At 36.8% G+C, this 67269-nt stretch overlaps 2 long non-coding RNA genes across 3 annotated transcripts; both read left to right on the top strand.

Annotated features, from left to right (window-relative positions):
• The first annotated feature begins 9151 nt into the window (after positions 1 to 9151).
• Positions 9152 to 10611, top strand: LOC141626833 (uncharacterized). The gene is made up of 3 exons (XR_012536422.1): positions 9152 to 9254; positions 9900 to 9955; positions 10525 to 10611. It is a non-coding gene; the product is annotated as an uncharacterized LOC141626833 (long non-coding RNA).
• A 5726-nt stretch (positions 10612 to 16337) lies between these two features.
• On the top strand, positions 16338 to 54969 carry LOC141633817 (uncharacterized). 2 transcript variants are annotated; one of them, XR_012538569.1, is made up of 3 exons: positions 16338 to 16440; positions 17086 to 17141; positions 54847 to 54969. It is a non-coding gene; the product is annotated as an uncharacterized LOC141633817 (long non-coding RNA). The 2 variants fall into 2 exon arrangements; XR_012538570.1 differs by lacking the exon at positions 54847 to 54969 and adding an exon at positions 17718 to 17888.
• Positions 54970 to 67269: the final 12300 nt, after the last annotated feature.

Raw genomic sequence — 67269 nt, forward strand, 5'->3', positions numbered from 1 at the left:
AAGTTTACTTACACTCATAAACATCATCATGCCACTATCAAAACTCTCGAACTCCTAAACATCACACTACTACAAGCACGGCCATGGCCTTTTAACAACATCAACCACAAAACAAATCCCTCCTTTACGCTATGCTAACACTCTACTTCTAATTATTTTACAACATGCACAACCATGAAACTCACTTTTATCGCATCCTACTCCTCTTAAGACAAATGTTACGTCCTCGTAACTCACTAATACTAAATCCTTAGTTAAATCATCTCATCATCCTCATCACCACCACATGTCAAAGATAACCGCCTATAACCTCATTTCTATAACCGTTCCTATTTCCAAGGCTTTCTTACTTAAACAGTTCTCATACTTCAATTCACTCTACACTCCATCTAACTAATACCGCAAAACCCTTAGCATAACCAATACTCCAACTCTTCCACATTACCGCAACATGACATACCTCTCTATATAGGCTATATAAAACTTCTATCGCCAAAAGCATAACTCACGATCCACACGTGTTAAGTACACTCACACAAGATCCACAAGTTCTTTTCTTTCATCACTGCAAAACTCATACATGACTTAACAAGACACTAAATCCAAACACCCTTCCCTCACTGGCCCAAGGAAAGATTAAAACCACCAGCAGCTTTCAGATCATTACCACACATGTTCTACGAATCACTTGCCATGACTATGTGCACCGATGTCTCATCTACAACAAGGTCAAATGTTCTGTACAACCTCTTACAGCTGTGCCCTATCAACAGAAAATCACTATACCATCACAACAACAAAACATACACAACTTTCTCCCATATCATACTCTACCCTCACACCTAAGTTGAAACTGGTAAGAAACATCAACAAACAAAACAACAGTCTACATGTTCAACCAAAACTCACAAAGAACAACAGCAAACAAAACAACAATCTATGTATAACTGGCATGCACTTTCGAAAACTCGTATCATAATCATCCCGCCTACTCCACCACAACCGGTGACGGCATCACAATACCGTCACCAACAACCGCACCGTAGTGCGAAAATACCGGCATCACAACACGAAGTACCGTGCCCGGATCACCACCCGAGGCACCACAACCGCACCGATAGACATCACAACTTACTCAAACCCATAAACACTGACTCAGCATAACTTCTCAGACAAGAAAAACTTACTCAAATCCACTTTATTAAATCACAACGCAACATATTATATGGATAAACAGATAAGCACCTCATGAACATCATCTCTACCATTTCACGGAATACGCATGTGTTATCAATACACATAAAATTATAACTAGCCATGCCAAATCAATCAAATTATTACTTTTTTAGCCTCATTCCATCAGATTGTCGTACCCTACATATATCACAAACATTCATATAACATCTTTATAACTATCACACCATACCGCTTCTCGTGAGGTCAGAACCTCACACAAACATTTATACACATCATAGACTCATTATCACATCCAACTAGTCAATCCTGATCACGTAACTTACCACTCGATAAAGGTTACTTGTCGCCCGAGCTTAACTCATATGCCCTTCATAACATATTTTCCCATTCGCATAACCATCACCTCATGCCATACCATTAATATTCAACCACTAGCGCTCGCCTCATATAACCACATCTTATACTCCCTTACAACCATACATATCAATCCGGCCTTTGTAAAATCAATCTCTCTAGGACTGCTGTCTTTCTTATCTATCATCACCCTTAACCACTAGTGACAACACCACAATACCACCACTGCTCGTATATCAAACCTCTTACACTCATATCAAAACAACACGGTTTTTCTCCTATCTTTGGTTAGCATCCCCAAATAAAGAAAATCAAACCCATCAACAAAATAACCTCAACATTATTCCCAATGCTATCTTAATTGTATCGTCATCTAACTTTCCACCAAAAATCTCATATCGTGTAAATACTCCACCAACTCTTACTCCCTTAATTCCTCGAAACTCATTATTAATCATGTTGTCCTGAAGCTCCCATATAACCATTAACTAACATCCTCATGATAATATCACACATTTCGATGATTCCTTACCTTTATATCACATAACTCCGGTGAAAATTTTCCTTAGCTTACTTTTTACTCTTCTTTTCTCTTCACATTCAACAATACCATTTAATAGCTCAACTCCTTATTACTTCTATCTAATTCTTTAGTGCTCCGGTTACCTTCTCATTCCGCCAAAGCTCAAATCCCATGATTTCATGTCGATATTATCTCACTCTTTCTTACCATGGATCTTCTCTTATTATGCTATCGCTCACACTTGTCACTAACCTATCCATAAAATCAACGTTCACTGTTTAAACAACTTCATTTCATGCCGTTAAATGCCCAAAGAAATCAAACGTAGTTTCACCTCTTAATAAACCAAATCTCCCAAATTCACTCACTGTCTACAATTCCACCTCGCAACATGTCTCCATAAAGTTCACTATATACCACTCTTCTCAACCCCTTTAAAACGAACTTTCACAACATATATTCTTGACCCACACGACTCCTAACCATCTCACTCCATAATTCTTTACACATCTCAAGTTGCCACTATCCAAGCCTTCCTTTCAATCTTTTCATTCTCACGTTCCTTAGACCCACATCATCCCTTACCCACTTTCACTTACTTTTGCATCACTCAATTTCGCGAATAAATCACTCACCACGTCTCACCAAAACTTGCACCATGCCTCAATCAGCTCATCAATATTCTTTTTCTTTTTCCACTTCTCAGCACAACCACATATAGCTCATCTCCTCCCACCAAACTCATACTCACCATAAGGTACCACTCCCCACCCCATAAGATTGGGTAACTTACGTATCAAGACCACCTTACATGTAAAACAATGCATAAAGAAGTGAAATAACAACTTTGAATTAAACATAATATGCAACGAATGTCAAAAGATAAGCATATGACCCAAAACAGGGGTCACTGGATCGAGTACGGCCACTCAATCGAGTAAGGGACTTACTTGATCGAGTAGGTGAAGATCAAAAGCACGTAAAACAAATCACCAGGGCTACTCGATCGAGTAACTAACGTACTCGATCGAGTTCCCTCTTACTCGATCGATTACCAAGGCTACTCGATCGAGTACCCCAATTCTCAGCACTGTCCGGTTTTCGTAAAACGGTCATAACTCACTCATTTCTTGGTCGTTTTGGGCGTGTGACCTATCGTTAGAATCGTAAAAGGACAAGATATCACCTCCAATTGGAATCACATCAAAATCATTTATGAATCTCAAGTTATAACAGTTTAAAGACAACCTCTTTAGAATCGAAAAACACAACTACTTGATTTTACTTCCAAACAACTTAAACAACAACCAAGCAAACAAAACCAGTCCAAAACTCATAAAACCAGTATTCATAATCATATGTTACTATTTTCAAAAGCCAAGCAACAACATTAATCATGCACATAGATTATTTAACTTGTCAATCACGATTTACCACATGCTTTTATTTTATAACTTTACGCACACAATAACATAATATACAACATAAAATTCCCTATTCACATGTTACAAACATTGCCATATTATTAAAATCCATTACCCACATAAACATGTTCCACACATGAATTTCATATTTTTATGCAATTACTTACTTAATCTCTTCCAACCAATTCATTCATTACAGCTACACACTTCTTACCACATATACACATGAACAATAGTGGACAAGTACATAAACTTATCATGAAAACTTATGCAAACCAAATATACGTATACGACACAACATTCCTATGCACATGTTATTATTATGCCACATTATGAATTATCCATCTTGCAACATCATCATTCATCATATATTATCACATATGAACTACTTCCTTTTTCTACCACATTATTCATCATTCTCATATACTTTTCCAACAATTCAAAACAACATTGTAAACCAACTATCATGCTTTCAATCAATAGTTTGCGAAATCACATCATCACCATCTTTTCTACACATTCCCCATTCTCCACATACATACATCCACCGATTCATGCCACACATCACCATATAGGTACACAATTCACAAGATAAACACATAGCGATCCCGACTCATATCCCATGGTGACCGGTTCAAAATTGTAGGGCGAGTTCGCGACTTTAGGACGTCACCCAAGCCTTTGCATTAGCTCCTACAACCTTTACCCCGAGTTCATTTTAATTGACTCCCTATATTCATTAAATTCATTGGTTACAGGTTTCAGGATCGTCTCTCTGATACCATTTTGTAACACCCCCACATTCCAAATGCCTTACCAGGACCACTCATGTATAACGATGCCACCATCTCGGTTACCCGAGGCATGATATTCATAAGACAATAACGAAACAACTTTAAAAGTAAATAAAGTTTAAAGTGATTACATAGCAATTCCAAACTGATAAAAATAAATACAAGATTATCGTAAAAGGGGGGGGGGGAGCAAATTAAGAATGAAACAAAAATAATGAGAAAAAGAAGTAAAAGAGTTAACTCCCTTCGTGTATTAACCAATTTCACTCGATCGAGTGATTTGAAATCACTCGATCGAGAAGTCTGGCCTTCATTCTGCTCGATCGAATGAAATTCCTCTCGATCGAGTACTCTTCATTTTTGCCACTTCGATCAAGTAACTGAAACCTCTCGATCGAACTATTTTCTTGGGCTTTCCTCTCGATCGAGTACAAAAAGTACTCGATCGAGTTCTTTCTCATGTAACTCAACCCAATGCAATATAAATCCCCCAAACCTGCATAAAAACACGCAAAAATACATCCGACAATACCAAGTCACACAATACGCAGTCTATAGTCTTTTCTAGCTAAGCTAAATAGTCTAAAGTCTAGCAGTTCTAAAAATGCAATAAAGAAGTTCGACAGAAATTTAATGTTTTACAATTTGTTACAACGGGGCATTCCCCGCTTAATTCCCAAAACATTTCAGTAGCCCAAAGGAGGGCTTCTGACTGGAGGAGGTCCCTTCAGAATCTTTGACCGTCCTCTTCGATCTCCATAAGCTTGAGTTTGAACTGGTAGGGGGAGAGTAGTTGACGTCCACGTATGCACGAACTTTCTTCTTCCCTTTGTCTTTCCCATCATCTTTGACATTGGCATCTCCATTTTGATTGACTTTAATCGCACTTTGACCGTTGACAACTCCGGCATCCATTACATCTGTACCTGCAGTAAGGAAAACAGAAGATTGTTCCTCCTTTTCGCTCTTAGTCCGAGGCGGAGGGGTTACAATAGTGGCACAAAATTCAACTTTCTCAGCTGGAGTGTCCATATCTGAGTCAGTAGGGGATAGGGCATTGCAAGGTTGAGCTTGCATGGGAGTCCTACGAGATTTAGACTGATGAAAAATCAATTTTTCATCTCCTACCTGAAATATAAGTGTCTTACCCCCAACATCGAACACTGCGTGAGCAGTGAATAAAAATGGTCTCCTAAAATAATAGGGGTATTAGTGTCCTCGGGGATGTCAAGCACTACGAAGAATACGGAAATAAAGAATCTCCCGATCTTGACAGGTATGTCCTCTATAACTCCTAACGGCCATGATATACTACGGTCCGCCATCTGTACGGTCATGTTAGTGCAATTAAATTTGGTCAAACCAAGTCTCTTAGCGAGAGACAGAGGTAAGACGCTCACGCTAGCACCTAGATTGCATAGCGCATTGTCAATCAAATGGGTTCCTATATGACACGGAATCGAGATACTACCCGGGTCTGACTGTTTAGGTGGCAACTTATTTTGAACTAGGGCAGTCTCTATCTCAGTTAAAGCTGCTGTCTTATGATCGTTTATATGCCTCATACGCGACAAGATTTCTTTCATGAATTTTAAGTAAGAGGGTACCTGAGTCAGCAACTCGGCGAATGGAACAGTAACATGTAAGCTTTTCAGGAGCTCGACAAATTTCCCGAACTGTTGATTGGCTTTGTTGTTCTGTAATCGCCTTGGAAAGGGATCCATAATAAGAATCTCGACCCCTTTGTTCCTCTCTTCCAACGTCTCAGCAGGTTCAAGCTCTTTTTCACTCGATCGAGTCTTTTTACCTCTCGATCGAGTCCTTTCAGGTGATGCTTCACTCGATCGAGCATTTGCAGCTTCTCGATCGAGTTCCTCTATTTCCACTGTGTTCGATCGAGGTAAAGTTCTACTCGATCGAACAGTTTCTTCAGCAATTCCACTCGATCGAGTGGTTTCAAACTCTCGATCAATTCCTTGATTATCCAGATTACTCGATCGAGCATTAATTCCATTCGATCGAGTAATTTCAGCAGCTTTTCTACTCGATCGACCACCAGAAATCAGTCGATCGAGTATTTCCTTCGTGCTAGGCATACTTTTAGCAACAGGCGACTGTTCATCCTCCATAATAGCATCCCTCGGGTCTGAAATGTCCTTATCAGCTGACGACTTTTGTCCTTCGTAGGAACGACCACTTCGCAAATTAATTAAGTTAATCGTCTCATGTGGATTATTCTCGGATTGAGACGTTAAATGACCCGGTTTCCTTGTGGATTGGCTTGTGGCCAACTGAGCAACTTGAGTTTCAAGTGACTTGATTGAAGCTTCCTTCTGTTGGTTACTCATTTGTAATTGCTTGGTCAATGATTGAATGATTGTCTTTAACTCAGTCAGCTCACTTACCCCACTAGAGGATGAAGCTCCTTGATGCGGTGGAGGGAAATAAGGAGGCTTTTGAAAGCCTTATTGAGCTTTATGAGGAGGGACATAAGCTTGCTGCTGCTGCTGTGGAGGCGTTGGATTAAGAACATTCTAACTTGTCCACCTCAAAATGGGATGGACTGCCCCTTGATTATTTTAATAAGAACCCCCTCCTTGCCTATATTGCTGAAAGGCAAGGACTTGTTCTTTCTCTGTCAGACAGTCAATAGCAATGTGACCGTTATTGCTCCCACATCTCTCACAAGTGACAGTTTCCTGTCTAGTCAACAGATGAATCATCTGTTGATCGCCAGCTTGCTGCAATTCCAACCTATCAAAACGAGCATTCATGGCTTCCAGTTGAGCCACAATAGCATTGTCGACCGAATGCACCGTCCGAATACCGTCCCTTGTGTTCCCATATTCAGCATAATGGGTCGCCATCTCCTCAATAATACCCCATCCCTTATCATCATCAATGTTCTTTTGGAATCTCCCGTTGGATGAGGCGTCTAGTATAGCTCGGTGGTCATCATACAACCCATTATAGAACTGGTTGCACAAAAACCACTGATCAAATTCATGGTGAGGAAGAGACCTCACCAACTTCTTGAATCGACACCAAGCCTCATAAAAATTCTCATCAGGGGCCTGTTTAAAACTCGTAATCTTCCCCCTCAGCTGATTAGTGCGCTGTGGAGGAAAATATCTTTTGTAGAAGGCAAGTGCGAGAGTCTCCCAGTTGGTGATACCAGCAGCAGTCCGGTCAAGATCAGTCAGCCACTCACGGGCTGCGTTAGTCAGAGAAAAAGTAAATAGCACTTCCTTTATCTTGTCTTGAGTTACTCCCTTAGTAGCGGGAATAGTAGAGCAATGGTCAGTAAAGACTTCCAAATGCTTTCGCGGATCTTCACCCGCCACACGTCGATAAAGATTTCCTTTCACCAGATTTATATAAGACGAACGGATATTAAAAGTATTACCGTCCTCAGTCGCAAGCTGGAAACCCTTCGGAATCGAGGCAGCTGTGGGCTCTGAGTGACTCGCTATGTTAGGCATCTTTACTGGCTTGTTAGCAGAAACGAGATTGTCTTCTCCACAAGACGGTGTAGCTCAGGCTCGAAAGTACTCAAGTCTTCCTTTCGAATTTCTCTTTGTAGACGAAGTCTATGCCGAAATAGTCTTTCTGGCTCAGGATCAGCTGAAACTATTTCCGACCTGTTCGACTTGGGCATACACAACACTGAAAGAGATAAGTGAGAACTGTCTCAAAAAATGAAAATTCCCTGAGACGGATAAAAAAACGAAACAAAAAAAAAACAGAAAGGGCTATTGCATCCCCAGCAACGGTGCCAAAATTTGACAGGCTAATCATATACCTACCAAAAATAACCAACTGGTCTCTAACTAATATAGCTAGGGAAGTCGGGATCGTATCCACAGGGAGGCAAGATATCTGTTAAACGTCCGTCTATTATGTCACAAAATGGAGGTTTGATTTTTGATTTCTAAACTAATAAAATATTAAGGGAAAGAGAAATTAAACAAGAGTAATAAAAGTGAGAAAATGTAATGAAGATGATCAAATAGAGAAAGTATGCCAGGATTTCGGTTCACCATGGTAGTCTATCGACTCAGCTGCAAATAGCCTAGACAATCTACTGTGAGAAGGATACAGAAAAGGTCCTTCCGGTCCACTTTCTATCCTAGAACTCCACTAATTTAACTTCCGTCCTCATTAGGGTAGTCTACTGTTCATAGAAGGTCTATTTAATCCAATCTTCCGATCCAGGAGTAAAATTAACCAGATTAAAGGTAACTTAGAAGCGTGCACTCAACTAAGTTGATATTACAGTTAAATTGCTATGGGACAGATTCTCACAAATAAATCGTCTAGTCTATTCGCTACATCATCACAATCCTACCAAGGATTCCCTAATCCCGACATTAAAGGAATTAGCTACTCATAATATTAATGGTGTCAACAATAACAATAACGAGTGTACTAATCAAAGGCATGATGAAATAATGATAACTAAGCATAAACTAAATTAGGGCAGAAATAATAGAGAGAAAACAAAGATTAAAGTAAATAAAGTAAATAAGATTAAGATTAGGGAAGAAAGAATGATTACTGTAATACCCCGTATTTTATATAATCGATTAAACGGATATTATTATATATTAGTATTATACATTTTATATTGGTTGCATCGTAATATCGTGAATGTTATTAAGTCGTGTTTATATCGTATATGTTGAGTCGGGCTACATCACATTTTGTCTTTTGGGTCAAGAATTACCAATCTACATTTACCCAACGACCATACCCGTTTAACCCATTTGCCCTACCCGGAACATGTAACCACCATTTACCCTAAACCTAATCTAAGAGCCGCTCTCCCTCTCCCCTCTTTTCATTTTATCATTCATAAAACCATTTCTAAACCTAGAGAAAGGGAGAGGAAGAAGAATTGTCGAGCCTTTCAATTGATTGAAGATTTCTCATCGATTCCAACCTAATTCGATTTCCCTGTTTGTAAGTCGATTTCATTCCATTGTTTATACTGTTTTAAATTATTTGTCTTCAAAAAGTTTGAAAATAGAGTCCTGTTTATTTGATGTCTAGTTTATGCATATAAAATCTCGTAGTCAAATTCTTTATGGTTTGTCCTAGGTGATTTATTTATGAACATGTCGCTGAAAAGTCCGCGAATCTGATTTGGTTGTGGAAAATGAGTTGAAACCCTAATTTTTATGTCTATTCAGTTATGAGGCTTCTTCATACATAATCTTTGTATAGTCTAGATGATAATAGGATTTGGAATTACTGCAAAATAATGTTTTAAACTCGTTTTATGAATCAATACTTTTTATGCGACGGTTTCTGTCAGTTTGTGGAAATCAGTCTGAAAACTCTTGATAAGTTTGGAATTTGAGAAAAACACGCTAGATATAATTTGTAGCTAAGACTCATGGGGTCCCAATCCAATTGGCCTTGTATCAATTTGATTTTTCTGGAATTAGTTATGTATTTTATTCCGAGTCTGTCATGTGCTGGAAAATCAGGAAAAACCGTGTTTGTTCTTTAAGTTGATATTCCTATTAAGCTATGATGAGTCTAGGTTATGTGCATGATTATTTGATTGAGTAGGTGGTAATTATACATAATTATGTTATGTAGGTGATGGATATGTGAAGGATCATAATTGATTGCTTGTGTGCTTGGATTGCGAAAAGGTAGGGAAATACACTTGACTTATTATCGTTGTTGTTGAATTGTGTTGACTTGTTTGTGTTACATATGACCAAACTGTGAACGTTGACGTGATTCGTGGTTGTTGATTCATGTTATGATTCATATCCTGGAATGTGCTTGACTGAATTGATCATATTGAGTATATTATCGCAACATTCGGTAACCGGCATGATTCTATGATTTACTAGTTCAATGATATACATATTGTGTTGCATTAATTTCTTGAGCATTCATATGCATTGCAGATGGAGGATGTTGTGGTGACGTGGTGTGGTGATGATGATGTTGTGATAAGGCCCAGGCGGGTTCTGCAGGACTTGCCCTGGTGTCCTCAACAAGCGAGTGACGATCGATTCTGATCGATATATAGTCTACCGGGGATCGGTATGGCTGGGCATTCCAGGTTATGAGATATGAGTTGAGATGGAGGTGGAGGTGACGGAGGAGCATGCATATCATATTTTGTTGTTTCATTGTATTCCCTACTCAACCTCGTGGTTGACCCTGTGTATTCGTGAACACCTGTGACGATCCAAATATTGGGAAGCAGACTTGACAGGTTTATGAGATAGGATGGGAGCTTGATGGGCGTGAGACACTGGATCAGAAGACTTAGTAGCTAGATCATCATTTAGAATACTTTCACTTTTATTTATGTTAGTTCTTTGTAATTTGATGTAAATGAGGTTTTGTAAAAAGTTAAGTTAAAGAAATTATGTAATTTGCCTTGGAGTTTAATTTGTTATTCACTACCTCGGGAAACCGAGATGATAACAGTCCGGTTTATTAGGGAATGTCTTGCTAGAGGCTCCTTTATAAATCGGGGTGTTACAAAGTGGTATCAGAGCGAACGATCCTCAGGCCTAAACCAATGAACCCAATGAACGTAGGATGTGTCTAAATAAAATGAACCCCTGGGAATAAACTGTTAGGAGCTCACAGTGCGGTTAAGAAGGCGCCCTTAATGCGTGCTCTTTTGCCCTCTCAGTTTTGAACCAGGTAACCCGAGATAAATTGAGTGAATGGGGTAGTTAGAAGGAAAACCTTGGATATAATCGAGTTGATGTAAACCTTGAGACCCATATAATCTAACCATTCTGCATGACAACGTTACGGTAAGTATTTTGTATGAATGATGACGTGATCATATGATGTTGTGGAGATGAGAAATAAATTTTCGTGTTCAGGTTGATAATCAATGAAGTGTTGGATTGTGGTAATCGTGAGCGTGAAAATAATTGCGAATTGATGATATTTATCTGGATGGATGTTGAATGACGTGTTGATAGTGCTATTATGTCTAGCGATATGCAGTTATGTGATCCCGAAGCCATGCTAGTATAGTATTGTGATAGTAATCAGAAACACTATTGAATTGCATGTTTCTAGTCATAGCAATCGTGATTTAGATGTAAGGAGTAGATCGAGATGCGAAGGGATTCTATGGGATAGATGTTTACGTAAGTACAAAGTGTGAGATTTAAGTTGGGATGGGTTAGTATACATAGTATGCTCATAGGAGCTTGTAACATAGTAAAGAATGACCTAGTGCTGAAACTCGTTTTGTTTGATTTTACTCATTAATTGACCTTACTGCCATTTCTTTTCTGTTTATTGCCTATGGATGAAAATTTTATGGGAGATAGCCTCGGGAGTTAGGGGGCGTTTGGTACGGGAAAGGGTAAGGGAATGAAATCAAGAAAGGGTAAGAAGGGGAAAGGTATGGGATCACCCCTAATATCCTTCATTGTTTGGTTGGATATGAAAGAGAAAGGGAATCGTCACCATTAAAACTAACTCAACCACCTGCCACCGTCATCACGCACCACCTGTCATCACTACCCACATCGAGACCACCAATAGTAGTGTCGCCGACGGCCCACCATCGTTTTCTCACCGACAACCACCTCGTTGTTCCCATATCCCTTGTCGGACACCAAAACTCAAAGCCTCACAAACAATTAAAAATAAGCCACCACCCACGAAACTCCTCCCTCGTCCTAATAAACACATGATCTGGTGTTGGGGAAGAGAGGTTACCAGCGAGGGAGGGAGTTTCGGTGGGGTGGGAAAGTTATTGAAGGTGTTGGTGTGGTGTTTAGTGGTTGGGGATATGGGTCCTAATGGAAAGGAAGGGTGGCGTGGAGCGCCGGTGAGTGCGCCGGTGAGTGGGCCGGAATGAGGGACCGCCGGCGTCGCCGATGATGGTTGTGTTGGTGGAAGTGGTTGACGATGGGTGTTGGTGGAAGTGGTTGATGGTTTGTGTTGGTGGCAGTGGTGGAAGGGAGTAGAAGGGAAAGGGGGTTATGGGGTTACCGGAGGGGTGGAGGGGTATGGGTGAGTATGGTTTTGGGGGTAAGGGAGGGTATGGGTTACCCTTTGATTGTGTCAAACAAACAACAACAAATGGAATCATCCCATTTGATTCGCTTTCCCTTTCCTAAAGCCCCCGAACCAAACGCCCCCTTAGTGTTCATTTGGCGTTGGTTTCATGCTTATAGGATATACGGATTAGGAGTAATAAATATTTTAGTGGGCTGTGGTCAGGAAGTTCCTGTGCAGTGATGTTCTGACCAACGATTTTGTAAAAATCCTCATTTAAATTGTATTAATAATTTTTGCATAATTCTAACTCCATCGATCAGAAGATTCGCATATGTTTTCAAATTGATAAGCCACGAAAATTCTTGATGCCTCTATATTAAATGGTAAGTTTTGCAAACTGACCCAAGTTTCGGACCAATTGCTGTCACATACTTGTTTGGACCAACTGAGTTGTAAAATCCTTTAAAAATTGAATTCTTGAGCTTTGGACCTCATTCTTTTTCTCACGAATTATTAACTCTTTGTATGTTATAAAAAGTAATATAACTCAAGTTTTCGTTGAACGGTTATTTATTCGTGATTTTTGGAAGTTACAACGTGAATCATAACTTTTGAAATGTGAATTCTATGTTGAGTTTTCATACAGTTGTTCGATTATTTCATGAGCCTTATTAATGTGAAATTATAGTGTCCTTATATGATGATAGTAGCACACATATTCATTGGTTATGTATCTTAACAAGTGATAAAAAAATTAAAGTTTAGTTTATAACATTGTTGGCATGATAGTATGTGTGAAATTGAATAGCTTAATTTGATCCTTAATCGAGGGTGAAATATTTTATACGAGTCCAGTTGTTGCATATTTTATATATGTTTGGCATGTTGTAATATCTCTGGTGTGTTCATCATATTTGTATAGTGGTCGGATATATATAAATATAAAACTATATTGTCATATCTTGGTAAAGTTGGTGGCGTTAAATGTTAACTTGATTGTTCTAATATACTCGCGTGAATATTTATAATAATTATGTTTAAATGTTTACACATGGATGGTAGTAATGAGTATGTCTAAATGTTCACACAGGTAGGATGTCATCTGAGTTCTCATGTCTTTTATGTGAGTATGTGTGCCTATAGTTATACTTATTACTTTCATTGCATTAATTTATTTCAGTTGAACCTAAACTTATGATATGATAATAAAATAGTGTTGTTGTTCCTTATTGGATATGTTCATAGTTGTATTGTCATGAAATGCTAAGGTGATTGTTGCAATTGTCACGATATTTGAAATATAGTCGATATAGTTACGATATAGTTACGATATTTGAAATATATTCTCGAACCGTCGAATTATAATGAGATAACCCTTTGATGATTAACATGTCATGCGTATGTTTAAATGATAGTCGTTACAGTTACGTTTAATTGAGCCGCAAGTTGCCTATTTGTTCAAACCGTGCAAACCAGATAACTTGTTCACCTTACTAATCTTTTGTCGTAGATAATGTTTTACAAGTTATATGATGGTATATGTACATGTTTAAGTTGTTTATGCGATATCTTTTATTTTTGCTGAAAATGAATTATACTGAGTTGATGGATACAATTGAATGGTATGGTTGCTAAAGTGTTAAACATATGTGTGATATGGAAGTAATTTTGTTGTTATTGTGAATCATATAACTATTAATATTCAATTGTAATTTCAGTTGTTTGACTTCTACATTATTAAGTTAATTACTCATGACGCACAGTCGATGGTTCCGTAAGGAGTTTAACTGGGAATTTTATAGTGTGCCTCCGATCTAAACTAATAATCTTCTTATATTGACTATATGGTTAGACTCTTGTCTAGTTCTTATGACGTGATAAATCGTTTTAAAATTTAACATGTAATTGAGTTGGTACTTATACTTTGTGTGACCATGCAACCTGTGATAAATAGATCTATAATAAAGAGGTAAAAATTTGATTGAACACAGTTAATTTGTAGTTACTTGCTTTACTTTATGGTAGGAATCGTATGCTTTGATGAGACGTCACCAAGGAATGTGTACTATCTAAAAGGTCTCCGATTAAATGATGTAGTCGTGTTAGCTGTGAATATAACTGAGTAAAGAAGTGCAACTAAAATCCTGATGTTGAGGTAATAGTCGTTCATTAGTAAAGATAGGACTGAAATGAATAAGATGAACCTGTAAATTATGAAATATGAGTCGACACCTAAGCTTGTATTGTTTGAAGGAATTGAATTAAGTTTATCTGATTTTGAGTTTCGTAGTAAGCTGTAAATGGATTCTATGGACGGCTCTGTTATAAGATTTATGTTAAGAAAGTTATTCACCGTCCAATATGAAAGTAAAAGTTTTGAAAATGAAGTTAAATTTTGTCGTGTGAGTATAAATTCGAATGAGATTTCCGACCAATTAATCCGGTTGTATGGTTTCATGATATTTGCTAGTCCGGAGGAATGAAGCTAGAACGGAGTCACAAATTAGTGGGTTAATTTGGTCATGTTGTTCGTTCATGTAGTGAATTGGTGGGTTGTGGTTAGTTACGAATGTCAAAGCAGGAAATGTAATGTGGTGATTTAAGTGAGTTATGTGTTAACATGGTATGTTGAAATTGGTGTAGTTAAATACAGTTAATCTTTTATGTCATTGTGTTGGGTGCAGTTTAAATATATTTAACACCAAGAACGAAATTTTATGTATGATAGTCTTGTATGTTAACTTTCCAATATCGCTGTTTACTCGCTTGATTGACTCGACCAATAAGTTTGTAAAATTTGCCAATCAATGTGCGTTCGTCATTCGTGAATAAATCCCAAACCCTTTGTTATGAGGATTAAAAATATATCTAGGATGATAAGTCTTTATGAAACTGGTTGTCTTCATTTTATTGGTGATTCTGTGTCTTGACCTAAATCAGAAAGTTATGTAAAGGAAAGTCGATCGGACCTATTAGGTTACAAATTTTCATAAATCGATTTATTAAGTTTTGACCCTAATTCTTTTCTTATGTTGATTGATTCCCTATGTTTCTAAGGTATGAGATTACAATGATTAGTGAAATGAATAATTACTAATGATTTTTACTGGTAACCTTGTAAAGCATTGTTCCATTCATAATTTGATTATTCACATGAATAAATGTTACCAATATTTCTTGGAAAATATCTTTACGAGAATACGCCGGATAGGATTATCATGGTATGTTACGTTAGTGATCTTGCTTAGTAACCTTGATGAAACGATGTTATTTGACATGAACCATATGTGAGCACCTAGGCATCTTGAGAGAGCTTGTATATTGATTGTCTTTAGTAGGGATTAGTAACTTGAGCGCGAGTTGTGAATCTTTTATCCTCTTTCGATTGTTAGCGAGTAGTTTGAGAACTTTTGTTATAATAATGAAGGTTACGGGGGCGTAACCATGTTTAAGGAGGGTAGGATTGTAAAATCTTTATACTTTCATGTGTGATTTCTCAGTTTGGCTATATTGGTTATGCGTTGTGTGGGTTACGTTGGAGTGTTACATGATGTGTTTCTGTTATGGTTAAACTTCGGGGACGAAGTTTATTTAAGAAGGGTGGAATCTAATACTGCGTTTAATATTCAATTTGGTGGGTGCCTTACATACTTTTGTATATGCGTTTCATAATTCGTTTGCGTTGGTTGGTAGAGAGGGTAAACTTCGGGACGAAGTTTCTTTTAAGGAGGGTAGACTGTAATACCCCGTATTTTATATAATCGATTAAACGGATATTATTATATATTAGTATTATACATTTTATATTGGTTGCATCGTAATATCGTGAATGTTATTAAGTCGGGTTTATATCGTATATGTTGAGTCGGGCTACATCACATTTTGTCTTTTGGGTCAAGAATTACCCATCTACATTTACCCAACGACCATACCCGTTTAACCCATTTGCCCTACCCGGAACATGTAACCACCATTTACCCTAAACCTAATCTAAGAGCCGCTCTCCCTCTCCCCTCTTTTCATTTTATCATTCATAAAACCATTTCTAAACCTAGAGAAAGGGAGAGGAAGAAGAATTGTCGAGCCTTTCAATTGATTGAAGATTTCTCATCGATTCCAACCTAATTCGATTTCCCTGTTTGTAAGTCGATTTCGTTCCATTGTTTATACTGTTTTAAAGTATTCGTCTTCAAAAAGTTTGAAAAGAGAGTCCTGTTTACTTGATGTCTAGTTTATGCATATAAAATCTCATAGTCAAATTCTTTATGGTTTGTCCTAGGTGATTTATTTATGAACATGTCGCTGAAAAGTCCGCGAATCTGATTTGGTTGTGGAAAATGAGTTGAAACCCTAATTTTTATGTCGATTCAGTTATGAGGCTTCTTCATACATCATATTTGTATAGTCTAGATGATAATAGGATTTGGAATTACTGCAAAATAATGTTTTAAACTCGTTTTATGAATCAATACTTTTTATGCGACGGTTTCTGTCAGTTTGTGGAAATCAGTCTGAAAACTCTTGATAAGTTTGGAATTTGAGAAAAACACGCTAGATATAATTTGTAGCTAAGACTCATGGGGTCCCAATCCAATTGGCCTTGTATCAATTTGATTTTTCTGGAATTAGTTATGTATTTTATTCCGAGTCCATGTCATGTCTGGAAAATCGGAAAAATCGTGTTTGTTCTTTAAGTTGATATTCCTATTAAGCTATGATGAGTCTAGGTTATGTGCATGATTATTTGATTGAGTAGGTGGTAATTATACATAATTATGTTATGTAGGTGATGGATATGTGAAGGATCATAATTGATTGCTTGTGTGCTTGGATTGCGAAAAGGTAGGGAAATACACTTGACTTATTATCGTTGTTGTTGAATTGTGTTGACTTGTTTGTGTTACATATGACCAAACTGTGAACGTTGACGTGATTCGTGGTTGTTGATTCATGTTATGATTCATATCCTGGAATGTGCTTGATTGAATTGATCGTATTGAGTATATTATCACAACATTCGGAACCTAAGCATGATTCTATGATTTACCAGTTCAATGATATACATTTGTGTTGCATTAATTTCTTGAGCATTCATATGCATTGGAGATGGAGGATGTTGTGGTGACGTGGTGTGGTGATGATGATGTTGTGATAAGGCCCAGGCGGGTTCTGCAGGACTTGCCCTAGTGTCCTCAAATGCGAAGGAAATGTGGTGGCGGGTCGGTTACGGTCGATATATAGTCTACCGGGGATCGGTATGGTGGGCGTTCGGGTTATGAGATATGAGTTGAGATGGAGGTGGAGGTGACGGAGGAGCATGCATATCATATTTTGTTGTTTCATTGTATTCCCTACTCAACCTCGTGGTTGACCACCGTATTCGTGAACACCCGTGACGATCCAAATATTGGGGAGCAGACTTGACAGGTTTATGAGATAGGATGGGAGCTTGATGGGCGTGAGACACTGGATCAGAAGACTTAGTAGCTAGATCATCATTTAGAAGACTTTCACTTTTATTTATGTTAGTTCTTTGTAATTTGATGTAAATGAGGTTTTGTAAAAAGTTAAGTTAAAGAAATTATGTAATTTGCCTTGGAGTTTAATTTGTTATTCACTACCTCGGGAAACCGAGATGATAACAATCCGGTTTATTAGGGAATGTCTTGCTAGAGGCTCCTTTATAAATCGGGGTGTTACAATTACAATCAAAAGTAATTCGGCGTAAAGATCAATCCACAAGCAAATTACGAGATTAAGAGATTAAGCAGTAGGTTTAGAAGCAAAAGTAGAAGAAGAGTATGTGAAAAAAGGATCCCTAATGACCTAATTAACATATGCTTAAAGAGGAAAAACAAAGCTTAAACAAAATAATTGTAACACGGGTCACTAAAGCCCGCTTAGAATAGCAAACCACTTAATCGAGTGGATTCAGACCACTCGATCGAGATCTTCTCCAGCATTTCTTCTCAATCGAGCAGATAAAGCTCTCGATCAAGGAACTCTAGCAATCAGCATTTCAATCGAGCATGTAGAAGTACTCGATCGACCTCTCGTGTCATTCAAACCACTCGATCGAACCATAAAGCCTCTCGATCGAGTGCTTTTCTTCAGATCGGCCTCTTAAGTTGTCTTTGACCGCTTCGTTGACCACCCTTCACGCACTCCAAGGCATATTTCTTGCGCTAACATTCCCGTCTCCTCATTATGCATGCTAAATGGGACGAATAAGACGCGGTTTCACCACTTTCAGGTTCATTTCTGCAAATTAGACAAAACAAACCAAAGTAGCCAATTCGGGGCATTTTGTAATACATAACAGTACAAAAATGTATAGAAATACGTGCAATAAAAGGCTAAAAGGACTATATAAATTGCACGTATCACCCATACTCTATTTTGGTCCATTTTTGTCTTATAATATTTGTCCCACAAATGCGTATAAGTCTTATTTTTAATTATCTTACATAATTAAATATTAATTTGATCATACAATAATTATGTGACAAATTAATAAACATATATTCACTCAACTTATTGAGTAATATTTTACCATTATATCAACATATAATGGGTCCCATAATAGCTAGTTAGTTAAATTTACAACCTCTTATAAATGTAAATAACTAATTATCTCTACCTCGAAATAGTTATAAAATCTCAACATAATTTAGTAAATTAATATATTAATCCACTAAATCGAATCTTATTTAATCACATTACAATAAGATACAAAATACAACTCATATAAATAAGGGATTAATTAATCCGTATCAAATACAATTAATTAACTATTTATTTGGGTCTCATCCTTTAGGTGTGACCTTAAGGGATCAACTGATCACCACCGTCAACACGACAATAACGTCGAACTCTAGTCAGCCAATCATTATTGATTAATGTTGATCAGTTGACTATATAATTTATCATCCCTTTCGTATTCTTATTATGAGATTTCATTATGTTATCGCACTATTGTTGAGGACACATACTCTAACAATCTCCCACTTATCCGAGATAAGTGTGCGTCACCAATTCTATTGTCCTATTACAATCTCCCACTCAATGCAAGGTGTCTTGCAGGTCGTACTTGCATTTTATCATATCTTGAGTGGTTTCCTCGATCTGGAGAGTAACTGTCTGACCGACATTATCTACCGTAGATACCTTCCGAGCGTGGCCACGCATTTTCAGTTCACTACTCCTCGAGTGGCCCTGAGATTTCAAACAACCCTGACAAGGGGGTGGACAATTCCTATCGCACTATTCCCTTCGTATAGCCACAGTTCATCATAACCCAAAATATACTCATTTGACTTCAAGTACGACAGTCGTAGAGTATAAATCAAAGCCAATCAGAAATTTGTGCCAACTTTGGCGAATAATCTCTAGTCAAAAGAATCGAATCATAAGAATACTATAGTAGCTCTTGCCACAGCCAGGCTTTATGAATTTCCAGAACTCTATAAGCGTTCACTGCCCGACAGAGTGTCCCTTACAGTCTGTCTATGTGATCGACTAGTCATCCCATATAACCCTATGGCTCTTGAACTTGCCATCAATCGCATTACACTCTAGTCACTACGAGACGTCACCTCCTATAAGTAACCAGGGGGGCATACTATGTCAATCCAGTTCACTTCAATGGGGTTCAATTATTGTCTCAACAACCCATTTGGATATAACAAATTAATAGATGAGTTTAAAGAAACTCAAACGATAAATGTGATTATCATATATGAATAGTCAATACCTTATTACTACTTCATATCTTATAATCTGTAGTGTACATTTTACACTAGTTAAATTGTAATAAAGCCTTGGTAAGTGGGTATACCATGTACCCATATGTTCCAACTTTATGAATTGCTATTTCCTCCTATCAATGTTATTTCTAATAACATGAATTTATCTTAGTAGATGTCTAGTCTTCTTACCAGACTTGGGCTCTTATACTTGGAAGATGCTCCCATTGTTATCATATAACTTGTGGTAAAGTCTTTGGTAGAGGGATCTACTCTCATTCCCTACGTTGACCATCTTATCACAATGTACTTAGATTCTGTTTGTAGAATTTGCAATGGTTGAAACTAAAACATTTATCTAGTCTCTTACTCCTAAGTCAATAAAATCAGCATAGGATTTCGATAAATCCTTACAGGTTTGGAAACTAGAGTTTGTGTAACCCCTCAACACATAACTTAGTATATCATCCAAACATAAGAACGAATCTTCAATTCTCCTCAAGAATCTTAAAGGATGTTCTTTAAGGCTTTCAAAAGACCTTCATTCGAATTAACTTGTTACTGACTTATTATGCTCCAACCATATGATTCATCACGGCATGTGCATATAATGGCATACATGATCGTTCTAATGGCGGAAACATTAGCAATCGATTTCATGTGATCAACAACTTATTTAGGTTCAGTGAATGACTATGACTCCATCATAGTAATTCCACTTTTATCAATATGAATAACCTACTCAACCTTGTTGATGTTTAAGATATGAAAGATCTTATCATTATAAGGCTCTCGACTCTATGCAAATATTCTCTCAAATTTAACACATAAATTCGGAAATCTAGAATACATTGCACCTTTTCCTAGTCTCCCAATCACTCTTTTACAGAGGAGCATTGGTACATTATTCTCAATGAGTAATATTTTATCAACATATAAGACATGGAAAAAATAATTCTGGCTCCCACTTAACTTCATGTATAAACATGATTCTTCAACAATGTGAATGAAACCATTCTTAATTATCATATGAACGAAAAGTATGATTGTTACAATCTTTTGATGCTTGCTGAAGAGCATTCTAGGATCGTTTAAGTAAGCTTTGCATAATATATTAGGATTCTTAGATCTTTAACTAAGGTTTTGTGCTCCGTACACATCCTTCTCTAAATTCCCATTTTAGAAAAGCGAATTTTTAATATCATTTGCCATTCTTCATCAAAATGAAATGTGGCAACTCCTAACACGATTTATCTTGATTAACATCTTCATGTCAATCTATGCTTTTAGGTACGCTAAAGCTCTATATACTTTAAAGAGACCATCGCCTTAAAGTAAATCTACTCTTGAGTATAAAAATATTTTTTTTTATTGTAATGCTATGGCGTTTATGCAACAAAGTCGATTTGGGACTACTCGCAATTGATCATTCAACAGGTCATGATTCCATTACTTTCGAAAAGTAACATATTAATAATAAGACATGTGTACTTTACTCTCACTCTATCTCAATAGATTATAGTTCCATTACTTTCAAAAAGTAACACATTAACTATAAGACATGTTTGTGACGATCTACTCCCACTCTATCTCTTAGAAATACTTCTATCATTTTAAGAGATAGATTTGTGAGCTACAAACATATATGGTGAAGTAATACTAGTTCGTCTAGACTGACGTGTTAGCTCATAAATAAACCAGCTCTATTATGGCAGTTTGATTCATGTAATATGCGAGTCTGATCCATGTCATTTGTTAAATAGACTTTCTATTTTAGGTATCTCCAGGTTGACCTTTCATTTAAAATAATGTGTCCATTTAAGATTGCAAATCCCCAAAAGTGAGTTCGATAACTCAACCCGACTCATATTAGTGAGAATAAAATTCATAGGTAGTGACACAAGGTCATAATCCATAAGTGAGAATCAAATTCATTACTTAGATATTCGCACCACGATCGGGTCGTAATGCTTTAATTTTCTTGTTCAATTGGTTCTCTACTTCCTTTTGAAATTCTTTAAATTTCTCAAAAGCTTCACTTTTATATTTGATTAAGTAAACATACCCATATCTACTTAAATCGTCGGTAAAAGTGACGAAGTAGTTATAATTTCCCATAGCGGTGATACTCATTGTCCACATACATTGGTATGTATTAGTCCCAACAAATCATTTGCTCGTGTCCCTTTACCACTAAAGGGAGCACGAATCATTTTGCCAAGGAGACAAGATTCGCATATTCCATATGATTTAAAATCAAATGGACCAATAAATCCAGTCGACACTAGCCTTTTAATGTGTTTCTCATTTATGTGACCTAATCGAAAAAGCCAAATGTAAGATTCATTTGGGTCACTTATTATGCATCTTTTGGATTTATAGATATCTTTAGTGGAGTTGGAAGTGTCTAAAACATAAATACTATTTATAGAAGTGGCTTGGCTCACGGCCAAGTCATTTTAAACAAAATACAACGATTGTTTTTTATGGCAAAAGAAAAATCCTTCCATGTCTAACATAGAAATGGAAATAATGTTTTTAGACAAAGTGGGTACATAATAACAATTATGTAGATGCAACTTAAAATCACTTAGCTAAGGCAATCACATAGGTTCCCTTTGAAATGGCGGCTACTCTACATCCATTTGCTAATCGGAGATCCATGTCACCCTTGCTAAGTGCTTCCACATTACTTAACCCTGACTGGAGTGACAAGTCCAGTTTTGATATCTCCCAAATACTTGGGGCAATTTCGCTTCCAATGTCCCATGACATTACAATAATGACATTCATCGTAGGATTGGGCACCCTTCTTGGTTTTGGTTGTGGTAGTCTCACACTCTCACTATCCACTTCCAATCCATTATCAGGTTTGGGTTTCTTACCCTTTTTTGCCTTTTCTTTAATAATACCATTACTCCTTTCAGTTGCAAGGACATTCTTGCTAGAACTCCCACTCAATATAATATTTCTCCTTACTTATACAAACAAGAATGCCATGGAATTTGTGAGATTCTCCTCACAAGATTCTCTTACCAAAGAGGTGGGTATGAATATGGGAGTGGGAGGTGTGGAAGTGGTAAGGTAGCAAACATTTCCATCCTCACCAATGCCAAAGCGTAGTTCTCTAGTCGTATCATTGTCATACAAGGAGCATTTCTCATTGAATGATTGGAGCCATGAATTAATGGTGATCGGTGTAAGAGTATTAGATGAATCTATTGCGGAAAAATAACTACAAAAAACGGAGATGAAGGAAACAATTAACATTTATCGTTATAATACTTGTAAATACAAGTATAGCATTTATATAGTGACCTCGACCCAACTATAATAAATGATTCCGAGATCCATCTTTATATAAATATGGGCACGGGGAAACCGATACATCCCATACTTATAAATATTTGGTGAATTAACTCTTTAATTGATTCTACTTTAGAACTCTCGGTCGATGTTTTTCATAAAACCCATCTCTAGCCCCGAAACATAAGACTAGTCATAATATCCTATTGGGACCAACCAAATTTCGCGTGTAATAACGTTTTATTACCCCACTTACCCAATAATAAATGAAGGCACCTCGGGAAAGCCGAACCTACCCCAAATGTCACGGGGATTCATGGGTCTTACTATTTGGTAAGGCTAATTTCAATTTTAAAATCAGTGAGAGGTCATGTAAATTCATTATCTATCAATTTTAAGTGAGCTAAAAGGTCAAATTTTCAATAATTTAAATTGACACGGTCGAAAAACTCGATATGATATGCATGTGTTGTTATGGCGACTTTTATGTAAAGTTAAGGAGGTACTGAACTCTGGTTTTGTGGGTGGTCACTGGCAGTTAGATGCCAGGGGTTACTCAATTCAGGCTGGTTACCAATGGCTGCAGGGCCCACACCCCCTTGTCCAGTGGTATAAGGATGTTTGGGATTCTTGGAACATACCTAAGCATTCGTTAGTTGGTTGGATGATTAGTCATCATGGACTGCAGACTAGGGATAAGTCGCTCCACTCGATTGCATCGATGATAGTAGCAAATGTGTGAATTGTGCCCAAGCTGTTGAAACACACGAGCATCTGTTTGGTAGCTGTGTGTATAGTCTCCAGATTATTGCTGGAATTGAACACTGGTTGGGCATGAGTTTGGCAGGTTCGAATCTGAACTGTACTCAAATGCAGAAGAAAGTTGTGAGACTGGCTCTTATGGCTACTTGGTACTTTATTTGGAATCAAAGGAATGAGTGTAGGCTCTCTTTGACACTAGCTGCACCAAAGAGAGTGATTATGGAGATTCAATCTATAGTTAAGGCGCGAATTCTACAGAAACTTCAGAATTTTATGCCTAATAGGGATAGGGAATGGCTTCTTAGCTTAAGTATTCCAATTTAATTTGTAAAGCTTTGTAGCCTTTTGCAATTTGATAAGAGTATTAGTGGTGTAATAGTGTTTTATTATTAATGAAAAGCTTACATTCTACAAAAAAAAATCCCTATTATGGCAATGCGATTTGGCAATGCATGCAACATGTCAAAAGAAATGCAAAACAAATAATAAATCCCTAGTATGGCCATCCTAAAATAGAAAATCAAATAATCTATTACAAATTCGGAAACCAACTCCTTTGGTCCAAGTGGCACACCTCCCTAGAACACCGTCTTCGTCGGAACGCCTTTCCGAATGGCACCGTCTTGAAGGAACTTCGGAATTACAAATAATAATAAAATACATAGCTATTCCTATTATACAGTTATAATATGAAAAACTAGTAAAAATAAAAGTGATACGAGATCAAAATAAATTACAACCGAATCAATATCCCCTTACATTACGGGTAATATTGATTAAAAACTAAGGTCATACTAAGATAAATTAAATAATTAAAAATTACATAAATAAAATATGACATTCAACAATGAAATATGCAGCATTATAATATGTATCTAACATGCCAAATTATGTGCCAAATCGCCCTATTTAACTTATATCGATTATATAACCCGGTTTCATGGAAATGCACGATTTTAACTTATTAAAATCGCTAAATAATACTAAAATCTAATTTTAGTCCAAGTTAATTATCCTAACACTCTTAGGTCTCAAAAATTAGTTATTACTCAATTTTTGACAATAATTCAACTTGACATAATTTTATGCTCATTTTGACCCTAAAATCATAACAGTTATGAAATAAATCCAAATTAAATTACAATAATTTTAAAATTTGAATTTTAAATTTTTGAACATTATGGAATATGTCCATGACACTCATAATGTCAAAAATCATGGTTAAAATTTTCGAATTTATTTCGAGAAAAATGTAGTTATGATTCATCGCTTTTATCAAATAAAACATCTAAAGCGTACAAAAAATTAATCTAATCAATTTTACAACTTTATATATGATAAGTGGGATATAAATACAACCTAAAATAATTTTCTCAAACCATGTAATTTGTTTTAGCTATTTATGCTAAAATAGTCACTATTTATGTCATTTTTACTCTAAAAATTCATAAATCATGCAAAATGAATCAAGTTCTTCTTAAATTTTACACACATTGAATAAAATGTGCATGTGACAACATATTAACATTTCATGTCCTTTTTCGAAGTTTAACTATATTTAACCATTTTACCTCCATTTAATTCATTTTTATCCCATAAAAACCATAAATCATGCCAAATAAATCAAATTTATACGAAATTTTACAAATAATAAGAAAAATATGCATGTGAGGTCATATAAAAATTTCAAGGTCTAAGAATATGTTTAAGTATTTTTAGTATTTTAAATACCATAAATCATCAAAATGACCTAAATACATTTTAGGATCATAATATACAACATGCATTAAGATTTTGTGGCTTTATCTAATAAATCACAAATTTTTTAGTTTTATATAAGTTACTAATAACTCGAAAAAACTATAAATCGATTATGAATGCAACATCCTATGCTCTGATACCAATTGTTAGGTTCATATACCAATTATTAGACATTTCTAATAGTGATTTAATCAATATATTAAATTTTTCATAGTGGATCTAGTGCATGCATTACAAAATAAAAGAATAAGGAAATAAAAATTGTTCCTTACATTGTTGTATGGAACGAAATGGGCACAAGTAAGGTCTCCTACCTTCACTAGTTCTTGAGCTATGATTAGTATTAGGATCATCCTCCAAGAATCTATATTAGGAGCCTTCCTTTTGATTGCACCCAAGATTTGACCCAAAATTACTACTAATGTTAACTAGATATTATGTAGTAATGTACCCTTAATTATCACTAATATTACTAATATTACTACACTAGTAATATATGACAAATATTAGTATTTGAGTGATTTTTGAGGTTTTTTGCATGTAAGGAAGAGATGAGCATCTAGATAGAATAAAAATGAGAAATATAGAGAACAACAATTGTTTTTTTTCTCTACATAAAAGTGCCGGCCATATTGCTCTTTATAGAGCATTTTTTTTTCTTCTCCAAATATAACATGCATATGCTTTATTGGTAGTGTCATATTATGTAGAGGCAACATCACAAGTTGTGCTTGTGTCATAAGATTTTTAGACAAAATAGAAGACTTAGGACAAGTGTCCTATCTACTCTAAAACCGGTGCTCATACTCTATTTTGGTCCATTTTTGTCTTATAATATTTATCCCACAAATGCTTATAAGTCTTATCTTTAATTATCTTACATAATTAAATATTAATTTGATCATACAACAATTATGTGACAAATTAATAAACATATATTCACTCAACTTAGTGAGTAATATTTTACCATTATATCAACATATAATGGGTCCCATAATAGTTAGTTAGTTAAATTTACAACCTCTTGTAAATGTAAATAACTAATTACCTATACCTCGAAATATTTATAAAACCTCAACATAATTTAGTAAATTAATATATTACTCCACTAAATCGAATCTTATTTAATCACATTACAATAAGATACAGAATCCAACTCATATAAATAAGGGATTAATTAATCCGTATCGAATACAATTAATTAATTATTTATTTGGGTCTCATCCATTAGGTGTGACCTTAAGGGATCAACTGATCACCACCGTCAACACGATAGTAACGTCAAACTCTAGTCAGCTAATCGTTACTGATTAATGTTGATCAGTTGACTATATAATTTATCATCCCTTTCATATTCTTATTATGAGATTTAATTATGTGATCGCACTATTGTTGAGGACACATACTCCAACACTTAGTTGGGAACGGCTGCGGTCCCCCACTGGCGGTGAGGAATATCTGTTGCGATGGATATTCTGGCAGGGCTACACACTTTAGTGTGTAGTCAGATGATTGGTGATGTGACGGTGTTGGAGATTGTGATTGTGTGTCTGTTGTTTATCTTATATTGTTTATGCAGTAACTGACCCCGTTTAAATGATTTAAAAAAAACTGTGGTGATCCTTTCGGGGGTGGTGAGCAGTTGTCTAGCAGGTATATTGTGGATGCGCGAGGGATTAGCTGGGGAAGGAGTCGCCACGGGTCTGATAGTAGTCTTCCGCTGTGTTATCTTGAGACCTTTTGTTACTTTAGTTGTAGTTTGGATTGAGAACAGTTGTACTTTACTTTACAATTGGCTTTGTTATGTAATCACTTAAATTTATCTATTAAAGTACGTTCTTTTATGGTATATTTGATATTCATTGCCTCAGGTAACCGAGATGATAGCATTCCCATGCGGTAGGTGGTCCGGGTAAGGCACTTGGTGTATGAGGGTATTACAAAGTGATATCAGAGCGATGATTTTGGAACCTGTAACTAATGAACCCAATGAATGTAGGGAGTCAAAGTAAAATGAACCCGGGTAGGAGTTGTTTGGAGCTAATGCAAAGGCTTGGGAGACGTCCTAAAGTCGCGAACTCGCCCTACGATTTTAAACCGGTCACTATGGGGTGTCATGGGATCACTATGTGCTTGTTAATGTTCTATTGCATACATATTAAATGATGTGTTGTATGAATATGTTGGATGGATGGATGTTATATGGTTGAATGGAGGTATGGTGGAAAAGATGAAGGTAATTGTTTATGATAACATAAACTGTGGTTGGGACGCTATGTGTTTACTAATGTTTATATGTATATGATGGATGACATGTTGTTTGGAATTGTTGGAAAAGTATATGAGAAGGATAAATGATGTGGTGAAAAAGGGAAGTAGTTCGTATATGATAATAGGTGATGAATAATGATATTGCAGGATGGATGATTTATAATGTGGCTATACTAGTAACATGTGATTAGGGGATGCGATATGATTATACATGATTTTGTTTGCGTAAAGTTATATAATAAGTTCATATACTTGTCTACTGTTGTATCATATTCACTTGTTAGATGAAGGGTGTGATTGAAATGGAAGAATTGATTGGAAAAGATGGAGTGACAATTGCATGAGAATATGAATTTTGTGATTAAGAATATGTTTAGGTGACGAAGTGGATTTGTACTATTGTTGTATTAGTAATATGGAAATAGGATTTGTAAGGTATGAGTATGTTTTGTTTTACGAAAAGTTATAAAGTTAAAGCATGCGGGCAGTACATGATTGATAAGTTGAATGTTGTATGAGCATGATAGATGTTATTGTTTAGCTTTTGATAGATAGTAACATGTGGTTGGGGATAGTGGTTTTACAAGTATCGAGTCGCTTTTATTCATTTTGTTGATGTTTAAGTTGTTTGAAAGAGAAAATCAAATAATTATGTGGTTCGTTTATAGAGAGGTTGTCTTTAAACTGTTACAACTTAAGATGTATATATTATTTTGATGTGATTCTAATGGGAGGTGATAGCTTGTCCTTTTACGATTCTAACGATAGGTCACACACCAAAAATGACCAAGAAACGAGTGAGATATGAGTGTTTTACGAAAATTGGACAGTGTTGAAAAATGCATAGGATACTCGATCGAATGGCCCTTACTCGATCGAGTGCACCTCTTGTTACTCGATCGAGTACCCCTTACTCGATCGAGTAGCCCTGGTAATTTGTTATACGTACTTCTGACATTCACCTACTCGATCGAGTAGTCTATACTAGATCTAGTGACCCCTCTTTTGGGTCATATGCTTATATTTTTGCCCCGTTGCATATCTTATTTAATTGAAGAGTGTTCCTTTTCTTCTTTATGCATTATTTTACATATGTGTCGGTCTTGATGCGTATGTTACCCAATCTTATGATGTAAGAGAAGCACCTTATGATGGATATGAGTTTGGTGGGGAGGACATGAGTTATATGTGGTTGTGATGGATAGTGGAAAAAGAAAAGGGAGGTTAATAAGCTTATTGAGGCGTGGAACATGTTTTGTGAGATGTGGCGAGTGATATGATGGTATGTTGAATAATGTAAAAGTAAGTGAATATGGGTGAGGGGGTGATGTAAGTCTACGGAATGCGAGAATGAAAAGATTGAAAGGAAGGATGTGGATAGTAGCAACTTGAGATGTGTAAGGAATTATGGAGGGAGATGGTTAGGTTGTGCTTGTTAAGAATATATGTAATCAAAGGTCGTTGTAGAGGGATGGAGAAGAGTTGTATATAGTGAAGTTAGATGGAGACATGTCGCGACGTGGATTTGTAGATAGTGAGTGAGTTTGGGAGATTTGGTTTATTAAGAGGTAAAACTAGTGTGTGCTTTTCTTGGGCAATTAACAGTATAAAACGAGTTTTGGTTTGTGAGTGATAGCATGATGAGAGGAGATCCATGGTAAGAAAGATTGAGATGGTGCTGATATGAAATAAGGGAAATTGAGTTTTGGAGCAACGAAAAGGTAACTGGATTACTAGAGAGTTAGGTATAAGGAGTAAGGAGATGAACTATTAATTGGTATTGTTGAGTGTAAAGAGAAAAGAAGGATAAAAGTAAGCTGAGAAAAATGTTGACCGGAATTATGTGATATAGAAGTAAGGAATCGTCGAGATATATGATACTATCATGAGGATGTGAGTTAGTGGTTATATAGTAGTTTCAGGACAACATGAATAGTCATGAGTTTTGAGGAATTAAGTGAGTAAGAAGTTGGTAGAGTATCTGCACGATATGAGATTTTGGTGGAGAGTTAGATGACCATACAATTAAGGATAGTATTGGGAAGAATTTTGAGGTAAATTTTGTGGTGGATTTGATGTTCGTTATTTGGAATGCTAACCGAAGATAGGAAATGAACTGTTATATTTAGGGGTGAGTGTAAGAGATTTGTTTCCGATCCTTTTACGACTCCTTTATGAAAGTCGGCCCTAGTGGATTCAAAACGGATTTGGGAAAAGTCATCCAATTAGCTATTTTGAGTTATTTTGCTAAATTATCAAATTTCATTAAACTCCACTAATTTAGTAAAAATCGTTAATAACTCCGATTCGAATCGAATTCCTATTATTTCCGTTAGCTAGTTTAGTTTATTTTATTTTCAATCATTAAATTTATTTATTATTGATTCCATTTTTATTACTGAAACTTTTACTAAAACAGATTTTATTAACTCGAGACGGTTTTAAAAACGAGCGAAATTACTTAACGATGAAGAAACGTACGTATAATAAATAGCAGGCTGGCAGGCTGCTGTCTCATTTCACCCCCTCACGTCACTCTCTTTTCTTCTTCTTCGTTCTATTTGATCTATTAATCGACGTCGCTGCTTTGTTTCTCATCTGTTTTCAACTATTTTTATTCCATAGCACTCTTCTCGTCGCCCTCGTCATTCCGTTGTAAGTAAAATTCAGTATAGTTATGGATTTTTACAAACCCATTTTATACTTTCAGTTTTATTTATTGTAAGAAGGTTGTAGGGGATGAGATAGGCGGTCCGGTACAAGACTTTTACGTCATGGAGGACTAGTTCGCTCGGAAAAAGGTAACGATGACGGGTTACTCGATATTACTTATAAAATATGTTTATTTCGAATGCTGGTTAGTCTGTTTTATAGTTGAGACGGTGTATAATTATATATAGGGATCATTATGGATGTTAATTAGTCCGTTGTATAGTTGAGACGATGTATACTGATATGTGAAGATGATTGAGACGGTGTATACTGCCTGTAGGGATCATTTGGGATGCTAGCTAGTAAGTGGTATATTTAAGACGGTGTATGCTGACATGTATGGATTGTTTTGGGTGATAATTGGTGTGTTTTATAGTTGAGACGATGTATACTGACATGTAGGGATTGTTTTGAGATGCTATTTGGGATCCTAATTAGTTTGTGGTATATTTAAGACGGTGTATACTGACGTGTAAGGATCGTTTTTGGATACTAGTTAGTCCGTTGTATAGTTGCTATGGTTTATATTTACATGTAGAGATTATTGGATACTAGTTAAAGTATTGTATAGTTGAGACGGCGTATACTGACAGGTAGGGATTGTTTTGGATGCGGGTTTTGATAAAAGAAAATGGTATATTATTTTGTGGACTTGTCTTGCTATATTTGTACTTTGTTGCAGGTGAGACGATAAGCATTATGGGCCGTATATATACTTTAATTATGTTGGAAAAGGTACGAGATGCTAGATAGATTGGTCGGCCAAAACATGGTGGTATTTTCATATTTAGGTGTGTTTAATCCCATTCTCGTATTGTGTGGTTGTTAACACATTTTGGATTGTTTGGTTAGTCCATGCTGGATATGTACGCTGCGTACATTGGGTCTGTGTGTGTTTGTCGTTCCAGTGCTAATCAATGTCATTTGGTACGATCGTTTCAATTCGGATACTAGCTCATGTGTCGTGGACTAGGCGACCGGATTGAAGTTACTCAGCCGTGGTTATGTGTTGTAGCCCGATTACGAGTCTCGGGGTTATGGGAAGTTACCGTAGCCGTTGAATCGGATACGTGTTGTATTCCGAGAGTATAGTGTCGGGTTACCGAAAGGCCGGAACTGTACTTAAGCTAGGACTGGTTATATCGGCTATGTGTTATAGTCCGATGATTGCAGGGGTATGTGTTGTATCCCGAGAGCGTGATGCTATTTAGCCGTCCTACCGGGAGATCGTTGGTTATTCTTTATGGTTGATTGCATTAGTATTTTGGGACCCGTCCACTATGTCGTCTTTGGTCAGGCGTTGCTTCCTTTACTACGATGCCGTGTTTGGTCGTAGTAAAGTGCGACACGTTTTGGTTGTGTAAGTTCCGTTATCACATGATTTATTTATCTTATTTTCTTTTCTATGTTGTATGTTTGATAAACTGATAGATTTTGTATTGTACTTATGTTATTACATTGTAATGTGGCTGGAGGACAGCTGAGTTACTCCCCACTGACTGTGGCATTCATTTTTATGAATGACAGATGACAGGTTGGTGGTATATGCTAGGGGTTACAGGACGAGTGGCTAGCGAGCGTTGCCGAGGCAACGATATACCCTTTTGATTATCGTTCGTTATTGCATTTTTGGAAATTTGGAGGGATCTGAGATCCCTTGTATATTTCAGTTTGTATTATGTATTTATTTTGTAAATTTAGTAATTAGGTCTAGTTTTCAAATGTTTTCAGAGAACTCCGCGGGCATGCATTGAAGTTTTAATAACTTACGTATTTTCCGCTGCTAATTATATGTGTATGTTTTTGTATAACCGCGGGGGTTCACATGTGGAGAATATTTTTCATTTTTTATTTGACCTGTTAATTTGAGTTATTTTTGATGAGTTCCGCCCTCTTTACAGTAACAAGCTCTACTAATTAATCAAAACTAATACCATAGAAACAAAATACTTATGTGACCGTATAAACTTAGTGTACATCCCCCGAAATCTTAGATGCTGAACGAGGTGATAAATGGAATGGAGTAGAAGGTTCTATAGTGTTAGAAGACACTGGAGATCCGTGTGCCTCTCTCACTCACCTAAATGAATGAAAGGATCGTTCCAAGAGGAATGGAGACATTGTAACTGTGAATTAACTCGTCTGAGAAAGGAGAAATGACTACTCTGGAGTTTGATTTGAATTGTAGTTTTGACCGAAATTTTTTGCCTCTTTTTTTTACTGGATTTTTTTTTTGTCTTGTGAATCTTGCAGATCTTTGACACTAGATTAAATTGCAACTTTGGCGGGATTTTTTGTCTTTTGAATTTTTGAGACTTTTGACATTGGATTTGATCGCAAATTTGACTGGAATTTTTGTTTACTTGTGAATTTTGAGTCTTTGACACTGGAGTTGTATCTATTTGTGATCACAACTTCTCTTTGAATATTTGAGAGTCTTGAAACTGGATATGGATATATTTGAGCTTGCATAGGTACTTAGACTCACATCTTAAGTTCCTCCTAAGGGACTAGTGGTCACCTATAAAATAGCACGGAGTGCGCGCTCCCATGTCTTATTTGGTATGTTTGGACACTGGTGTACTAAGAATCTGGTTTGAATATTTTTGAGCTAATATTTGCTAAAATGGTCGATCATATGAGATTATGCTCATCTGGTAGTCATTTGAGATATGAAAAATTGTCGAATCTGGCAAATAAAGAGTTCTGCTCATTTGGTAGTCATATAAAAAATTGACGAGTCAGGTAGAAAGATGCAGTCTCCAAACCTAGAGGTCACCTAAAGATACGGCGATCAAGGAATTATCACACCACAGGAGATGGAAAAGGTGGTTAAGTGCACGCCCTTGTTGAGGCTGATTCTAAGAGGTCGATTGATCTACACTAAAGAGATACAGCCTAAACTATTCCAAGTCTATTCTACTAGTTAAGGGTAAAAAGTAGAACAAGTGACTAATAAAAATGACATATGCTCTTTGTTTATTTATGCAACTCAAAGAGGACTAGGATGGTCCTAACTAATTAGACATTTGACATGAACTACATGTTATTTGGTAATGCCAGTAATAGAGTTATAAGATTGTTTGTAAGTGTGATTTTTTTTTGTTTTATTGGCATGTTTGTGCTTACTCTTTTTGTTTAGACTGGTTGACATGACTTACAAGGAGAAATCTGGGACAGTTGTACTAGATTTAATGGAAGAACTCGATGTGGAATAAGACGTATACAAACTCTTACAATGGATCACAAATGAGTTAAAAAAATGGAAAATTGTCAAAGAAAAAAATAATTTTTTTTTACATTTTTTAAATAAATTGAAAAAATAAGGCCCCTTTTTAGAATTTTTTTTTTTTTTTGAAAATAATATGCATGACGATGACTAACGCAAGTGATGGCTAATTAAGATGAATGCAACCATCTATCTAAGGGTTAATTGGACCAAATGACACCATGAAGCTTAAATGCATGTATATAATTATATATCTACCGATATTTAAATGGTGTGTGTGAGAATTTTAGACCGACTAAGGTGAGGAATACCTATTCTATTTGCATGACCAAATATTAGGTGAGGAATACCAAATTAGGGTTAAGATTCTGAGATGAGAGGTATTATAAATACCCTCACCATAATCATGTAAGTCATTATCAATAATACATCTCTTATTATGCAATACTCTCCCTTCGATAATCTTAACACCAAATGATAGAAAATATGATGTAAACATGCAAAGTGGTTTGAATTTTATTTACATGGGCCAGTGCTACTTTTGACATGCTAGTATATGATTACCTTAACAATCACACAAAACAAAGCATAATAACGTATTTACAATTTGACCGTATCCCACAAGTTTGCTATTTTCTCAAGTAGACTTATTGTTAATGAAGACATCTATTATATTGACAATCCTACTTTTTGTATGTTTATTTGATAATGCTAAGTTCATGCAAAACAATAAAACTACCACATTAACAAACAAGACTTCATAATTTGCATTAATCGTACACAAATATCCTAATCAAAGGTTCTACGGGCTCTATGGTTAGGTTTGTGGGTTAAAAATTGGGTACTCACGACATTAAAATACCACGAGGGCATCTCTCGCTTTTGTGCTCACCCAGTCATATGGACCAAGCGAGTTGCCAAAACACGACGTCATGAGATGGAAAATACGTGTAAGGCCTAGTCGGTCGAGTTGACCTTCTAAGTATACATCGCACTTTACCGGGGTGAATTAAGATAGCTTAAATAGCGTAATATTGACTTACGGAGAGCCTACGCTTTTTTTTGTCTATAGTAATAAACATTATAGCAGTATTACAATTGACAAAGAAAAAAAAGACATAAGTATGTGATTTCACATATATGATAAACTAAAGAGTGACAAACCATCTCACCTTTACCCAGCACGAGACACGAGCAAACCATCTTATCTTTGCCTAGAACTTGTAAAAAGCATAGTGCAATGCATTCATATGAGATATGAGAGAATCAACCACATGTCCACATCCATAATTTTTTTTGTGCAATTAAAAGTTACGACCTCCCACTAATGCTAAGTTCTATATCAGATTCATAATATATACTGCATGCTTTGATTAGTTTCGTAAATTAGAAAGACCTATCTATTTAATAAATAAATAAATAAGTAAACCGTCAAATATATAATCTTACAAGCAAATTTCAAGTCTTACCCTCTTAATAAATCCCAACGGATTCGCCACTGTGAGATCCCTGAAAAAATCTCCTTTTTGAAAATATAAGTAAATAATATGGAGTCGTCATTAGGTTTTATAAAAAAACTTACAAAAATAAGTTAACGGAAAAAGGCCCCTTTTGATCCCTGGTATGGGGACTGATCCGTCACTCCGGCCTAAACCAAAGATTGCGGATTCAGGAGTAAAGGTACGGTCATGGAAGGTGTTACGCACCCGGACCGCCCATCAAACTGACGGCCTCTACTATTTATTTGTAATATTATATATTTGACGAAATTCATAAAAGAATACGACAAAGATACAAATTATATACAAAGAGAAATAAACTGGGTTAGTCAATACAATAAATAGAGAAAATAAATAAAAGACAATAAAATAATTAGATAAAAGGAAAGAGTAAAGAAAAACTTATTTGAATATGGTACCCTCAGGCCTATGTGGATGTTGACTATTAATGAATATCGACTTTGTCGTTAATTATTGGCTCTTATACGCTTATAATAAATTTAGACAATTTATTTGTAGTGTTTAATTTGAAACTCGGATAAAATATTTGAGACGGTGTAAAGGAGGGTAGAATATGGGACTGGATATTTCAATAAGTGACCCGGTATATTTCATGTAACTCGTCCGTGAGTTTCTCGTTTCTCTTTTTTGTCTTGACGGTCAAATCTATTTATAGTGTTTGGCTTTGGAATTTAAGGAAGTCTAGAATTAGAGGAGTTGTTTACACCGTGCATAACTATTTGGATGTAGTTAACCGTGAATCCTGATAGAAATTGTCATTGACTTTCTTAATTATGATAAATAAAGTGCAAGATCTTTATCTTATTTGTCTACCAATTCTTATCTCCTCACTATTTGCTCCCCATTCACCAAATTTCCATGCACACATTGCCACGTCAATTTCTATTGTTTTCGTTTCCGCTTCTGTTTCGAGCAATGTTTTGGCCTATCCTCCTAAATTTTTAATAAATTGGCCCAACATGTGTAATAAAAACTCCGAAACATGGCCTTTCTCACCACTTAGATTAATTTACTACCAAGTTACCTTGTATCATTTTTTTATGTACGGCTTTAAACCTTATTGGTTTTGTGCCAATAATTCGGCAAACTGCATATAATATGACATGGGAACTAACAGTTTTTTTTTTTTTTTTTTTTTTTTTTTTTTTTGGCAGCTGTAAAAAAAGTTGATTACATGCTCATTGCCCTTTTAGCTAAGCAATGAGCTCGTTTATTAAGATTCCTAGGTACAAAACTAAAACATAAACAGTGAAAAGATGGGAGTAAGGTAGCAATATCTCCAAGCACCCCTTTAGCAAGATGATGTTCTTGTTCAATCCCTGCAATTTGGTAGAGCACCTGTAGACAGTCAGACGAAATGTTCAAATGAAATATCCTATTAGGGATGGCCCATTCGAGAACATTCCTGATACCAAGAGCTTCAGCTTGACTTGCTAATTCAGCCTCTAACTTGCTTCCCCCCTCAAACAAAATACTTCCTTTATTACTATAAGCTACCCAACCCGCAGAAGCCTCCAAATTATCGAACCAACTAGCATCAACCTTAATGCGAGTTATCAGGCATGACGATTCCTTACCGATGAGATAGAAAGGGATAAAGCTTTTAATTTTATACCTGAGATCTTCCTTTGGACTTAGCTCATCCACCCTCCCCCCTTTTAAGTCAACATTACCCAAATTAATTGCTTCAAGCATAGTAAGATGATTGTGAAACTAACTTGAAAAATACACCCGGAACTAGTCTCGCACCTCTAAAAATGATATTATTTCGTAGCACCCATATATTCCATATAACAGACTTAAACCGAACAATTCTCATAACAAAGATCATCCATTTTCCCAAGGTAGCCAATCCAACTTATGATCCAATCACCAAGTCGACAATGCGAGTTATTCAACGTATTAATACCCATACATGATCCATTCCAAATCCTAGAAATAACATGACAAATCCCCGAACAAATGATCCAAAGTTTCCACCTCCCTATAATCATCCTTGCAAAAAATACAAAATGGGTTCACACTAATATTTCTTCTTAGGAATTCATAACCCACTGGAAGCGTACCTGTAATAATTTTCCAAACCAAAATCCTCCATACATGCGGTCCAGGGAGGTGCCATAACTTAGACCTGCAGAAATTTTTACCTATAGCAGTTATGCGCAATAAATCCTTTTCAGAGCCCTTATCCTCAATAAAAGAACCAAAAGCCACACCATATCCACTTTTTACCTAATAAATACCACTACCATTATGTTTCCAGAAAAGATAATCTGTATCCTGTGAAAAGCAAAGAGGAATGGCCAAAATTTTAGTAGCCCATTCCTCAGTAAAGATATCCCTTATATAGCTTTCGTTCCATAACCCATTCCCATCACATAGATCCTTAACTTTCAAATTCATCAAATGGTTGTTTGGAGAACCAATTAAATCATCCTTGGGAGAAGGAATATCACCATTAACCCAGGGACTTGTCCAAACATTTAGATCCGAATTTATCCCTGGCTTCCATCCAGAATTTTTCCTAATCAAAATCATGCCATGGTAAATACTTCTAGTTCCCCACGACCAGTTACACCTTTTATTAATCATGGTACCGTCCTTCCATCTTTTCCCCCCTATAATTTTATCCTTAAAAACGCGACTAAAAAAGGATTCGCTCTCCACCAGTAATTTCCATGCATTTTTAGCCAACATTGCCTGATTAAGGCACTCAATATTTCTAATGCCAAGACCACCCGAACTCTTTGGTAAACGGAGGAAACTTTTGCTACACCAGTGAACACATCTAGCCGACTTACTTCCCGCCCACCAAAAATGTGACAATAAGGAATTAATCCTATTTGCCACACTTACCGGTATTTTAAACACCGATAGGAAGAAATTAGATAAATTTGATAAGACGGAAGAGATCAGCGTGAGTCTACCTGCTGAAGACAAAAATAATTCATTCCAAGAAGATATCCGCTTACTGACAATATCAACCAAACCCTTAAAGATATCTTTCTTCGAGGACTGAAAATCAGTGGAAATACCGAGGTACTTTCCAATACCCTTATTGTGCTTGATATTCATAACCTTAAGACACCTTCGTGCCTTAGCAAGCTTCGTGCTAGGACTAAACAAAACCCCAGATTTATTATCATTCAAAACTTGTCCCGATGCCTTACAATATCGCGACAAAATGCCTTTTAACTGCATCACTGAGTCATTCTTATCATGTAGGAAGAAGATAGAATCATCAACAAAGAAAAGGTGTGTCAAAGCCTCTGAATTCCTGCTTAGTTTAATTCCTTTTAACAAACCCTCTTGCTGCGCCTTATAAACATTAGCCGACAGGACCTCCATGCATAAGATAAATAAGTATGGTGATAACGGATCTCCCTGACGAAGTCCACACTGTGGGCGAAATTGCTGTAAGGGGGCTCCATTAAAAAGCACCTCATAAGAAACAGTACTGACGCAGCTCATGATAAGATTAATAATTCTTTCAGGGAAACTGAAACCACAAAGCGTAGCCCTCAAAATATCCCATCTTACCCGATCATACGCCTTACTCATATCCGCTTTAAAAGCAAATCTCCCATGCACTCCCTTTTTATGTGAATTTATATTATGTATGGCTTCATGAGCGAGTAGAATATTGTCACTAATTTGCCTTCCCGGAATAAAGGCATTCTGAAAATCCCCAACCAAGTATCCCATAACATGGGATAACCTATTAGTAATGCATTTAGTGCTAATTTGCATAATAACGTTACATAAACTAAGAGGTCGGTAATCACTCACCCCCTCCGGATTTTCACATTTAGGAATAAGTGTAATGAAAGTCCGATTCAGTTCTTTCAACACCACCCCCGAGTTTAAAACCGAAAGAACAGCTCTTGTGACATCTTTTTTAACCGTAAACCAACACTTGTGATAAAATACCGCATGAATTCCGTCCGGACCGGGAGATTTGAGCGCTCCCATTTGAAAAACAGCTCGTCGAACTTCTTTAGCAGTAAACGGTCGTGCCAAGAAATCCCCATCATCACTCTTAACAGTATTCCGAAGACAATGTATCATTTCCGCAAAAAAAGGATCCCCTCTACTAGCACCATCTTCATTCCTAACACTATTTGGGTTATATAAATCATAAAAAGTTTTATAGAACATGGTACCCATCTCCTTATTATCAAAAATCCAAGAATCATTTTCTCCCTTGATCCCGTAAATAAAGTTTCTACCAGCCCTTCCTTTAACCCAATTAAAAAAATATTTCGTACATGTATCACCATCAATATTCCATCTAATCTTGGCTCGTTGCTTCCAAAAAACTGCTGCAGCCTCCGCAAAGTTTTTAAGATCATCATTAATACTAGTATAATTCTCATCCTTACCTTCCCTAATAGCTAGATCCATTACTGCGTCCAGCTTGACATCAAAATCCTCCCACCTTTTCTGCCATTCTTGTTTCTTATCAAGAGCCCACCTCCGAATTTCTTGTCTAACCCGTGCGAGTTTCCGAATAACTTGGAAAACAGGCGAGCCCGTAACCTTGAAGCACCAGCTATTACTACTTAGCTGCAGACACTCAGCATATTCCAACACCCATGAATCAATTTTGTACGGCTTCTTATTATTATTAGTAGTCAATTGGAAATCCAGTTCAATAGGAGCGTGATCCGAAATTTGAATGGGAAAATGCTTAACCCCCGTATTTGGAAACATAAAAAACCAATCCTTCGAGCCAAGAGCCCGATCAAGTCGTTCATAAACACTCTTATCCCCTTTCCTATTATTACACCAAGTAAAGCGAGGCCCTTTGAAGGGAATATCGACAAGATCATTATCAATCCTCCAACTATTAAATTCATAAGCGCCACCAATCGGACTTTGATTTCTACTCAATTTGTCATACACATACTCCACTTGATTGAAATCCCCTTGAATAAGAAAAGGATGATGAAGATCTCTAAGCCACGCTTCCAACTCTTGCAAGACAGTAAGCCAAAACTGAGCCTTAGGCGCACCATAAAAGAACACCAGATAACAAGAACGCCCATTATATTTCTCACAAAAGAGAATGATGAAGTTACTACATGTCATAACACAAGCCATTTTAGCTTCTTTTCTCCATCCTACCCAAAGGCCCCCAGATGCACCATTAGCATTTACTCCCTCCGACATCACAAAACCAAAGGATCTAAACATAGGGCTTACATTATTTATATCACACTTTGTCTCAACTAAAAACATGAAATCATAATACTTATTACTAATTAACGCTCTTAACTTTGGAATCGTAGGGTAGAGCGTATTATTAAGACCCCTACAATTCCATGCGAGGCCAATCATGGAGAAGAAGGGGTTTATATGGGTCAACCTCCGCAAGCCCTTCCCCAACATTAACAGAAGTATATTCACTTGAACAGTCCATCTCCTCATCAACATTAACAGAAGCACATTCACTTGAACAGTCCATCTCCTCATCCGCAAAGACAAACTCAACCCACAAGACTTGGTGACACCAAAGAGCGTTATTGATTGAAATATCATCAGTAGTGTCATCCTTTCTAATGCAGCTCCGTTTTGCCAATTGAGTTAAGTACTGCTTTGCACGACCAATAGAAGTAACAACATCAACATCATCCTGCACCAGCATGTCATTAATCTCAATCTCAGGTCTACATTTCCTCTTTCGTACAGTAGCTATATCTTTCATAAGCACCCTTCGAAGCACTTTCGAATTCACCACACTTAGTACCATAATCAACATTCTTCAAACCAATCTTTTTCCCATCATTAGTCACCTGTAAAACTGCATCCCCAATATCTCCAGTCCACTTACCCTTACCCTTTTCCAGACACTCCCCTGTATCCTCCCCAAATACTTCATTTAAAGGTTTAACAGATATTGATCCCACCCGAAGCTCCTTATCTTTACGAACAATAGCACTTGGCACCAAATTCAATGGGATTGATCCACCTACAATATTAACTTCCTGAGTATGTTCTTCTTCAGCTTGTCCCAGATTAAGTTGTAGCAAAGTATTCGCTTCCTCTGACACATCAGGGGGTACAACTTTAATATCACTCTCCATTGTCATAGCCAAATCCTCGCAGGACCTTCACCGCCATATCTTATAGGAGAAACCTGATTAGAAGTAGTCGTATCCGAGTCATCAATAACAATGACTAAATCATCCCCCATCAACTCTTTCTGCTGGTCATCCTCATTAATACATCCACGAGTCCCTCCCAGAACCGAACCACTCACAGGGGGATTACCCTGACCATTGACATTAATCCCATTTACATCCGACATAGTAGAGAGATCGTCAGATTGGTAATGTTGAAAATTATGAAGACAAGCATTATCTCCATAAGCAAAATGGACGTGGTTCTGGTGCAACAGCACTACACTAGAAAAAGGTTGTTCACTCCATTTGAATATCATGCCAGGTTTAATACATCTCCGTGCACGCGGATCACCAAATTGGAAAAAATCTCTCGATTCTCTATTATCGCAATTAGAATCCAATCTAATTCTAGAATGGAAAATTCTAGAATTATAATTGTTAGCCCGGAGGTCAAGATTAAACATAGTATGCTGAGCCTCTGTAAAATGCACATGAAAACCCCTCGCTTGAAATCTCTGCATCACCTTTTCCACACTAGTCTTAATATGTTTCTTAATTTCAGTACAACCATGTTGCTTATGCCCTATCTTCCCACACCTAACACAGTATTTAGAGATTTCTTCATACTTGAATTGAACCCACAGTAACGTTTCATTATCCACACGCAAAAAGAATCCAGGTGCAAGTGGTTCAGATATGCAAACTTTCACCCTAATTCTGATATAATCATTATGAGGTAATGAGTGAAAACTTTCAATTTCGACCTCTCCGCCAAGCATATTCTGAATAACCCCAGCAACATGTATATTCATATATTCAAAAGGGAGTCCATACACCCTCATCCACAACCATGTATGAGTGAAACAAATGGTTTGTGGAGAAGATAAGGGTTCCCAAGCTTTAAACACCATCAAGGCCCCTTTAAAAGAAGCAACCTTCTTGTGTAGTATATTAAGATAGTCAAGAGAATTTGAGCAATGAAGGATAAATAAATCTCCCATATTGTGGACAGTAATTTCACCTCTTAGTCCCCACTTATCGTCAATAATCTGTCTGATAGTACATGCATTCAGCAATCTATAGTCCACAAGGTAACCAATCAAACATTCACTCCAAAACCTCCGAGAATGATTCATGACCACCGGGTTAAGATGAGAGATACCATCCGATTGACACTGTGAACATGAAAAACCACCCGACTTCCTCTCCATAAAGTGAGGAGCAAAACAGAAAATTTACAATGGATTAAAAGCAGTGAGACGATCAAAGTAATGGAATACGATAACTTCGACACATTTATAATATAAATCTACAGAGAAAATTTGGGGAAAACCAATTTAATTACTAAACTAGAACAACTTGGGGCATTAGAAAACAAATAGAAACTTCAATAAACCAGAAGCCAAGATTAGACATCAAAAAAGATTGTGAACTCTCCTGCGTTGAGCAATAAATCAATCAACAACAACGCATTTTCCGATCGATTACAATGTTGGTGCTGATAAGCCGATCAACCACAAACAACGGTTTTTCCGATCGGTTGCAAAATTGATGATGATTAGCTGAGATCACATATGTCGGCTCCAAATTGATTGCCAAAATCGTAATATTGTTAATGAAAGAGTACTTATAACTCTGAACTTAAGGTTTCTCATTAATAAAGTTACGAGATTACTGATTTCAGCATCTGCTTGCTTTAATTAGTAGTTTGGATTTGTGATTTTGGTTATTTGATTATTTTAATTTGTATTAGATTGTTGATATCTGATTTTTTTCGTGATTTTAATTTGGGTTTTCTGGAAAAAAAACTCACTTGTAGTGAGATAAAGCTCTCAGTTTAGAGAGAGAAGCTTAATTGTATATCATTATAATTGGGGAACTAAAGGATGGTTTATGATATTTTGAGTAATTTATGGAAAAATAAGCGTAAAGAGCCATTAATTACAACATTGTCAATTTCCATTTAGTCATTTAATTTTAGCCTCATCATCGGGTACCCGTAAGGCTAGGTAGACATTTTGAGGTGTCTACAGAAGCCTCCACTTTGACCGAGTCTGAGTAAGACGAAGGTTAAAGTAGTCCGGTCGGGACAGATAAAGGATAAGAAACGTACCTGGGCCTCTTACATTACCTGTCTGTAGTAGCTGGAAAGTGGAGTTGGCTTAGCAAAACTTTTTTTTGCTAATCTGGAATAAAGCTGGAACTGGTGCAACGAAACTTTGTTTCGTTGGTCCGAAACTGGCCTCACTAGTCTGGAACCGGTATAGCCAAACTTTGTTTAGCTGATCTGGAACTGGCATGACAAAACTTTGTTTTGTCAATCAGGAATGGAGCTGGTAAAACTTTGTTTCACCAATCTGGAAACTGGCATGGCAAAACTTTGTTTCGCCGGTCTGGAATCTGGTAAAGCAAAACTTTGTTTCACTTAAGGGTGAACCTGCAAAATTTGATTTCACAAGCTCCAATGCGTGTCAGGGCCCGCCGACCGAGGAATTCAAAATTTTATTTTGAAAAGGGATTAGAATGTAAAATTTGATTTTACAAACTAGGATTTGCAAAATTTTATTTCGCAAAAAGGACAAGTTCAGAAAATTTTATTTTAAGAACTCATATGCATGTCAGGGCCTGCCGACCAAGGGATTCAAAATTTTATTTTGAAAAAGGATGGGTAAGATCATAAAATTTTATTTTACAAACTTTGATGCGTGTCAGGGCCCGCCGACCGATAAGTTTGAAAATTGCAAAATTTTATTTCGCAAAAAGGGCAAGTTTAGAAAATTTTATTTTAAGAACTTAAAATGCATGTCAGGGCCTGCCGACCAAAGGATTTGAAATTTGCAAAATTTTATTTCGCAAAGAGTCAAGTTCAGAAAATTTTATTTTAAGAACTCAAAATGCGTGTCAGGGCCCGCCGACCAAGATGAATTTCAAAATTTTATTTTGAAAAAGAAGCTGATTTGAGGATCGTAAAATTTTTTTGCACGAAAAGAGCTTGAGAATTGATTGATTTTGAAACTGGCAAAATTTTTTTACGAGAAAAATGAGACATTATGAGAAGCCCCCACTTTGGACGAATCTGGAAGATGAATGACAAAGTAATCGAGTGGAGCAGTTAGTGACAAATATATGACATCTAAAATGCAAATGCATGTCCTAAACACCTAGATATGATGCACTGATGAATGCAAAAATGGAGTACTTTCAAAAATAGTTAAAATGTTTTTTATTTTTTATTTTTTTTATAAAATTTTTTGAAAAAGATGGGGTCTGACCCAAATGTGATCCAAGTAGAAAGAGTGGACACTATTACTCTATAAATATCTCTGATGTGGTGTAACACCCCGTATTTTATTAAGTTGGGTAAAATTCTTCTAATTTCTATTTTGAAGTTAAATTACGTCATTTAACGATTAATATATATATATACACCCTCAGCTAATTAATTAATTCATTATAATTCGAGTTGTTAATTTTAATAATCGTTAATAATTTCCGATCCTTTTACGAGTCCTTTATGAAAGTCGGCCCTAGTGGATTCAAAACGGATTTGGGAAAAGTCATCCAATTAGCTATTTTGAGTTATTTTGCTAAATTATCAAATTTCATTAAACTCCACTAATTTAGTAAAAATCGTTAATAACTCCGATTCGAATCGAATTCCTATTATTTTCGTTAGCTAGTTTAGTTTATTTTATTTTCACTCATTAAATTTATTTATTATTGATTCCATTTTTATTACTGAAACTTTTACTAAAACAGATTTTATAAACTCGAGACGGTTTTAAAAACGAGCGAAATTACTTAACGATGAAGAAACGTACGTATAATAAATAGCAGGCTGGCAGGCTGCTGTCTCATTTCACCCCCTCACGTCACTCTCTTTTCTTCTTCTTCGTTCTATTTGATCTATTAATCGACGTCGCTGCTTCGTTTCTCATCTGTTTTCAACTATTTTTATTCCATAGCACTCCTCTCGTCGACCTCGTCATTCCGTTGTAAGTAAAATTCAGTATAGTTATGGATTTGTACAAACCCATTTTATACTTTCAGTTTTGTTTATTGTAAGAAGGTTGTAGGGGCTGAGATAGACGGTCCGGTACAAGACTTTTACGTCATGGAGGACTAGTTCGCTCGGAAAAAGGTAACGATGACGGGTTACTCGATATTACTTATAAAATATGTTTATTTCGAATGCTGGTTAGTCTGTTTTATAGTTGAGACGGTGTATAATTATATATAGGGATCATTATGGATGTTAATTAGTCCGTTGTAAAGTTGAGACGGTGTATACTGATATGTGAAGATGATTGAGACGGTGTATACTGCCTGTAGGGATCATTTGGGATGCTACCTAGTAAATGGTATATTTAAGACGGTGTATGCTGACATGTATGGATTGTTTTGGGTGATAATTGGTGTGTTTTATAGTTGAGACGATGTATACTGACAAGTAGGGATTGTTTTGAGATGCTATTTGGAATCCTGTTTAGTTTGTGGTATATTTAAGACGGTGTATACTGACGTGTAAGGATCGTTTTTGGATACTAGTTAGTCCGTTGTATAGTTGATACGGTTTATATTTACATGTAGAGATTGTTGGATACTAGTTAAAGTATTGTATAGTTGAGACGGCGTATACTGACAGGTAGGGATTGTTTTGGATGCGGGTTTTGATAAAAGAAAATGGTATATTATTTTGTGGACTTGTCTTGCTATATTTGTACTTTGTTGCAGGTGAGACGGTAAGCATTATGGGCCGTATATATACTTTAATTATGTTGGAACAGGTACGAGATGCTAGATAGATTGGTCGGCCAATACATGGTGGTATTTTCATATTTAGGTGTGTATAATCTCATTCTCGTATTGCGTGGTTGTTAACACATTTTGGATTGTTTGGTTAGTCCATGCTGGATATGTACGCTGCGTACATTGGGTCTGTGTGTGTTTGTCGTTCCAGTGCTAATCAATGTCATTTGGTACGATCGTTTCAATTCGGATACTAGCTCATGTGTCGTGGACTAGGCGACCGGATTGAAGTTACTCAGCCGTGGTTATGTGTGGTAGCCCGGTTACGAGTCTAGGGGTTACGGGAAGTTACCGTAGCCGTTGAATCGGATACGTGTTGTATTCCGAGAGTATAGTGTCGGGTTACCGAAAGGCCGGAACTGTACTTAAGCTAGGATTGCTTATATCGGCTATGTGTTGTAGTCCGATGATTGCAGGGGTATGTGTTGTATCCCGAGAGCGTGATGCTATTTAGCCGTCCTACCGGGAGATCGTTGGTTATTATTTATGGTTGATTGCATTAGTATTTTGGGACCCGTCCACTATGTCGTCTTTGGTCAGGCGTTGCTTTCTTTACTACGATGCCGTGTTTGGTCGTAGTAAAGTGCGACACGTTTTGGTTGTGTAAGTTCCGTTATCACATGATTTATTTATCTTATTTTCTTTTCTATGTTGTATGTTTGATAAACTGCATGATAGATTTTGTATTGTACTTATGTTATTACATTGTAATGTGGCTGGAGGACAGCTGAGTTACTCCCCACAGACTGTGGCATTCACTTTTATGAATGACAGATGACAGGTTGGTGGTATATGCTAGGGGTTACAGGACGAGTGGCTAGCGAGCGTTGCCGAGGCAACGATATACCCTTTTGATTATCGTTCGTTTTTGCATTTTTGGAAATTTGGAGGGATCTGAGATCCCTTGTATATTTCAGTTTGTATTATGTATTTATTTTGTAAATTTAGTAATTAGGTCTACTTTTCAAATGTTTTCAGTGAACTCCGCGGGCATGCATTGAAGTTTTAATAACTTACGTATTTTCTGCTGCTAATTATATGTGTATGTTTTTGTATAACCGCGGGGGTTCACATGTGGAGAATATTTATCAGTTTTTATTTGACCTGTTAATTTGAGTTATTTTTGATGAGTTCTGCCCTCTTTACAGTAACAAGCTCTACTAATTAAGCAAAACTAATACCATAGAAACAAAATACTTATGTGACCGTATAAACTTAGTGTACATCCCCCGAAATCTTAGACGCTAAACGAAGTGATAAATGGAATGGAGTAGAAGGTTCTATGGTGTTAGAAGACATTGGAGATCCGTGTGCCTCTCTCACTCACCTAAATGAATGAAAGGATCGTCCCAAGAGGAATGGAGACATTGTAACTGTGAATTAACTCGTCTGAGAAAGGAGAAATGACTACTCTGGAGTTTGATTTGAATTGTAGTTTTGACCGGAATTTTTTGCCTCTTTTTTTTACTGGATTTTTTTTGTCTTGTGAATCTTGCAGATCTTTGACACTAGATTAAATTGCAACTTTGGCGGGATTTTTTGTCTTTTGAATTTTTGAGACTTTTGACATTGGATTTGATCGCAAATTTGACTGGAATTTTTGTTTACTTGTGAATTTTGAGTCTTTGACACTGGAGTTGTATCTATTTGTGATCACAACTTCTCTTTGAATATTTGAGAGTCTTGAAACTGGATATGGATATATTTGAGCTTGCATAGGTACTTAGACTCACATCTTAAGTTCCTCCTAAGGGACTAGTGGTCACCTATGAAAGTCTTATTTGGTATGTTTGGACACGGGTGTACTAAGAATCTGGTTTTAATATTTTTGAGCTAATATTTGCTAAAATGGTCGATCATATGAGATTGTGCTCATCTGGTAGTCATTTGAGATATGGAAAATTGTCGAATCTGGCAAATAGAGAGTTCTGCTCATTTGGTAGTCATATGAAAAATTGACGAGTCAGGTAGAAAGATGCAGTCTCCAAACCTAGAGGTCACCTAAAGACACGGCGCTCAAGGAATTATCACACCACAGGAGATGGAAAAGGTGGTCAAGTGCACGCCCTTGTTGAGGCTGATTCTAAGAGGTCGATTGATCTACACTAAAGAGATACAGCCTAAAGTATTCCAAGTCTATTCTATTAGTTAAGGGTAAAAAGTAGAACAAGTGACTAATAAAAATGACATATGCTCTTTGTTTATTTATGCAACTCAAAGAGGACTAGGATGGTCCTAACTAATTAGACATTTGACATGAACTACATGTTATTTGGTAATGCCAGTAATAGAGTTATAAGATTGTTTGTAGGAGTGATTTTTTTTTGTTTTATTGGCATATTTGTGCTTACTGTTTTTGTTTAGACTGGTTGACATGACTTACAAGGAGAAATCTGGGACTGTTGTACTAGATTTAATGGAAGAACTCGATGTGGAATAAGACGTATACAGACTCTTACAATGGATCACAAATGAGTTAAAAAAATGGAAAATTGTCAAAGAAAAAAATAATTTTTTTTTTACATTTTTTTAAATAAATTGAAAAAATAAGACCCCTTTTTAGAAATTTTTTTTTTTTTTTTGAAAATAATATGCATGACGATGACTAACGCAAGTGATGGCTAATTAAGATGAATGCAACCATCTATCTAAGGATTAATTGGACCAAATGACACCATGAAGCTTAAATGCATGTATATAATTATATATCTACCGATATTTAAATGGTGTGTGTGAGAATTTTAGACCGACTAAGGTGAGGAATACCTATTCTATTTGCATGACCAAATGATAGAAAATATGATGTAAACATGCAGTGGTTGAATTTTATTTACATGGGCCAGTGCTACTTTTGACATGCTAGTATATGATTACCTTAACAATCACACAAAACAAAGCATAATAACGTATTTACAATTTGACCGTATCCCACAAGTTTGCTATTTTCTCAAGTAGACTTACTGTTAATTAAGACATCTATTATATTGACAATCCTACTTTTTTGTATGTTTATTTGATAATGCTAAGTTCGTGCAAAACAATAAAACTACCACATTAACAAACAAGACTTCATTATTTGCATTAATCGTACACAAATATCCTAATCAAAGGTTCTACGGGCTCTATGGTTAGGTTTCTGGGTTAAAAATTGGGTACTCACGACATTAAAATACCACGAGGGCATCTCTCGCTTTTGTGCTCACCCAGTCATATGGACCAAGCGAGTTGCCAAAACACGACGTCATGAGATGGAAAATACGTGTAAGGCCTAGTCGGTCGAGTTGACCTTCTAAGTATACATCGCACTTTACCGGGGTGAATTAAGATAGCTTAAATAGCGTAATATTGACTTACGGAGAGCCTATGCTTTTTTTGTCAATAGTAATAAACATTATAGCAGTATTACAATTGACAAAGAAAAAAAAGACATAAGTATGTGATTCCACATACTTCCTCCATTCAACTCCACTCTACCTATTTCATTTTTGTGCACTATTCACGATTGTGTATTCAATTTCGATTTTCTCTCGATACGTAAGTGGCAATATATTCATGTGGGATCTTGTTTGATTCGTCTTTACGATTACATTAAAAATATCTAACTTTTATAATTTTTGCAAATACGTAGCTAACGATATTTAGCGCGTAAAACTAAAGAGTGACAAACCATCTCACCTTTACCCAGCACGAGACACGAGCAAACCATCTTATCTTTGCCTAGAACTTGTAAAAAGCATAGTGCAATGCATGCATATGAGATATGAGAGAATCAACCACATGTCCACATCCATAATTTTTTGGGAAAATGCACGTGGTGTCCTTGAAGTTTCGAATTTTGTCCGAAATACCCAAGTTTTTGTTCCGGAAAACTTTAAAAGGCTATAGCTCGTGTCTACGAGTTCAGAAAGTGATAATTTTTTTTTCAAATCGATTATCTTTCCGAGAACTACGATTTGAAAAAAAAAATTGTCGTATTTGGATCCCGTGGCTAGGAGTTTTTGTACGTCAAAGTTTTTTTTACCGAACAAACTTTGAGTGACCATATCTCTTGGTCACGAATTCCAAACACGACAATTTTTTTTTTCAAGTCGTAGTTCTCGAAAAGATAATCAATTTGAAAAAAAAATCGTCACTTTCTGAGCACGTAAACACGAGTTATAGCCTCTTAAAGATTTCCGGATTAAAAAATTGGGTATTTCGGGCAAAACATCAAAGTTCAAGGGCACCGCGTGCATTTTCCGTAATTTTTTTGTGCAATTAAAAGTTACGACCTCCCACTAATGCTAAGTTCTATATCAGATTCATAATATATACTGCATGCTTTGATTAGTTTCGTAAATTAGAAAGACCTATCTATTTAATAAATAAATAAATAAGTAAACCGTCATATATATAATCTTACAAGCAAATTTCAAGTCTTACCCTCTTAATAAATCCCAGCGGATTCGCCACTGTGAGATCCCTCAAAAAATCTCCTTTTTGAAAATATAAGTAAATAATATGGAGTCGTCAGTAGGTTTTATAAAAAAACATACAAAAATAAGTTAACGGAAAAAGGCCCCTTTTGATCCCTGGTATGGGGACTGATCCGTCACTCCGGCCTAAACCAAAGATTGCGGATTCGGGGGTAAAGGTACGGTCAGGGAAGGTGTTACGCACCCGGACCGCCCATCAAACTGACGGCCTCTATTGTTTATTTGTAATATTATATATTTGACGAAATTAATAAAAGAATACGAAAAAGATACAAATTATATACAAAGAGAAATAAACTGGGTTAGTCAATACAATAAATAGAGAAAATAAATAAAAGACAATAAAAGAATTAGATAAAAGGAAAGAGTAAAGAAAAACTTATTTGAATCTGGTACCCTCAGGCCTATGTGGATGTTGACTATTAATGAATATCGACTTTGTCGTTAATTATTGGCTCTTATACGCTTATATGAAATTTGGACAATTTATTTGTAGTGTTTAATTTGAAACTGGGATAAAATATTTGAGACGGTATAAAGGAGGGTAGAATATGGGACTGGATATTTCAATAAGTGACTCGGTATATTTCATGTAACTCGTCCGTGAGTTTCTCGTTTCCCTTTTTTGTCTTGACGGTCAAATCTGTTTATAGTGTTTGGCTTTGGAATTTAAGGAAGTCTAGAACTAGAGGAGTTGTTTACACCGTGCATAACTATTTGGATGTAGTTAACCGTGAATCCTGATAGAAATTGTCATTGACTTTCTTAATTATGATAAATAAAGTGCAAGATCTTTATCTTATTTGTCTACCAATTCTTATCTCCTCACTATTTGTTCCCCATTCACCAAATTTCCATGCACACATTGCCACGTCAATTTCTATTGTTTTCGTTTCCGCTTCTGTTTCGAGCAATGTTTTGGCCTATCCTCCTAAATTTTTAATAAATTGGCCCAACATGTGTAATAAAAACTCCGAAACATGGCCTTTCTCACCACTTAGATTAATTTGCTACCAAGTTACCTTGTATCATTTTTTTATGTACGGCTTTAAACCTTATTGGTTTTGTGCCAATATTTCGGCAAACTGCATATAATATGACATGGGAACTAAAGGATGGTTTATGATATTTTGAGTAATTTATGGAAAAATAAGCGTAAAGATCCGTTAATTACAACATTGTCAATTTCCATTTAGTCATTTAATTTTAGCCTCATCATTGGGTACCTGTAAGGCTAGGTAGACATTTTGAGGTGTCTACAACGGGTTGAACTTCGGGGACGAAGTTCTTTTTAAGGAGGGAAGCCTGTAATACTACGGTTTTTATGTGTGATACCTCATGTTTGGAGTTTGTTTTGAGATGCATCTTCGTGTTTTGAGTTTGTTTTGAGATGCATCTTCGTGTTTTGAGTTTATTTTGTAATACATTTTTTTTTGTGTCTAATTGGAAGGGTTGATTGTGTTTAATTGGTTATAAGTTGAAATGGAATTTATGGTATCGAGTTGTGTTGGATGTTGCTGAGGCTCTTAGTAGCATCTTTGAGCGAACTTCGGGACGAAGTTCATTTTAAGGGGGGAAGATGGTAATACCCCGTAATTTGATAATAATTTATATAAATAATTTACGTAATTCGAATAATTAATTAATCGTATTTTATTATAGTAATTGCAAATAAGACGAGAAAGGTGAATGATATATTATGAAGGAAGTACATGGTGCCATGGCTTAAGGCCAGTTGGTAATTAAGTAAAGACGGGTTTATAAGTTGTGAGTCGGGAAATAATTAAGCAAGGTATCTTCTAATTAGAATAGGAGCGGGTTTCTTAATATGAGTCAGATACTAATTAAACCTAGACTATATAAAGGGACCTAGAAACCCTACACTCACATACATTGACCTAGAGTTGCCGTGGAAGAGAGGAAGAGCATTGGTCATAGGATTCGCATACCGTCATCGGCATTCAAGCAAGGTAAGACCGTCTTAATTTATGCTTATATCGTATTAATACTATAAGTTAATATTTGAACACCGTATAGACCACCGTGAACCGTGTCGTTACCCTAAATAGTTGGCCTTGACCGTGGGGATGCTAGTGGGACCACTCGTGGCCGTTGTCGACCACCGTGGGTGGTGGAATTCGCGTCTAAACTAGCGGCTGTCACGAATTTAACACGGAAATTGTAGCTTGTGTGTTAGTCGTATGAGCACGGGGTTTGGGTGGCTGAATAGGTCGGCTATAGGCGGTATTGGTGGTGGTATTGGGGTGGCTGCAGGTGGTGGTTGGTACGGTGAGGTGTCGGGTAGTGGTGGTTAAGACGGGTTGGGTGCTGTTTTCGTATTGTGTCGTTTTGGAGGGGTCTTGGGTGGTCGTGCGTGGTCTTGACCAGTGATGGGACCACCGTGGGTCAATTTAGACTACGATGGTGGCCACTGGTGGCAGGAGTGGTTGTTATTGGTGAGTGTTGTGGGTTTGTGAGTATTGAGAGCGTTGAATGTTTGTTGTTAGTTGTCGTTGTTTGTGTCGAGGGCAGGTGTTGTGGGCCGTGAGGGAGGTTCTATTGGTGGTTTTGGTGTATGGTGGTGGCAGCTAGTGGCGGTGGTGGTCGTAAATAGTGATTAAATTCGTGTCTTTTGTATACATTGCGTCGGTATCGAACGTTGTTGGTGTTAGCTGCTAGGGCATGCTTTGGCAGCCATGAGGGGTGGTTGTTGCTGGTGGTAGGGCCGTGTCTAGGTTGTGGGCAGAGGAGGCTCACGGTGGAGACCGGTGTAATATGTACGAGTGTTGTCGTGGGTTTTTGGGAGGTGCGTGGTGTGAATGTTGAGTGTAAGGATTGATTATTACTCATTACACAATATTATATTATTGGTGTTGTTAGACGGCTTTTGGAAACGTGTTTATTTGGGTGTTGACACGAGTTTTGAGAAGTCGGGATTTAAATATAATAATTCCGCATTTATCGTATAATTGTTTTATAATTAGTTTAATTATTTAACACAGGTTGAACGTGGGTTTAGTTTGAATAGCTTGATACGGGTTTTGACCGATAATTAAGACGGGTTTTACGTAATAATTTACATGAGAACATAATTAATATAATTAAATTATAATTGATTAAAATAATGAATAATGAATATAATTTATAATTGAATAAATATTATAATTGTTTTAGGTGACGGTTTGTGAAGGATCGATAATCGATCGTTGCTTTATTTTCTGGACTGCTTGAACTGCTTAATTGGCTGCTGCTATCTTTGAGGTAGGGAAATACACTTGACTTATTATCGTTGTTGTTGAATTGTGTTGACTTGTTTGTGTTTCATATGACCAAACTGTGAACGTTGACTTGATTCGTGGTTGTTGATTTATGTTATGATTCATATACTGGAAGGTGATTGACTGAATTGATCGTATTGAGTATGTTATCACAACATTTGGTAACCGGCATGATTTTATGATTGATCAGTTCAATGATATATATATTGTGTTGCATTAATTTCTTTTGAGCATTCATATGCATTGGAGATGGAGGATGTTGTGGTGATGTGGTATGGTGATGATGATGTTGTGATAAGGCCCAGGCGGGTTCTCACAGACTTGCCCTGGTGTCCTCAACAAGCGAAATGTGGCGATCGGCTACTACGGTCGATATATAGTCTACCGAATCGGTATGGTCTGGGTGTTCCGGTTATGAGTTGCGATGAGATGGTGGTGGTGATGGAGGAGCATGCATATCATACATACTTGTTGCATTGTATTACCCTACTCAACCTCGTGGTTGACCATGTGTATTCGTGAACACCTGCGGTGAACCTTTTAATGGGGAGCAGATTGACAGGTACCTCAGAGACTGATAGGAGCTGGATGGGAAGAGAGCTTGGATTGCCTGACTTAGTGTCTAGTCCACCTCGTTTAATCATGTTTAGTTATCCACCTTGTTTTACAAGTTTTATTTCCGCTAATAGTTTGTAAATTGTTTTGCTACAGTTTTAGTTTGTACGGTTTTGTAAACAGTATTCACTTAAAGTATAATTAAAGTACTTTGGATTGTTATGTCTTATATTCACTACCTCGGGAAACCGAGATGGTAACAGTCCGGTTTATTAGGGAATGTCTTGCTAAAGGCTCCTTTGTAAATCGGGGTGTTACAAAGTGGTATCAGAGCGAACGATCCTCAGGCCTAAACCAATGAACCCAATGAACGTAGGATGTGTCTAAATAAAATGAACCCCTGGGAATAAACTGTTAGGAGCTCACAGTGCGGCTAGGAAGGCGCCCTTAATGCGTGCTCTTTTGCCCTCTCAGTTTTGAACCAGGTAACCCGAGATAAATTGAGTGAATGGGGTAGTTAGAAGGAAAACCTTGGATATAATCGAGTTGATGTATACCTTGAGACCCATATGTTCTAACCATTCTGCAGGACAACGTTACGATAAGTATTTTGTATGAATGATGACGTGATCATATGATGTTGTGGAGATGAGAAATAAATTTTCGTGTTCAGGTTGATAATCAATGAAGTGTTGGATTGTGGTAATCGTGAGCGTGAAAATAATTGCGAATTGATGATATTTATCTGGATGGATGTTGAATGACGTGTTGATAGTGCTATTATGTCTAGCGATATGCGGTTATGTGATCCCGAAGCCATGCTAGTATAGTATTGTGATAGTAATCAGAAACACTATTGAATTGCATGTTTCTAGTCATAGCAATCGCGATTTAGATGTAAGAAGTAGATCGAGATGCGAAGGGATTCTATGGGATAGGTTTTTACGTAAGTACAAAGTGTGAGATTTAAGTTGGGATGGGTTAGTATACATAGTATGTTCATAAGAGCTTGTAACATAGTAAAAGAATGAGCTAGTGCTGAAACTCGTTTTGTTTGATTTTACTCTTTAATTGACCTTACTGCCATTTCTTTTCTGTTTATTGCCTATGGATGACAATTTTATGAGAGATAGCCTCGTGAGTTAGTGTTTATTTGGCGTTGGTTTCATGCTTATAGGATATACGGATTAGGAGTAATAAATTTTTAGTGGGCTGTGGTCAGGAAGTTCCTGTGCAGTGATGTTTTGACCAACGATTTTGTAAAAATCCTCATGTAAATTGTATTAATAATTTTTGCATAATTCCAACTCCATCGATCAGAAGATTCGCATATGTTTTCAAATTGATAAGCCACGAAAATTCTTGATGTCTCTATATTAAATGGTAAGTTTTGCAAACTGACCCAAGTTTCGGACCAATTGTTGTCACCTACTTGTTTGGACCAACTGAGTTGTAAAATTCTTTAAAAATGGAATTCTTGTGCTTTAGACCTAACTCTTTTTCCCCTGTGTTTTTAACTCTCCGTATTTTATAAAAGTAATAGGAATCAAGTTTTAATCGAACGGTTATTTGTTCGTGGTCTTTGGAAGTTACAACGTGAATCATGACTTGTAAAATGTGCGTTCTATGTTGAGTTTTCATACAATTGTTTGGTTATTTCATGAGCCTTATTAATGTGACCTTATAATGTTTTTTATATGATGATAGTAGCACGCATGTTCAGTAGTTATGTATCTTAACAAGTGATAAAATTAAAGTTTAGTTGATAACATTGTTGGCATGATAGTATGAGTGAAATTGAATAGCTTAATTTGATTCTTAATCGAGGGTGAAATATTTTATACGAGTCCAGTTGTTTGCATATTTTATATATGTTTGGCATGTTGTAATATCTCTGGTGTGTTCATCATATTTGTATAGTGGTCGGATATATATAAATATAAACCTATATTGTCATATCTTGGTAAAGTTGGTGGCGTTAAATGTTAACTTGATTGTTCTAATATACTCGCATGAATATTTATAATTCTTATGTTTAAATGTTTACACATGGATGGTAGTAATGAGAATGTCTAAATGTTCACACATGTAGGATGTCATCTGAGTTCTAATGTCTTTTATGTGAGTCTGTGTGCCTATAGTTATACTTATTACTTTCATTGCATTAATTTATTTCAGTTGAACCTAAACTTATGATATGATAATAAAATAGTGTTGTTGTTCTTTATTGGATATGTTCATAGTTGTATTGTCATGAAATGAAAATGTTTGATATAGTTACGATATTTGAAATATATTCTCGAACCGTCGCTATGAATTATATTTTGACGGAAATTTTTTTTATGTCAGCTATGTTGGCCAATTATAATGAGATAACCCTTTGATGATTCACATGTTATGTGTATGTTTAAATGACAGTCGTTATAGTTACGTTTAATTGAGCCGCGAGTTGCCTATTTGTTCAAACCGTGCAAACCAGAGAACTTGTTCACCTTGCTAATCTTTTGTCATAGATAATTTTTTACAAGTTATAAAATGAATGAATTATAAAATGAATGGTATATGTACATGTTTAAGTTGTTTATGCTATATCTTTTATTTTTGCTGAAAATGAATTATACTGAGTTGATGGATACAATTGAATGGTATGGTTGATAAAATGTTAAACATATGTGTGATATGGAAGTAATTTTGTTGTTATTGTGAATCATATGTCTGTTTCTTTTACTGGCAGGTGTGATATGTTTCATAACTGATGTGGTGGAAACCGTGTGATAATCTAAATTATGAGTTCTAAGTGTGTTGTTGAGTGTTGTATTCATCGGCCTAATTCTTGACCTGGGTTAGTAAGTGAGTAAATGGTTGTATGGACATGTTAATGGATTTTGGTGATTATGATGGATTAGAGTGGTAGATTTCTTTCCGGAGATATGGTTACGAATGCGAGGAGTTTCTTTTAATTGTATTGCGGTTACTCTCTCCTGTTTATGGCTTAGGATAGACATTGTGAATATAATGGAGGGTGGTGGTGATAGTTGACTTAATGGTATAGTAAGTTGGAGTTCCGGGGACGTAACTCGGGGGTATAAGAGCGCGCATTGTCAATAGTCGTCCAGGACTCGATAAATTAGTTGTTGGAAATAGTTGTTAGCAGTGTTAAGAGATTAGTTGTTATACATTTGTGTTTCTCAGGTGGTTAGTTGTAGTTATTGTGGGTTAAGTGAAGATGAGTTAAACTTCGGGACGAAGTTTATTTTTAGGAGGGTAGAATGTGATACCTCATGTTTTGAGTTTGTTTTGAGATGCATCTTTGTGTTTTGAGTTTGTTTTGAGATGCATCTTCGTGTTTTGAGTTTATTTTGTAATACAATTTTTTTTTTTTTGTCTAATTGGAAGGGTTGATTGTGTTTAATTGGTTATAAGTTGAAATGGAATTTATGGTACCGAGTTGTGTTGGATGTTGCTGAGGCTCTTAGTAGCATTTTTGAGCGAACTTCGGGACGAAGTTCATTTTAAGGGGGGAAGATTGTAATACCCCGTAATGTGATAATAATTTATATAAATAATTTACGTAATTCGAATAATTAATTAATCGTATTTTATTATAGTAATTGCAAATAAGACGAGAAAGGTGAATGATATATTATGAAGGAAGTACATGGGGTTGTGTGCCATGGCTTAAGGCCAGTTGGTAATTAAGTAAAGACGGGTTTATAAGTTGTGAGTCGGGAATTAATTAAGCAAGGTATCTTCTAATTAGAATAGGAGCGGGTTTCTTAATATGAGTCGGATACTAATTAAACCTAGACTATATAAAGGGACCTAGAAACCCTACACTCACATACATTGACCTAGGGTTGCCGTGGAAGAGAGGAAGAGCATTGGTTGTAGGATTCGCATATCGTCATCGGTATTCAAGCAAGGTAAGACCGTCTTAATTTATGCTATTATATCGTCTTAATACTATAAGTTAATATTTGAACACCGTATGGACCACCGTGAACCGTGTCGTTACCCTAAATAGTTGGCCTTGACCATGGGGATGCTAGTGGGACCACTCGTGGCCGTTGTCGACCACCGTGGGTGGTGGAATTCGCGTCTAAACTAGCGGCTGTCACGAATTTAACACGGAAATTGTAGCTTGTGTGTTAGTCGTATGAGCACGGGGTTTGGGTGGCTGAATAGGTCGGCTATAGGCGGTATTGGTGGTGGTATTGGGGTGGCTGCAGGTGGTGGTTGGTACGGTGAGGTGTCGGGTAGTGGTGGTTAAGACGGGTTGGGTGCTGTTTTCGTATTGTGTCGTTTTTTAGGGGTCTTGGGTGGTCGTGCGTGGTCTTGGCCAGTGATGGGACCACCGTGGGTCAATTTAGACTACGATGGTGGCCACTGGTGGCAGGAGTGGTTGTTATTGGTGAGTGTTGTGGGTTTGTGAGTATTGAGAGTGTTGAATGTTTGTTGTTAGTTGTCATTGTTGTTTGTGTCGAGGGCAGGTGTTGTGGGCCGTGAGGGAGGTTCTATTGGTGGTTCTGGTGTATGGTGGTGGCAGCTAGTGGCGGTGGTGGTCGTAAATAGTGATTAAAATCATGTCTTTTGTATACATTGCGTCGGTATCGAACGTTGTTGGTGTTAGTCGCTAGGGCATGCTTTGGCAACCATGAGGGTGGTTGTTCTTGGTGGTAGGGCCGTGTCTAGGTTGTGGGCGAGAGGAGGCTCACGGTGGAGACCTGTAATATGTACGAGTCTTTGTCGTGGGTTTTTGGGAGGTGCGTGGTGTGAATGTTGAGTGTAAGGATTGATTATTACTCATTACACAATATTATATTATTGGTGTTGTTAGACGGGTTTTGGAAACGTGTTTATTTGGGTGTTGACACGAGTTTTGAGAAGTCGGGATTTAAATATAATAAATCCGCATTTATCGTATAATTGTTTTATAATTAGTTTAATTATTTAACACAGGTTGAACGTGGGTTTAGTTTGTATAGCTTGATACGGGTTTTGACCGATAATTAAGACGGGTTTTACGTAATAATTTACATGAGAACATAATTAATATAATTAAATTATAATTGATTAAAATAATGAATAATGAATATAATTTATAATTGAATAAATATTATAATTGTTTTAGGTGACGGATTTGTGAAGGATCGATAATCAGATTCGTTGCTTTTTTTTCTGGACTGCTTGAACTGCTTAATTGGCTGCTGCTATCTTTGAGGTAGGGAAATACACTAGACTTATTATCGTTGTTGTTGAATTGTGTTGACTTGTTTGTGTTTCATATGACCAAACTGTGAACGTTGACTTGATTCGTGGTTGTTGATTTATGTTATGATTCATATACTGGAAGGTGATTGACTGAATTGATCGTATTGAGTATGTTATCACAACATTTGGTAACCGGCATGATTTTATGATTGATCAGTTCAATGATATATATATTGTGTTGCATTAATTTCTTTTGAGCATTCATATGCATTGGAGATGGAGGACGTTGTGGTGATGTGGTATGGTGATGATGATGTTGTGATAAGGCCCAGGCGGGTTCTGCAGGACTTGCCCTGGTGTCCTCACCGCGAGTGCGGATCGGCTACTGGTCGATATATAGTCTACCGGGATCGGTATGGGGGTGTTCGGGTTATGAGTTGCGATGAGATGGTGGTGGTGATGGAGGAGCATGCATATCATACATACTTGTTGCATTGTATTACCCTACTCAACCTCGTGGTTGACCCTGTGTATTCGTGAACACCTGCGGTGAACCTTTTAATGAGGAGCAGATTGACAGTACCTCGAGGACCGATAGGAGCCGGATGGGAAGAGAGCTTGGATTGCCAGACTTAGTGTCTAGTCCACCTCGTTTAATCATGTTTAGTTATCCACCTTGTTTTACAAGTTTTATTTCCGCTAATAGTTTGTAAATTGTTTTGCTACAGTTTTAGTTTGTACGGTTTTGTAAACAGTATTCACTTAAAGTATAATTAAAGTACTTTGGATTGTTATGTCTTATATTCACTACCTCGGGAAACCGAGATGGTAACAGTCCGGTTTATTAGGGAATGTCTTGCTAAAGGCTCCTTTGTAAATCGGGGTGTTACATTATGTCTTTGGGTACTCTATCGAGTGGGGCTTACTCTGTTGAGTAAGTATGTTTGGTTTACAAAATAGTGTTCTGCTGAAGGGTATTCGATCGAGTAAGTTGGGGACTCGATCGATTAAGGGTCACTCGATCGAGTAGGGGTCACTCGATCGAGTAAGTTACTTACTCGATCGAGTAAATTACTTTTGCGGGTTATTTTAGTCGGGTTTTGTTGGTAACGCGTGATTGATATATAAAGCTTCCCGTCACTTTCTTCATCATTTGTATCTTTTCTAAAAACCTTTCAAGAGAGAAAAGAAGTTACATTGTCTTCGTTCGTCGCGTTACTATCAAATCCCAAGGGCTAACCTTGTCGGATCGTCGTGTTCTTTATGCCGTTGAGACCGTCGTATTGTGGGTAAGCTTCTAGTATGATTTTTATATCGTTTTATTGATTTTAGTTGGAATCCTAATTGGGTAATTTGGGGATTTTGGGAAGTATATTGTTGATGATAGATTGTGATTGTATGATTGTGTGTTTATAGGAGGTGATTTCGTTGAAGAACGATTTTGATTAGCTGATTGTGACGATCTTGGTGGTTGCTTTTCCAGGTAGAGTTTCCCTACTCAGTTATTGTATAAATGATTATAAGATGGTTGATTGGTTGATTGACATGATGATTATATCGTAATTTGTGTTGACATTGTTTAGAATTGATATTGTGATTGGTTTTTGGTTTATATCATATTAGATTTGGAATTGGTGATTGTTGATTGTATAGTGTGGTTGTTGTATAATTTTCTGTGGTTTCCGAGGTGCGTCATTGGCTGAGTGGAGTCACTTGCGGGAGTGGCTTCACGCCTTTGATTCGCGCTCTGCGGAACCCGCCACATAAAGGGATGTGCACATTAAGGAACATGGGTTATTCGCTCGATGGAGATGAACGGGGCTTGGTGTTAGGTTCATATACCTATTATTAGACATTTCTAATATTGATTTAATCAACATATTAAATTTGTCATAGTGGATCTGGTGCATGCATAACAAAATAAAAGAATAAGGAAAGAAAAAAGTTTCCTTACATTGTTGTATGGAACGAAATGGGCACAAGTAAGGTCTCATACTTTCACTTGTTCTTGAGCTATGATTAGTATTAGGATAATCCTCCAAGACTCTATATTAGGAGCCCTCCTTTTGATTGCACCCAAGATTTGACCCAAAATTACTACTAATGTTAACTAGATATTATGTAGTAATGTACCCTTAATTATCACTAATATTACTAATATTACTACACTAGTAATATATGACAAATATTAGTATTTGAGTGGTTTCTGAGGTTTTTGCATGTAAGGAAGAGATGAGCATCTAGAGAGAATAAAAATGAGAAATATAGAGAACAACAATTGTTTTTTTTCTCTACATGAAAGTGCCGGCCATATTGCTCTTTATAGAGCATTTTTTTCTTCTCCAAATATCACATGCATATGCTTTATTGGTAGTGTCGTATTATGTAGAGGCAACATCACAAGTGGTGCTTGTGTCATAAGATTTTTAGACAAAATAGAAGGCTTAGGACAAGTGTCCTATCTACTCTAAAACTGGTGCCCATTGACAGGCTAATCGTATACCTACCAAAAATAACCAACTGGTCTCTAACTAATATAGGTAGGGAAGTCGGGATCGTATCCACAGGGAGGCAAGATATTTGTTAAAGGTTCGTCTATTAGGTCACAAAATGGGGGTTTGATTTTTGATTTATAAACTAATAAAAGATTAAGGGAAAGAGAAATTAAACAAGAGTAATAAACGTGAGAAAATGTAATAAAGATGATCATATAGAGAAAGTATGCCAGGATTTCGGTTCACCATGGTAGTCTATCGACTCAGCTACAAATAGCCTAGACAATCTATTGTGAGAAGGATACAGGAAAGGTCCTTCCGGTCCACTTTCTATCCTAGAACTCCACTAATTTAACTTTCGTCCTCATTAGGGTAGTCTACTGTTCATAGCAGGTCTATTTAATCTAATCTTCCGATCCAGGAGTAAAATTAACCAGATTAAAGGTAACTTAGAAGCGTGCACTCAACTAAGTTGATATTATAGTTAAATTGCTATGGGACAGATTCTCACAAATAAATCGTCTAGTCTATTCGCTACATCGTCACAATCCTACCAAGGATTCCCTAATTCCGACATTAAAGGAATTAGCTACTCATAATATTAATGGTGTCAACAATAACAATAACAATAACGAGTGTACTAATCAAAGGCATGATGAAATAATGATAACTAAGCATAAACTAAGTTAGGGCAGAAATAATAGAGAGAGAAAAAAGACTAAAGTAAACAAAGTAAATAAGATTAAGATCAGGGAAGAAAGAATGATTACAATCAAAAGCAATCCGGCGTAAAGATCAATCCACAAGCAAAGTACGAGACTAAGAGATTAAGCAGTAGGTTTAGAAGCAAAAGTAGAAGAAGAGTATGTGAAAAAAGGATCCCTAATGACCTAATTAACGTATGCTTAAATAGGAAAAACAAAGCTTAAACAAAATAATAGTAACACGGGTCACTAAAGCCCACTTAGAATAGCAAACCACTCGATCGAGTGGATTCAGACCACTCGATCGAGATCTTCTCCAGCATTTCTTCTCGATCGAGCAGATAAAGCTCTCGATCGAGGAACTCCAGCAATCAGCATTTCGATCGAGCATGTAGAAGTACTCGATCGACCTCTCGTGTCATTCAAACCACTCGATCGAACCATAAAGCTTCTCGATTGAGTGCTTTTCTTCAGATCAGCCTCTTAAGTTGTCTTTGACCGCTTCATTGACCACCCTTCATGCACTCTAAGGCATATTTCTTGCTCTAACATTCCCGTCTCCTCATTATGCATGCTAAATGGGACGAATAAGACGGGGTTTCACAATTTTCAGGTTCATTTCTGCAATTTAGACAAAACAAACCAAAGTAGCCAATTCGGGGCATTTTGCAATACATAACAGTACAAAAATGCATAGAAATACGTGCAATAAAAGGCTAAAAGGACTATATAAATTGCACGTATCAAATCTCCCCAAACCTAACCTTTACTCGTCCTCGAGTAAACCTAGTTCAAACTAATGGAATGGAAATGAAAACTCAGAGCTAGCTATAACTTGCCTACTTGAACCAATTTAATGCAAACAAAAATCAACAGTCATAGATACAGCAGTCAATACGCAAACGAGTTATAAGATGTCCATAAATAAAGCTGACCTATCGACCTTGCAAGACCAACAAAATCGGACTCTCACGTGGTCACTCTTCTCTCATGAAGCAAAGGGTTAAATATATATGTGTAAGAGAGAAAGAGAAGCAGTCACTCACCTAAACTGTGACCTACATAACATGCATGCAACAAAAATGATAGACGACTCAAGTACTATGCATACACTCCAACCAACAATGTCCGTCATAGCCGAGGACTTACAAATAGTATAGGAAAGTGAGGTTCAGGTGAGAAAAGGCAAAACAAATTATGGAAATGTGAAGGTAAGCGCCAAGCTAGTTCTTAAACAAGACCATATAAGACCATCCGAATCTCAACTGACTATAAAATAATGCACAAGTGCCTTTCATGGCACAAATCTCACTAACCAAATACACTATCTCCTCAAAAATATATGAATAAGAGCAAAGGAGTAGACCGTCACAAACTTTCCTTTTTTAATACGGTCCTATTTTTCAAATAGCTTGACTTTTTCATATTCTTTTCTTCCTTTTTTTTTTCTTTCTTCCTGTTTCACGTGAATTCAACTCATTTTTTTCTCCTTTTTTTTTCTTTTTTTTTCCCACATCTCATTCTCTTTTCTCCTTTTTCATGTCTTTTTTTTTTTCATTTTCTCATCCTTCCTCATTTTCCTACCAACTCCAATTAAATAAACATACGAGCCAAACTCGCAACATGGATCAAAATACCGCAAAGGTCACACTAAACTAGCTTGACAAGGCATGCTTAATTATGGGTGTAACTAATGAGTCAAAAAGGCTAAATTTGGCTTAAGTGGAGCTAAATGGTGAAAAATGAAAGAAAGGGGAATTTGCAAGCACCTATCTGCATGTGACACCGACCACAAACTCGAATGTATGCAATTGACAAGAAATCGAATTTCATGAATGTGCAAAAATGATAAACATGTTATGCAAGGAGTACACTACTCTCAATTCCTATGTAAACTGGTCATGAATGTTACCAGTTATAAGGCTCTAAATCTCAGAAATTGTAACTAGGTTGCCAATTTATCAAGTCAAGTCTACATGGTCAGCTATATTTGAACAAAAACTCGTAGATATGCGTAAGACTAAGCTAATAACTGTCAATAAAGTGCAAGGCTCAAGTAAAAAGGACAAGTTACAGTGCAATATAATCACGGAAATCGGCTGTTCCGACTCAACCTATATGCAAAATGAAACGTGAATTTTTTTTTGATTTTATTGAAATTTTCTAATTTTTTTGGATTTTTATGATTTTTCTTTTAAATAAATAAATGCAATCCAAGCAGAAAATGGAAACGTGGATGCAAAAATAAATGCAAATGTAGACCCAAAGGATGCACTACCCTCCCCAAACCAAAACGAACAACGCCCTCATTGTCCTCCAGCATACACCAGCAGATAAATACAAGGGAACGGGAAACTACAACCGATAAATGAATGAAAAACAATAAACAAAAGGAGACTAAAATAAGTAAAAGGCAAGAGTACACATACAAAACACGAACTTCCCCAAACCAGCCTGAAAACTGGGGAAGTGAATAGACCAGTAGCTACTCATCAGCCTCGTCCTCCACGTCCTCCACCGTGAAGTCTGGGTCCACCTGCTGCTCCCTCCTCCTCGCCTTCTCAGCCTGAGTCCTCGTCGCCTCCTCAGCCTGAGTCCTCGCCGCCTCCTCAGCTGTGTCCTCGTCACTGGCTGGCTGTGGGTACCCCTCAGCTGGGTACCGGTAGAACGACGAGTGTGGCCAACCCTCAGGAACGGGACGCTACCTCATCATGTGATACTCGTATAGAGGGAACAAAGCAAGAGCTATGTCCCGCTCCATACGATCTTGCCTGCTAAGAAGCTCAAGCAACAAACTGTCACGGTGCTCTTGGCCAAGGACCGCGGACGCCTCAAAGGGTGGAAGAGGAATAAAATTAGCCGGGTAAACCGGCTGTGTGTGGTCGGTCGCAGGAGTAGGAGTAGGGATCGAGGTAGGACTGGCCATGGAAGTCTGACCACCCTTAGAAGGTGTGGATCCCTCTCCGGTCTCAGGTCTCTTCCGCTTCTTAGAAGCGGACATGGTAGGAGGTGGAGCAAGCGGAAGGTGATACATGGGTAGTGGTGGAGGTAACCTGCCCTTAACAGTGGGCAGCGGGACAAGGCAAGGCAAAGTGGTGCAAGGTAAGGCTACAGACAAGGAACCACAAACAAGTGCCCGACTCAGCGGTTACCTTTAAAACATGGCCAAATACAACAAACAAGTGCCCGACTCAGAGGTTACCTTTAAAACATGTCCGAGGCACAACAAACAAGTATCTGGCTCAGCGGTTACCTTTAAAACATGCCAAATACAACAAACAAGTACAACAAACAAGCACAACAGACAAGCACATAGAACGGGATTATTAATGTCACATTCATACTTATGGCTTGCATCTCACCATAAGTACGGATGGGAACATCAATCCCGGCGACATTATCGCAACTAGAGGGCCTATGGCTCACCCCTAGTATCTGATAGGACCGAGACTTAGGGACGGAATGATTAATGTCACATTCATACTTATGGCCTGCATTAACATAAGTACGGATGGGAACATCACTCCCGACGAATCATATTGCAACTAGAAGGCCTCTGACTCACCCCTAGTAACTGATAGAATCAAGACTCTCACAACCGAACAATACTAGACATTATCTAGAATACGACTCTTACCAGTACCTATAATAAATATCTCATACTTGTATTATATTATTAAATAATCCATTTTATAATTTAACATGCCGGTTAAATAAAATAAATAAAATAATAACAAATGGTAATGGATAACTTACGTCATGTGAATGTTTACGGAAAACACGCAATTCCAATACATGTGACAAGGTGAGCCCAATTAAGATAGTAATTTAAGTCCAAACAAGATAATGATTTGGGTCCAAACATTATAAGGAGTTGAGTCCAAACACTATAAGGAGTTGAGTCCAAATATTATAAGAATTCGAACCCACAAGTTAAAAGTTGGTGAGCCCAACACCAATATACGCAAAACAAAACAGGAAGGCAAAAGAAGAGTTAAGGGAAGCGCAGCTC

Source organism: Silene latifolia, chromosome Y (assembly GCF_048544455.1).
Source record: "Silene latifolia isolate original U9 population chromosome Y, ASM4854445v1, whole genome shotgun sequence".
Classification (NCBI taxonomy): domain Eukaryota; kingdom Viridiplantae; phylum Streptophyta; class Magnoliopsida; order Caryophyllales; family Caryophyllaceae; genus Silene; species Silene latifolia.